Raw genomic sequence first — 72,089 nt, 5'->3', positions numbered from 1 at the left:
GGGCTTTGTTTCCGTCTCACTGCTGATCTTCCTGAGTCCATATTCCAACTGTTCTTTAACAACTTTCATTTCTGTATCTCACTACCACCACAACGGCCACTCACACCTACAACAAACATGTGTTTCACCTCCCACATATCAGAACACTGGGATAATTCCTTAACCTAAAGTTTGCAGGCGTGTCACTTTACTAGTGTCAGTTGTGGTGTCACCCTGTGTCTCCACAGTCATGCAAACAAAACAGAGCTATAATGAGAAACACAGCGAAAGTCTTGTGGAGCTGATCTGTTACACTCATGTGACAATAGTTGAAATATTAAGGGCATTCATTTATATTGAAAAGTTACACTCTACAGCTCCTTGTAACCTATTAAACTTTTATTTAACCAGGCAGGTCAGATTAAGAACACATTCTTATTTGCAACTGCAGCCTGGCAATATTAACAGGGGGTGGAGTAGCTCAGTGGTTAAGACCGGTACAGCAGGACACATAATTGGTCACAAGTTCAATTTAAGCTTAAGTGTCGAGCAGCCAGAGAAGTGAGAGTGATGTCAACCAGCTTGTTTCTTTAAAATTGTATTTCCATTGTGTGCAACTTCATAATACATTTATGCCTTTTTAGATAGGAAACGTACATTTCAAAACCAATAGTTCCCCTGCACTAAAGTCCGTAGTAAAAATATATCAATACTTTTAGCTCACAGGGACACAGGAGCTGCTTTTCTACTGCTGCCTCATTTGGTAAGTTTGTGACAAATCCGAACAATGGATTCCGAACACCAAAGTGACAAAATAACACATTTGAACCTATTGGCAGAGGCAGCAGTGGTTATAAGAACTCCTTTGTGCCTCGATCTAAAATCAATGGTTTTCTCTATGGAGTTTGGCGTGGCAGTGAGCAATTTAACACAGACGTACAAGCCTACCTTCCAGAAAAGACTGTCTAATTGCAAGTTAATATTCTAAACTTATCACAGTGTTTAGCCAGCATATATTTTTATTAGATTAGACTTTTTGTGAAGGGAACTTTTTTTTTTTCTTGTGTCCCTGCTGGCAACAAAGTTCTCTCTCAGAATCAGCGTCTGTGTCTCAAGCTGGTTGTTGGTGTAATCAGCACTCACTGTGTTTAAGTATCTCATACAACCACACATTAAACAATGTGAACTATCCCTTTAAGATGCATTAATTTAAAGTTAATTAAAGTTAATACTGTGTTAAAGCAGTGGGCTGCAGTATCATGAGCAATGAGGTTTTAAAAGACGACCGCCGGTATATGGACTTTGCAAAGGAGCCAAAGGCAATTTAAGGCAAACCACCTAAAAACGAATGCTCACTAGCTAAGATTCATCCAGAGCAACAACATAAAAGGTGACATTTGAAAGGTAGGACATTAGTGAAATGCACTGGATACATTAATTCTGCGTGGCTAAAAGCCTTGTTAGCATTCTCAGGCTGAGCATGAATATACAATTATGAGAATGAGGGAGGCTCGGGAAGAGAGGAAAAAAGGAGGGGAGGTAGAGGGAGAACAAAAGGAAGCAAGAGAGAGGCAGAGAAGAGTCTTTCATGTCTCTCCTGGGATTGAAAGGTTTCCCTTTCATGTGAGCATTGTCATATTTCCTCTGTTCTCTTTCCATTTGCTCCACCTCTCTGCCGGTGAGTAAGCCATCACTCTTTAGTACAGGGTGGACAATAGAGATGTGCATGTGAGCATGAGAGTGCCTGTGTGCAAGCGTAGTGCGGCAATCTTACATTAATGTTGCCATTACAAGCATATTGAGGTGTACGATTTATGCAGGCATCTCTGTCCACCACAAATGACGAAGGTTCATTTTTTTCCTCTGCAGAATGTTCTCTTGCCAACTACTTTATGATTAACATTCACCAGTAATGCTAGTTGACGATGTGTGCACTTAGTGAAGGTAAGGGGAACATTTGCCGGGTATATCATAGCGTTCAAGTACATGCAGAAATGAATGAAAGATCAGTTGACCTTTAACATTTTTAAACAAGAAAATGAGCCACATCCATTTTCCCGTCGTCAGCAAATCCACATGAAAGGTAGACGCAAACGAAAAAAAAGGACTCAAATGAAGAGCACAAAACACAAGTTAATTTTAAATCAACAACTCAATTAGAGGCAGAACTTGAAAGCAAAATTCAGAAGACTGTATAGAAAACACAGGGACACTGGGAGATCAAGAGCACGGAGCACATAACATGACATGACTGACCACCAAATTAAAACAGATGCCAACCATTGAGACAAGGAGCACTGAGACTAAATAAAGCTCTGGTAGCTGACATAACAATACTGTCTTGTAAAATACTCACAACCATAACAATGTCATTTTGACAGGAGGCTGCTCTGACACTGAATATATTCTCCATCCTCTTTAAGTTTATCACAACTTAATAATATGTTTGCCAATTTGCAATCTCGTGCAAGATCTCTAGAATGGGAAACTAAAGATTGTGTCATTGGTGGGAACCTAAATGAATTATTAGACATGATTTCCTCTGAAATGTGCACATTAAGAAGGCGGTTTGACAATAATTAATAATCAAATTTAAATTAAATGTATAATAAAATAGTATGTAAGTGCACATATACATAAATGTAGATGCGTTGACTTTGAAGAGGATTGAAATGTGTCTCGATATAATGAAAAATTATAAATTAAGCTGGGAATCTAACATGATACAATAAACTCTCAAGAAGCAGTAATAAAAAAATAAAGCACATTCTGGACCACAAATCAATCCACATTGTTATCTTGTTTAAATTATACTACATATAAATGTTATCATAATAATTCATAACTAACTAAACTATATTAAAAAAAAAATCCTTGATCTGGTTAATTTTCAAGTTGCACAAATAATGTATTAGGCAATAAACAACCTACTCCCTGGGGATATTCAGAAATATTTTTTGGGGGGATATAATTTAAGGGGGGGTTTAAAACATTGTGTTTCATACTTTCCTCTTCATGACACAAAGGAACAGGGCCACAATGTTTGTTTGTTTGTTTGTTTGTTTTTGGTACTTGCTCTGACGAGGTTCCAAGCGTAAAAAAAAAGACAGACTGGACAATCATTTAATACAGTTTAGCAATAATTAGTGTTCAAAAATGACAATTTTAACAGCTAAAATAGAGAAGTAATAAAAAAACATCCCATTTTATTCATCTGTTCTTGGTGTCGCCATTCCCCGTGGACCTTGTAGGCTGCGAATTGTCTTGACTGCTGTGGATTTACAGGCTTGAAGACCGAGGTCAAGCATGTTATATTGTCCAACTTGGTCACGGGTCTGTCCGCAAATATATATGGATCGTGTTTGTGACCTCTATCTCTCCCTAACACCACAACCAATCCCATTTTACAACCCCTTCCCCTGAGAATTCCACACACACAAGTCTTCATTTGTTGCGGCTCGATTTCCGTTAGCATGCATCGCCAAGTGTTTCACAAAGCCTCTCTTTCTGTTGTCTGTGGTACCGGGAGTGTGAATGTGTGTGTGTCACAGGTTACAATAAGTTCCACCTACTGATCTTAATTGGACCTGATGTGTTGTTCTGCTCCCAGGACGCCTGTTGAGCCCGGTTCTGTTCAGTGTCATTGTGAAGCAGGCCAAGAACTCTTGGCAGCCGCTGAGCTATAAAACACTTGCTAAAAGAAATTGGCGAGGGATGGTTGACCCTGAGAAAAAAACTGTTATTGTTTTGTTTTTTTTTACTGTTTATTTCACCTTTTCTTCTCTTCTCACACACATCTGCTCATCGCAAGATATGCTCTAGAAGCCAGAGTGTATGGCACTTAATCCCCAACAGCACCAGCAGCAATACTAACAGTTTTCTTTGGTTGATGCTTTTCTCATTAGAGAAGTCATTTCAAAACATTGCCTTTTTATTTTTATTAAAGCTTTTAAAGGATTATGAGTGGGAGATGGTAAAATGGGGTCTGGTGAAGTTTGTTTTGATATTCCTATTCACGTGCCCCCCCCCACACATGCACATTTTTCTGCAAAGGCCCGACGCCCCTTCCCTGCTGTGACAGTTTTTGTTGGAATTTCCCACTCTTGTGTGGAACAGCTCCTGGAGGGATCTGGAAGTGGTGATGGAGAGGCTGTAATTCAGAGGGAGGGACGGACTTTACTTTGAAGCTATCGGCACAGTTTGTGTGACTTTTCCTTTTTTTTTAGGGGGGGGGGGGGTATTGGTTTATTTGTTTTTGGGTGTTGCTCTAAAGCCCAATTTATACTCCTGCGTAAAGTGCTCTGCGTAGGTTACGCAGAGACTCTGCGTCGACGTAGAGCCTGTCTCAGAGAAACGGCCACTGTTTCAACAACAACAGTCTTTCTCTCTCTTTCTCTCTCGGACACCATTGCTCACTGTAGCCAGAAGCACAACAACCTTGCGCAGCGACCCCTACTGATCGGGCGGGAAATTGCAGCGCCTATCCGTCACCACGACGCAGAAGTATGAAGGGTCGAGTCGTCTCCGTGGTGACGCAGTCGGATAACGCATTACGCAGTCGGAGAAGTATAATGTGGCCTTAACTCCCTCACTCCCTCACTCATTGTCAACTGCTTCATCCACAATATTCACTTTACAGTTGATAACACAGATAAATGAATGTGTTCTTTTAATGAATTTTTTAAAATTCCGATGATATTTGTATTCTATATTAATATATGTTTAATGGAAACCTAGCGACTGCTAAACGGTTGGTGTAGTGGTTGGCACTCTTGCCTTTGCAGCAAGAAGATCCAGGTTTGAGCCCAGATTGGAACAAAGCTCTTTCTGCATGTTCTCTGGCTTACTCTGGCTTGGGGATTAGGTAAATTGGACACTCTAAATTGACCATAGGTGTGTGAATGAATGGTTGAAAGGTTGTTTGTCTCTATGTGTGGCCCTGGGATGGACTGGCGAACTGTCCAGGGTGTGACTCCGCCAATTGCCCTATGTCAACTGAGCTTGGCACAGCACCCTTGAGTGTGATATGAAAAGTGCTGGGTACAAGTACTCATCCATTTGACGTTTCATTACAATATACACTGAGCCTGGTGCCCCACAGGCTATAAACCTGTGTCAACATTACTGTGGATGAACCGCTCTTTCCAACAAAGGCAAGAAGCAGTTTCGTTCAATGCATCGTCAGTAAACCAGACAAATTTGACGTCAAGTTCTGGCTCGCTGCTGATGTCGATACTAAATACATGGTGAATGGTGCGCGGCCAAACCTGGGAAGTGACGAGACGCGGAGGCCAGTTCAGAGACTCTGAGACAGTGTGGTGTTGTTATTGGTGGAACCTTACACAGGAAAGGACAGGGACATCACTAAAGATGTTTTGTTTTACTTCACTTGAGTTGGGGAAAATATAACAAGCCAAGAAAACAAGCCTGGTTGGCACCGGCTTCCCCCGTGTGTAAATGCCGCTGTTTACCACACAGGTGTTGAAAAGTGACAACGCATCACTCACTGTCAACCAGGCCAAACCAAAAAAAATAGTACTGTCCACACAGCTGTTACCATCACAAGTCGGGAAAAGGCTAAAACCAGACAGGGTTTATAATTCAAACTGCTTTCCCATGACCAGTGGCTGAATAAATGCCTCAGTTCTTTATCATAAAAAAATGCATTGATGATACGGAGAAGCTTCATCATGCGTCTCGTAACTGGGAGTGGCAAGAGATGGGGAAGAGAAAGTAGTGAAATGCTTTGCTATACATATGTTAATGCTTTATTTAATTAAACAGTTTTAAGGTTAAATAACTAATTAATTTCTATTAAAGAGTTTAGAGTTAACTTGCAGTTTGTCCTGCAAATGTGTCGAAGTTATTGATCATACCCATGCCCAAGTGTGTACACACACACAAACATAAATGAACATACACGCTCAACACCTGTTTTTTGTTACCATGTGGAGCACATGTTGCTGTTGTACAAATATTTTGTTTAGTTTTTGTTGCCAAATTGTTGTGTTCCGGTTTTGGAGCAGTGAGAGCACAGTTTATTGTTTAATAAACAATTGAATGTAACATTTTGCCTGCTTAACTGTACGACAAGTTTTATTGATCACTGAGATAGCTTTGAGTACAAAGTACAAAGACACACAGTCTGATTTCATTTCCTTGCCAGTTTTCAAATAAAAAGGAAGCTTATTAGAGAGGGCTGAAAGTAAAAATGTATTTTCAAACTGATGATCACTTTGTGATTTCCTGTCCAATACTTTCTTGGGTTGTTTATGAAGTGTGTAAGTCAGGTTTTAGTCACATTAACATATATAACCAAGGCTTGTGTAGTGGAAGCCCTATAGTAAGGGGAGGTGAACCTGGTCAGTCACACTGGGCAACAAATTGTAGTCATTTCACATGAGTGGCCATGACAGGGAACAATTGTTTGTGATTGCTGACTTGGAAATTCAATGTTTAAGACTTCAATATAAGAGCAGGTGGTGCAGCACTGCTGAGATCTTGCATCGGAACATTGGCATGTAAAAGAGAAATTATGCTGTGTGACTCTGGTCCAAATGTCATAATTCATCAATACATGCAAAACACAACAGGATTCTATATGTCAACTAAAGGAAACCATGCTGTGCTCCTCACACTATAATTAAATAAAGACATTTGAATAAGAGAGCCAACAACACTGTGGCTAAAATCAATGTCATTTGTGTTATTACTGTTAAAACCCTTTCACTATATGAAAAATTGGCAGACGCATTGAAGGAACCACAGAATGTTTGTACTGTTTTTTCTTTGTAAAGCTGCATTTCCAGTGCAGTTCAGCTCGCCATGCATAGAATATAAAAAGTGGGGCTATCGTCTGGTTTGCAGAGTGAATGTAAACACGAAGTAACAATTTGTTGAATAGCCAGGGGGTTTGTTTCCTGGTTGCCTAATAGACATTGAAGCACAAATGTGAACGCACCATGACAGAACTTTAACTAACATTTAATTAAACATGTAACCATGACGATGAGTGTCACCTGTTGCTGAGACACTGCTATGGCCAAATTTAGGAAAACCAAGCCACACAGTGAAGGAGGTGTGAAAACCTTGTTGGCTCGTATACAGTTTAAAGACCACCTGTGAAAAAGGCAGTTCATCCCTCCTCGTCAGATTTTCCTGCAGTTCCATGAGGAGAGGGAGGGAGGGAGGCAATGAGAGGCGGGAGAAAAGAGAAGTGTGGAGCTGTCTCCTGTTATAGAGTCTGTCTCCTATTAGCATTATCTCTGTCGGAGCCCAAAACAGGTTCTGTCAGCAGAACACCAACCTGGTGTCAAGAGAAGAACATGTGAAGGCGAGGGAGGGATGAGAAAGGAAAGGGAGATGTAAAACAACTGCATCCTGCAAGTGTAGCATATAGCACACTCAATTGTATAGAAATTGTCACCAAGCAGTACATACATACATATACTAATACTACGGAGCCCTGCTAGGATCAGGTGTGGAAAAAATAAAAATCATTTGTAAACTGTTCCCTTAGATTAGTAAACCGTTCCCTCAGTTTACCAAACCGTTCCCTCAGTTTTGGAAATCTGTGCCCACGGTTTTGAAAATCCCTGCCCTCGGTTTTGTATGCCACGCCCTTGACACTTCAAAAAAATAAATGCAGCCGTAGCCTAGGGGTTATAGGTGGATTATGTAATAAATCTACAGCAACTGGCCATAAAATCCTCCTAAAATGTCACAGAGACTCACGAAATACTCAGAGACAGCCAAAATATTCACGTTAAAAAAAATATTTTGTAGACCGAAAATCATGTTTTGAAATCATGTTTTTATCATGTGACGCCACCTACCGCCGTCTACCAATCATTGCAGTCAGTAGAGAGTCTCAGCTGCCGAGCAACCACGGGTTGCCAGTTACGTCTGAGCTACAATGGCAGAGAAAACGCAACCTTAAAGACTTCGGTATTTTGAATTTGAGTGTAGTGACCGTTTTTGGCCACATTCTTACATATGGCACCTTGAAATAGGTGGACTTGAGTCAAGATGGTTGCAGGATCGAATCCTGAGAGCATCAATATTATTGTAGAACTTTCTAGCAGTTATTCAGCGCATTCTGTATGGAATCAGAGTGGGATCGTCATCAAAGCAATCGCAATCAAAGCCTTAACATCCAAGGCACTTCTTATATATAACCAACCCCTTATTTGTGTGTTTTCATCTGTAACTGATCATCAGAACCTGTATGCTTTGCCGGTTTACAACCTATTAAGTAGTGTATTGAATTGTGTTTAGAATAAAACCTCTTAAAGACACTCGAGTTGTCCGCCATACTTGTTCTGGTCGCCCTTTCCAGAGGGTAGTTTATTGAGCTGTAAGAAGCAGCCGATAAAAATCTGGACAGTTGTAAACCGTGGCTGCAGAATACCCGACCTACCCCTCCGTGGTAGGGATCGTTGTCGAAGAACACGGTGCCGAGCGGGGAACGCCCGTCGTTGAAGAACATCGTCGGGACCACAAAAACGCCACCACAACGAGCAAAAAGCTAAGAGCCAACAGGGCCGTCAAAGGGCTAAAGCAGCCACCGCGACGGAGCAACCGAAGGCGAGCTAACGAGGCCGTTGAAGGCAAAAGAAGTACCGTAGCTGCAAGTAAAGCGGAGCTGCGCCAACTACTGGTAAAGGAACCAATAGTTACTGAGCAAAGTAAAGTGGAGCTGTGTCAACTACTGGTAAAGGAGCCAATAGTTACCGAACAAACCACCAAAGAGTCAACGCTTGGCCGTCAAAGGAGACAAGCCAACGCTGCTGAGACTCAACGCAACTGCTACCACGACATCAAAGAATCGACGTCGCAGGGCGGCCGTATCGTTTATCGTTGTTACCGAAGCCCAACTGCTAACCGTCTTTGATCTCTTCAGTTAAACTGATCGAGAACCAAGAGGAAAGTAAGATGGCTAACAACGAACTAGGATTGGAGGACCGAGAACAGGAGTGGTCCAGAGCGAGAGACGTCCTCACAGCAAACATGGACCTTCTCATCGCCACGACCAGTTTACCAGGGAATGAACCGGTCGAAAGAAGCATAGAAACGCTGCTCACCGATTACAAAAACTTCCTTAGCGCAAGCTTTAAATATGCCGCGACACTAGAGAAGATGGAAGACTCAATGGATGAGGACGAGTTCAAGAGGCGACAGGGCAACGCCCTAGCAAAGAAAAACGCCACCATACGAGAGTACCATACTACCATAGAAACACTGGTTTACGCAAGCAGAACCTGACATAGACGCTTTCATTACGGAGTTTAGATCAACTTTTGACAAGACTGAAGCACTCAGTAGAGACAAAACAACACTGCGGGCACAGCAGGAGTACCAAAGTACCAAACTTGACCAAAAACTCGATGAAATCAGAAACCTGGAAACCTGGAGTACCTGGAAAGACTACCAACCACATGGAAAAAAGAAATGGAGATTCCTTTCGTCATTAAAAGAAGACAAGGAAGACCTGATGAAAGGATGGGAACATCAATGGGACAAAGACGAAGGCGCTGACAGCAAGGTCACCAAATACCAACGGGAAACCTCCACCAGCACACCACAACCACCGAAACCCAGTACTACCCCTGTCAACTCCAGTATAAGACAAGGAAGTGGTGCACCACATGGTTCCTGCATGTCCTGGACTGGAACCCCAGTACAGCGGAACTGTCCCCTTGGCAAATCACACCACTTACAAAAAGTGACAACAAGCAGGGCGGTGAGGGCGGCAGCTATCAAAGTCGAAGAACATTCCACAGGGAAGACGAGAGAAAAGGGCAGTGAGGAAGTCCGAACAACAGCAAAGGCAGCAACAGAAGCCGCAGCAACGACATCGGTGGAAGGGCACGAGTCAGAAGATGTAACTGACGCAGATGCTTGTGCGGAATCAGAGCCCGCACCGTGTGAGGACAGCTTTGCTCGGGCCGAGGCTGAGACTGAACCAGCGTGCAAAGCTGCAAAGGCCGAAACTGAGCCAGCGTGTGAAACTGCAACTGACCCTAGGGCAGGGCCTGAACCAAAGCCAAAACCAGAGGCCAAGGTAGAACCAGAACCGGAGCCTGGGGTCAAGACAGAGCCTGAACTAGAGGTTAAGGCAGAGACTGAAGATGACGCTAAGCCAGAGGTGGATGAGGATTCCGGACCAGAGATGGGGACCGAATCGTCTAAACCCACCCTGGACGTCGATGATGATAATCCCCTGGGACATGTAAGGCCTCCAGGCTCAGATGCTGAGAAGGCCACTGACGAGACGATGGCCTCTACTGAGAAAGACCCAGGTTCAGATGCAGAGAAGGCCGCTGACGAGATGGTAGCCTCTGCTGAGAAATACCCAGATGCCCTCAACCCCATTAGAGCAGTTCTCCTCAGATTCAGGGAGGGTGACATCTCCAAGATGCACAATTCAATGTGGCCGGAAGAACAAGAAGTCTACATGCATCAATTCTTGTGGCGAGACTCGCCGTCTGATGAGATTGAGGACCACACTACAGTGAAAGTGAACATGGGAGACAAGCCCACTGTATACATTGCGCAAGTAACTATGAGCGAGACCGCAAAGTTACCCCAGTTCACTGACACCAAAGAGGAAAAAGGAGTGATAGAGGAAAACACCTCCCACAACAACCTACAGCACCGAGATGAGATCCTGAAAGAGGAAAAAGGAGTGATAGAGGAAAACACCTCCCACAACAACCTACAGCACAGAGATGAGATCCTGAAAGCAGTGCAAAAGACCCTGAAAGGAGGGGTTTTTTACCTTAAACCCTGGGTCCAGTTAGGTCAAAGTGGGAGGAAGAACGAGACAAAACCAACCCAGACTCTGGTGCCATCCAATCAACTAAGGGGAGAAAACAACAACCTTGTGCAAGGAGGATTGTTTCCCTTAATGATGGCCCTTATTAACTCCTCCAAGAGAGGGGAGAAGAGGGGAACTGGAATTGACCCCACTGAAGAAGAAGTGGAAATAGAGACACCAGGACCCCGGAGACCTCGTTGTGTCCTACTGAGCCAGATTGCCGGGCGGAACAACCCCTGGGATAGAGGCAGGTGGTACAGGGTTAGAATCATCCACCACGTGATGTTTCAAGATGGACCCCCACTAGCGGAGAAGTGGTTGGCTCATACACTGAGAGCCCCTATTCCAGCAAAGTGGGAGGCAACACTGACAGTGAAAGAACTCAAAGTTGAATTCCTAGACCTGTGCCTGGCCACTCAACAGGGAGTCCCATTCCCTGTAACAACGCTTAACTGGCTCGTTGTCAGCAAGGACGAGGCCTCAGGATTGCTGTGGTGCTACGGCAGAGTCCAGAGTTTCAGCCAGGGAGAGCCCGGCGTGCCCCCCGGAGTGCCCTTGGCCCCCAACAACGCCTCAATTAACCATGAGGGCGTTGCCTCACCCTTTGAGTTAATGGCACTTAACCTCTTCGGGCCCTACGCTATCAGAGACACTGTTAGACGAAGAAAGAAGAAGATGAAAGTGTTGGGTGTAGTGTTCAGCTGTACGGCATCAAAAGCAATTCACGCTGACATCGTAGAAGACTCGTCAACAGAAGGGTCCTTGAAGACGTACCAGCACTTCGCAGCTCTCAGGGGCCACCCAAGGAAGCTTTGGTTAGATCAAGGGAATTTTGTAGGCGTCAGGCCAGTGCTGAAGGAACCTTATAGGTTTCTAAATAATGCCGATAAGGACCAGATCCAGGCAAAGGCGGCAGCCACAGGGACCGATTGGACTTGGGTGTCCCACCCAGCAGACTCTCTACACCGGAACGAAGCAGCTGAAGCAGCAGTCCGCGCGCTCAAGAGAGCACTGAGTAACATTGGTGAGGAGGGCAACCTGACAACGCCAGAGTTCCAAACCCTTCCCTACATAGCAGCCAGTCTACCCAACAAGAGGCCTATCGGTGCCAGGGCCCAGGTACGAGATGAGTCGGTAGGAGTTATCACTCCCAGCGGGGACACTCAAGGATCTAAATATCCAACCTACCCCGTCTTGAGACTGAGAGCAATTCAAATTGAAGTCAATGAGTTCTGGAAACGGTGGAGCCAACCGGAGGGCCCGAGCCTTTTCGCCCGGCGGAAGTGGCATACACTTACTAGAAATGGCAATTGGAGGCTTGGTGTGGTTGGCCGACCAGAACGCATTGAGGGGCCAATTCAGGCTAGAGCGAGTCGTAGAAGTATATCCCGAAGCAAAAGGCGTGGTACAAGACTCGAAAGTAAGAACTTGCCAAAGTTGTCCAGTCTCTGGCGGGCATTGCGAGAGAGGCCAGGGGGTGGAAAGTTGCCCCTTCGCCATCCTCCACAGGGATGTCAGGCCACCGGTAGCCTTACTACCAGTGGAGGAGCAGGAGTAAACCATCGCTGCAGAATACCCGACCTACCCCTCCACCAATCGGTGGAGTGTTTCGGTTGTGGATCAAGACCCCCCCTCCTACTGTCCGTGGGGTGTTTCGGTTAAGGATCAAGACCCCCCCCCCCCCCCCCCCAGGATACAGTGAGGACACTTATTCATTCTGGACTGATTGACATATAATCAATGTACTTTGTTTAGGGAACAAACCTTTAATTACGCACATCGTGTGAAATGTGTAATGCGTTGATGTAGGTAGCTCGTTCCTGTTTAAGGACGTGACTTTATGTACTTTAGGTAAATGTTACATCTGCTTAAGTCTTAATTATTATCATTGATGAATTAATTGTAATCTATAATCTCTATAACTGTTTGAACCGTTGTTATGGCTTACTTGGGTTCAAGAACCAGGAAGCCAAGTGGGAGGTGTAGAACTTTCTAGCAGTTATTCAGCGCATTCTGTACGGAATCAGAGTGGGATCGTCATCAAAGCAATCGCAATCAAAGCCTTAACATCCAAGGCACTTCTTATATATAACCAACCCCTTATTTGTGTGTTTTCATCTGTAACTGATCATCAGAACCTGTATGCTTTGCCGGTTTACAACCTATTAAGTAGTGTATTGAATTGTGTTTAGAATAAAACCTCTTAAAGACACTCGAGTTGTCCGCCATACTTGTTCTGGTCGCCCTTTCCAGAGGGTAGTTTATTGAGCTGTAAGAAGCAGCCGATAAAAATCTGGACAATTATTTACCTTAATATTGTATAAAGCATTATGAGTATTAAGCATAATTAATTACATTTTAACGCTTTTCTTTTACTTTATGATTTTTTAAAATACATTTCATACAGTAAAATATGAGCATTATAGCTCAAAATCAGTGCAGGATCACACTTGTTTAATGAGAGACACCTCATTATTTAGTTATTTTAAAAATACAAAACAAACTCATATTTTTAAAATAAACTTTTACACATTCACATTTTATTTTGAAAACCGTAAGTTTCCACACGCTAGCAAACGTATTTGACATAAAGTTGGTAATAAGGGCGCACTTGAAATGTTGGAGCTTGACCGCAGTCTCCTGTTGCAGGACTGCCAACTTCTGAGAAAACCTTCACTGGGCATGCGGGGCAAATGTATGGCCCAGTCGAGGTTACCACCACACACCCAATATACACCCAATGTATTAATGCTTTATACAATATTTTACGTATTAAGACCGCTTAATACAATAATAAGGTCAATAATATTGACACAATCAGGATTCAATCCTATGAGCTTTTTGACGCAAGTCCACCTATTTAACCACTGGACAACCGCTTTAATTCTCATTTGCAAATGTCAAGGGCGTGGCATACAAAACCAAAGGCACAGATTTCCAAAACCCAGGGAACGGTTTACTAAACTGAGGGAACGGTTTACTAATCTGAGGCCCAATACAGATATATCATGGGCCATTGCACTAAGATGCTATAATGTCATAAAATAAATGGCCAAATATGGACTATTGTAATTACCTGTCATGACTAGTGTGCTGGAGAGTGATCGACTATAATATAGTACAGAAGAAAAGACAGCTGATTATGACTAGTTTATTCAGAATCAGCTGTCTTTTCTTCTCACGGTGCATGAAAGCCAGGGAAGCTCAGCTTCTCTGTGTGTCACCGGAGCAGTGGATGGCCACGGACAGAGTTTCTGTCTCAGTCCCATGGGTATTTTGCGAGTGAAGCTCAGAAAGAAATAGCAGCCAATTGTGTGTAATTTGTTCAGCGATATTTCACTTGCACATATTATACGCTGAAAATGAAAACAATCACAGTATTTACTTGTTTCAGTTTTACATAATTATCGGGTTTCCTTCATCCGTTCATTCATTTTTATCAAATCAAAAAAGAATCATAGTTATTTAGTGTTTCAGACTTATTTCACCATAGATAAAGATATGCATTTTCTTCATTGAGCAAAAAAAAAAATCACAATTAGTAAAGTAGCAGCCTATTCAGTCTACTAGTCATTAGTCTTATGGGGGGTTGGGGAATGTTTAATGCTATTCAGTAATATCTTGCAATATCTTGCAGCCCTAAGTCTAAGGACAGATTTGAGACCACCTCTTCAGCTGAAGTCCTCTGATCAACAGCTTGGTGTCAACAGCTTTGACCTGTTGTGTGAGAGGTGTTACTTCTTCCTTCTTACATCTAATGTAATAGTTTGCATCACACCAGCTGACAAATTATTCAACTGCTCTGTTGTAAGCCGTGTCATCTGAAACTACATGTAGTTGAAATACATGATCATCACTGAACCTCAGGAGTAAAATATTCTCCGCTCTGTGAGTATCAGCTTCAACTCTGTGGTTAATGTAATATCTTTAATTCACCCGATTCAACATTTCCAGGAAGCCGATATTTTAAACAGCAGAAAACGGTTTTTCAAATTGATTCTTCTCCCTCCATCCAACAGTAAATTGCTCCACAAATGCTTTATTTGTGAATCACCTTTTATAAATGACAGCTTTGTGGGCCACATCACTTTTCTTTGGTGCGAGCCAATAAAGCTGCTTGTTTAAAACAGGAGATTTGGCTCACATGGAGTCCAACTTTCAGACCCTAATAAATAGCAGATTTACTAGATTTGGTCCTAAAAGTGTGGGAGTTCACCTTAGTCATTTAAAGTGTGTGTAAGTGTAAAGCAAATGCAGAGATTCTTCTCTTCACATATTTTTACACATGTTATAAGTATAATAAACAGTGGCTGAAAATATTTGAGAAAAATTACAACTGCAGTGCAAAGAATAATGGAATAAAGACTGAAAACAGATCCGCTCCAGTCTTCTGTTCTGGATATTTTACCCATGTTTAAAACTATGGTTTGATGACGCACATGGAGCCATAGTTACCATGCATGTTTTGCTGTAACCCAAACTGTGCTTTATTAGCGGTTTTACAGTTCACTTATGAGTATACTGCACCTGCTCCCACACAACTGCCTTTGCTTTGCCAACGATATTTCAGTCTTGAAAATGTATCCTAGTTTTCTGAAGTTGCAGTTGTAGTGGAATATCTACATCTAGGTAACTTTGCCCTGGGTATTAATAAAGTATTGTATTTCTGATTCTGATACCTGCTGACCATCATAGTACTGGATTTTATACTGGAGAGATGCTATACATTTCTGTAAGTGTACATGGCTCCGTTCAGACAAGGGTCCATGTCAAGCATTCCACGCATGTGTACTCGATCTCACATTCGATTTTAGTCGCAGTACAGCTCACAAAGAAAATCACCTCATGTGTGTTTCCTTGTATCCTTTGAGCTTAGCATACGTGGATACCAGCAGACTTCCTCATAGAAACTCAAGCAAGTTTCCATGCTAACCATGTTCTTAGTTGTCTCGTTTGACCGAACGAACAATGTGCCACCAACGCCGGCACAGTCCATGTAGAATCAAAACGGAGGTGTGTGCATAAAGAATTGAGTTCACACAGACCCTCGAGCTCTGCCCAAACAAGGATGGAGAAAGTATTACCCATGGCCTTAAGCTTAAATGTCCTGTACAGTAAGATGGATGTCACGATTTTAAAGAAAATTTCAAAAGTAAACACATTTGTCAATAATATATATATATATATATATACACACATATATATACTAATTTGAGAATCAAAAACAATTGGCTTTTGAACATTTTACAATACTAGTGCCGTGCCTGTAGGAAGTGTGCACACCGCAAATCAAATACGCCTTGTAAAGAGATTCCAACGTGGCTGACTGTCACAAAACTGCTTGCTACGTTAATGCTAATTGTAGCCTCGCTAGCTTACCTTTGGAAACAGGTTTGCCAAGTTAGCTGCAAAATAGTAGCATGCTAATGCAAAATAAATATGTGCTGTGAATGGACACCAACTTCGTTGTGTCAGTATCACACTGTGTTCTGCGTTGAACCATGTGAAAATGTCTCACCCACCGTGAGGACAGCCTATTCACTCCTACCGCCCTGCTCCACACAGCACAGCTGCTGCTGATGAGTCGCTGCCTACCGCTTGGCATTGCATGATATATCAGCGAAAGTGCAGCGTTATAAATCAAAACTTGAAAATCAAGGATGCATACCATTGACCTCAGCCCATATCCAAAATCTTAGGTTGATCTGACTTAAGACCAATTTATACTTGCGTAAAGCCCTCTACGTAGGTTACGCAGAGCCCTCTGCGTCGTCGGAGAGCCTGTCGGGGAGCCTCTGCATCGTCTCCAACTGCACAAAATATTTTTTAAGTGTCCGTCACTCTGTCAAGGGACAACGGAGACGGCAAGAGCTGCGATTGGTCCTCAGGACAGGCCGAGCTCACGCTGCTCTGTGCCGCCACAGTGCCCACCGAGCCTCCACAGAGGCCGAGCTGATCACCGCCAACAACGTCGCAACGTCATATCTTAATACACACAGCAAATGTTTAGACTAATTTCTCCCCTCAAATTATCTTAAAACTGTGTTCCGTGACACAGAAAAGTGAGAAATGGCCACTGTTTCAATGTTATTCCGCTGCAACAACAACAGCAGTCTTTCTCTCTTGGACGCCATTGCACACTGTAGCCAAAAGCACAACAACCTTGCGTATCGACCCCTACTGATCGGGCGGGAAATTGCAGTGTGTATCCATCACCACGAAGGAGAAGTTTGAAGGCTCGTGGGGTCTTATACATACACAGCTGGACTACATAACCTTTGTCATTGTGATTTTTAGGACAGTCTTATAAGCACCTTATTGTTGTCTGTGGGTGACCTGTTACACTCTTATGAGGCAAACCTAGGCAAACAGGCACTTCCCAGCTGCTTTTGTAAGTCCACAACAATACCAAAAACTATTTTTTTATAACTATGAAGACTGCAATGACACCAGCTCCCCTGTTCCCATTTGGCCCCAAAAGTCTTTTGAAACACTCCTGCTTTTAATTAAATGTCTGCCGTTGCCCTCCACACTTGCCAATTTTCTATTGTGGACTCATGAAAATCAACACAAAAACCCCACTTAGTTCCTCATATCACATGCTCCTCATGCACTTTATCCATGCTCCAGGTCATCCAGGCGTGTGATGCTGCTTGACCCCTGTGTGTTTTTTGGCCGTAGGCAGCACAAGCAGGGAGGAAGACAGATGGGGGCTGTACGGGGGCCTCTGAGCAAGTAAAAAAACGAAAAAAAAACACGGTCCAAGACCGTGAGTAAACACTAGGAAAAAGAAAGTGAGTCACAAGTCTTCTATTGAAATAGATTCACCCCATTTACTCTTAAACAGATACCATTAGAGTCCATAAAGCTCCCCTGTCCCCTCTGCTCTGCCCATCTGTCTTCTTGTGTATGAGCTCTGTTTGGATTCTGGTTCGGCCCATGATATGTGATTTACACTGTGCTGTGTTCCAAGAGGTGGGATGATGACAAATGGATGCACTGTGGTCATGACATGTTTAAAACACAGAGAGCTCTGTTTACAGCTCGGGCCTTTGTTTAAGCTCTGTGTTTCTGGCCTGGCAAGAGCAGATTGTCTTGGATGTTCTCTTGGAGAACAGCACAAGAAGACATGAATTCTATGCAAAGTGAACACATATGCTCATTGTATGGACAAAAAAGGGGAATATGTATTGACAGTTTGTACTCAAATCAGATGTTAATCCATCGAAATGTGCCTGAAAATATGGTTTGTTCAAAAAAAGACTGCACGTGGTTGAAACCACAGACTACAGACCACAGTCTGCTGCAGGAGTGCAGACGGACAAACTGCACTTTTTCTGCTGATACATACAGATGCATTCATGGAGGGGTAGTGGGGGTGAGAGTTTTCTGGAAACAAACTTGGGAGGAGATGCATAAGTAGCGACTGATTAAGTATTCCCTTGAATGTTTGTGTCAGAGCGCACATTTTGCACTGAATAATCTTAATTAAACTGCTTAAAAGCAGGTGTAATTAAGATTTGTGTTTGATTATACATGTGTAATCTTGTGTAGAGGATGGCAGCAATCATCACAGTCCACCAAGGAGACAAGATGGGAGCATTTCCTGATCACTAAAGGTATTTATTGAACATTTCTGGAAGGCAGATGCTCCATGATAGAAAATCAAGGAATCCTTCCATGTTCCATCTGACCTGAAACAAGTCGATTACATTTAATAAAAGCTTGTGGCACTAAGTTTATGTTACCCTGTCCTTGTCAGCAGCATCTTACCAGGGTTACTATTTGTGTTGTTTACAGTCAAGTGCAGTGCAAATTATAGTTAATGCAATTGTAGTGACTGAACCTGACCTGGAAACACTTTTAGAATACTAGTCTGAACCTGGCCCTATCTGGTGTTGTACTTTTGACCAAAAAATATGCAAAATATGGTTAGAGGACGATTGTGCAGATTGTCATTCACACAGTCATTATTATCCAAATCACAGCGAGTTGGTAGCAACTGGACTCGATGACATGATGACTTCATTGTGATGGTTTGTGGTGAATGCCAGGAGTTTGTATCTAAAAGTGACCATGCGCTGCTCAATAAGGTGAGCAAAATATTCAAGTCCAGTTGAACTTCCTGACAATACTTTATTAACATCCCCTCATCTTACTCCAGAGAGTCACTGAAAATGTACAAGAGTGTTGTGGGAAAAAATAGACAATATCTGGTTTTGTGACATTTAACTCTGGATTCTGCTCGTTGTCAGGTAAATGTTGTGTTAGCATTATGTTGGCATTAGCAATGAGTGGTGTAATGTAACTAATTGCTGTGCAGACTAGCTCTTGCTAAAACTAGTCTGAGTACATGATTTACCAAGAGCTAACCAATAATTTTGAAATTCCTCTGCTCACTGTGGGCAAGTTTTCATAGCAGTGATTCACTTCCACCATCAGTTCTGGATCTGTGGGGATCCGATACAATGTTGTTCCTTAAGCCTGTCTCTGACTGATCAACCATCTTCATTTTTATGAGGAAAAAAACAGGCAGCAGACGAGTTGTCTGGCATATTGCCTGATTTATGTGTTCTAGTAAACAGGTCAATAGAGGTCAACGGCATGATTCCCATAATTTCCTTGGTTGTGTGACGTCAGCTACCAGAGGACTATAGGTTATCTTCTACATGTAAAGCTGGACTTAATTTAGATCTAATTTGACTCATCTAACTATATATATATTTATGAGGTTCTTTTTGTTAATGACAATTCCAGAGCTGAAACGTCTCTGTCTGTTCAAACCTTATGTCCACAGTCAGCAACTTCTGAGCATCTGCTTACGGAGGCTGACAGCAGGAATCAAAGCACCTACAGTTTGACGTTTCCAACGTTAACAGTGTTGTCATTATGAATGCCAGTTATGCGGAACTGCAGAAGTTGAGACAAGTTCTGGAAGACTAAGAAAAGCTTCAAATGAAACTGAATATCTGCCAGGCAAGTCCCACACATGAATGAAAAAAGCCTTCAAGAAAGATGATGCTAAATACAAACAGGGTCGACATGGAAAAGTAATCAGGAGGAAAATGTACCTATGACATCATCACAAAAGAGTTGAAGCATCATATAAGAGCTGAGGGCAATGTGTTAAAACAAAAGGTGTGTCTACACCTTGCCAATCGTTTAACATGGCAAAGGAAATATTCCTCGAAAAGCGTGGCAGCCTGAGGCAGAAGAACACACAACACAGTGAGATGGAAAAAAGGAATCCCACTAAATATCAGCAAATCCTGGATACAAATATTATCCAATCTGTCAAGAAAGTAAAAATGAAAAGAAGCTGGCTTCTGTTGCAGGGACAGTGATCCAAAGCAAACCTCAAAATCCACCGTGAAGAAACACAAGCTGAAGGTTTTGGAACGATCCTCAGTCCTACGAGAGAAACATCACTGAGAATCAGTGGGTGGACCTTAAAGACAGCCCAACTCTATGAGAAGCTGAAGTCATCTGCAGGAGGATTGGCTGGAAATCCCTGCATCAAGGACACGTAAAAAGGCTCTGTACTGGCAACAAAAGGTGTTTACAAGATGATATATTTGCCTCAGAGGGCCTGTCAAAGCTTTTACACGCCTCTGTTTCTCCACTCAAATACATGAAAACATTTAAAATTTGATTAAATGTGAATTCTTAGTGTATATTGACTACAAGGGTTCAAATTAGTTTGCAAATGTAAGCAAGTAATTACGACAGATTGGCATTTCATTTTATTTACGATACAATTTATTTAATACATTTATATGAGAAGTATTTAACACAATGTTTAAATGCTGAGACACATTTACCCATTTCAGACTTTCTTTAAAAGCCATCATCACAAGCAGGTAAAGGTGATATAGTGACTGGTGTTGCATTTATGGAGTAACTCTCTTATTAAAGTAACACAATGTAGGATTTGCTCTTGGGTTCCCCTACAGTTGTTGTCCCTAAGGGTCTTGTTCGTTACAGCTGTCATAAAGTCAAGTGAAAAAACTGTGTGCAGAAAACAACAACTGTTCACTAGCAGTGTGCATTATTTAACAGAATAGAAAATAAAAGTGTTGATTTGATATGGAACAATATATAGTTCACAACAACCAAAACACTTATGATCCAAAATGAATGGATACATATCAAAAACATACATTTTAACTTGATATGGTACAGCTGGCTGCAAGTTTAGACCTGTGGTCTATATAGGGTTAGATGACAAGCAAACTATTTGCACTTACAGTTGTAGTCCAACAGGACCAGGTTGCCCTCGGTCGAATATCCCTCCTCTAGCAGAGCAAAATAATCTCTGGGAAATTATTTGAAGAAAAAGGACAAATGTAGAAAATATCATATTGTGTTGCTTTAAAGGTCCCGTATTATGCAAAATCGACTTTTTAACACGCAATGTTGACTTCCACGCTCCTTGGGACGTCACAAGGCGTTAAATTTGTCCGTAAAACACTGCTGGCGAGGGCAACGGCATCCGGAAACCGGAAGTCCGCAAAGTCCATGAAAAGTTCTAAAAAATAGAGATTACCGGAGAAAAAAAAAATTTTCAGCTTTGAATAATGTCTGCAAGCTTTTCTTCTCGGGCTGCATGCCACCACACAGACATGCCCCAGTCAGAGAAACAGGTGATAGAAGTGACACCTACAGAGCTTACGGCTGCTGCTCATGAAGCTCAGCAGCTTTATCCTTGAAGTGAAGGTGAGCTACCCCCATATGTCAGCTTTCCACCATCATCTACATCTAAACTCCATAGAGGATTGCCGTTGCCGTTGTCTTTTGTGTACTGTATATATTGTGTATACCGATACATATATATATAGAGTCTCATAATATGGACTTTTGCTGCAGGATAAGATAAGTAGATAAGTAAACTTTGACTGTATAACTTTATAAAGGTATAGGCCACTGGATACAGTCCTGTAGATGCAAAGGTAAGAGGTGGTAGATGATGATGAGGGCTGCAATAGGAAGTTTAAGCAAGAACTTAAAGGATAACAAAAGCCGCTCTTCTGAGGCTAACTCAATGCGTGATTTTGAAACATGCCAAGAAGTGGGCTGGAAGTGGTCTGATAGTGAATCTGACACCAAGTTGCAGCTCTGTGTAGAGAGAAAAGCGACCTCGCGGCAGCCTCATGGTGATTGAGGGACACAAGTAATCTGAATAAAGGCCTAATCAGAATAAGAATATGTCATGTAAATATGCCAATCCAAAAACTCTGATCTGATACAGCCCATTCAAAAACAAGATTCATTCCCAAGGAGATGGCTGGTATATGCTGCTCGTCATTCAGATCGGTGTTCATATTAACAGTTGATCCGATCATGACTTCCTTCCTTGTGCTATGGCATGACTGATAAAAAAAAATGGGACATTTCTGTTTGGTCGTCGCTGTCTTACGCTGATCTGGGTGCGGGTCCCATGGGCAGCAACTTTTGCAAGGAAGCCCAGAATGCCCTCTAACTATCCACTTCCACCACCAATTCCAGGGGGGTCTCAAAGCGTTCTCAAGCCAGCTGAGAGATATAATCCTGTCTTCGGTCAGCCCCCAGTTCCCCTCCCAGAAAGACGTGCCTGAAACAGGAGGTATCCTAACCAGAGGCCCGGACATCGTCAGCTAGCTCTTCTCGACATGGAGGAGCAGTGGTTTTCTCCGAGCCCCTCCCAGATACTTGAGTTTAAGAACTTACCAGGAAATTACTTTGATAGAATTTGAAGTCACTTTTTTATAATGTTACTTAAGTAAAAGTATGGAAGCCAGAGATGATAAAAAATCATGTGTACTGCAGTTATTGACCTGGGAGTGAATTTAGACAAAAGCCAGATATGTGGATGGTAGAGTTTCATTATCTGGTTAATTAACTTATTTGTGGAAAATTTGCTTTGTCACACTTTATCACAATGGTTATCCCTGTTTCTCTGATACACCCTTCACTAATGAGGGAATATCAGTGTCAAATGTAAACTGTATTTTAATATGTCACAGTAGAATCCAACATAATAATGGGAGTGATTATCTTCCAGAATGAAGGAGTAAAACCTCATGACAGAGGAAGAGGGATAAGAGGAATCCAGGAAAGAGGTGCAGAGATAAATACCAACATGGGAAGGAGGACAGATTTTCACCCTGTTGCCAAGTTTCACATCTTAAATGTGTTTGACATCAGTGCTGAACCAAACAGATGCATTGCAGTATGTGCTGGATCAAACCTGAAACACACGTCAGCCATATCATATTGACATCAGAGGGAGGAGGGGGAGGAGAGTAAAGTGAAACAATCGAAAGGATGTTTGAAACAATAATAACAAAGGCAGGGAGAGACGTGCTTGGTGTATGATGAACATCTGGAACCAGAGAAACGTATTCAGTGAGTGGTGCTTCAGAACAGGTGCCTCAGGGATACTGACAGCTAATGCATGAAGAGAAAAGGTTGAGTTTTGGTGCTTGAACACATCCCCATGAGTAACATTACCCAAGGTGCATCACTGTAATGGCTGTACTCTCACCATGTTCCCACCATCACAGTGTGCAGTTGTTGGAATCACTGGTGTGCCTCCATTAGTGCCCTTGCATTTGCAGTGGGGTCATCAGGAGAGACAGCCCTCCACATTTTATTCCATAACCTGGTACCTTTTTTGAACCCTTTATGTTGTCTAAAAAAAAGACAACAAGCCAAGAATAAAGGAAAAGTTCAGGGTTTTTGAATTGTGGTTGTATGAGGTGGTGGCACATAGCACTAACTGCACTGTCCACACCCATTGTGCCAGGAGACATGCTATCCTCACTCTCCCCTAAGTTTCCAATAGCTTGAGAATATGTTCTCTACTTTATGTCATTAATTACCACAGGGAAAATCAGTGTTTTTAGCTCAGGTGAACATACGAGCAGTCTACTACTACTCCTGCCTCTTCTAGTAAGTTGTCACTTACTATGTTTATGTCACTTAGCTAAATCTGAACAAATTAGTTCATGCACTGAAATTATGTGTGTATACATATATATATTTACATAGATGTGATTTTGAAGCCTTGGGATCCACAATGTGACTGGTGCCATATCATGAAACTGGAACCAGGCTCCTATTGGACGATACCACCTGTCAATCACACTGATGTCCATTATATATACAAAGATGGTGAATTTTGTGGATCAGCAACTCCTATGTACCAGTGAGCAGTTTACAAAGTGACACAATATTCAGTGTCTGATCAAAGGGCTGTCTAAATGTGAAACATAAAGTGGGCAACATATGCATAGAGTTTATAAAGTGATCCTTTTTCTCAAGCTGGATCTTGGTGAAGGGGATATGCTTATTGAAGTCAGTGTTGTCTGATGGTTGGATATCAAACCTCAGTATTTAAAAAAATATATAAATAAATAAATAATAATACATTTTAAAAAAATGTAAAAAAGACCATGACAACTAAACATTGGCATTGACCAATTTGTTGTGTTGTTTTCTCATTAGACAGGTCCAAATGTGTCTTATCCTGACAACTTTCATTAACACTATTGGGATAATGCAGAGATTTCTGATGGAAATTCCCAAGGAAATGTGGAATTATGATCATTAATTTCTATGATCAGGACAAAAAAAAGCTGAATTAAGAGTTAACCTACAGCAGTTAGAGAAAGAAAATTGTTCATCAAAGGATTGCAATTCTCAAAGAGCAACAAAACACACAAACGCTGATTCTAAAATGCATGACATACAGTAACAGGAAGTCTGTTCAATAAAAGCCAATAATGCTTTAATTTGATTGGCTCATGATCAGACAGTACATGTTGATCAGCAGAGATAGTGGCAGTTAGGAGCAGACGCTGAAAAGTCTACAACGTTAGAAGAAAACAAACCAGTGTGGCAGGAGGTCACTATTGATACATCTGCCAAAGACCACAACTGGACTGCAGGAAGTCGAGTATTGTGTACAGCACTTCCTACACCATTCTTGTAACTCACATGCGAAACGTGTCCAGTGCAGTGATCAAAGACAGTGTAGCGGTGATGCAGGACATCTTCTGTGACACAGATGTGAGCTTGGCAGCTGTTAAAGGGTCTATGTGTAGCCTCTGCTGATTGAGAATGCCTTTCTTTGCCTTCCAGTAATTGACGATCCCCTGATGTGTGTAGAAGAATAACAGGTGCTAGCCTTGACCAGCATGGGACTGTTCCAAGCCTTGACCACCACTTAGCTCTGTGCTCCTGTGAGAACCACATGTTGCTGACCATCATTTCAAAACCATGAACCATGACCCTTATGGTGTCACAGCAATGAGACTCTCCTGTTATCTAACGCCTGAGCTTGACTGCAATAATATTGGCAAGTCTAATGGAGGTCAAAGTATCACCTGCACTAACAGGTTTGTGTTGGCTCACCACAGTCCGTTTCAATAAGCCTGGAAAGCTTCAGTCTGGTCATTACAAATACACACAGGCACACAGAGCAGTGAGGCGAGAATCTTCACTGTATGTGTGCTCTCAAAACATTGATGCTCCCTTCACTTTATTTGGATAGTTTCGCGGCAGGATCCTTGCTTATTTTCACTCATAAGTGCCCCGGAGTAATCAAATCCCAACTGAAATATTTTCTTTGCCGCCAGTACCTCTCTGCCTGCCGTTTTCAAACCAGGGATTTGGGGAAGATTAGGAAAAACTATGTAAATGACACTGCTCCTGCGGGGTCGAGGGTAACCTTAGAACCTCGAAAAGATGGAAGTTGGAAGTTGGTAGGGAAAGGGACGAGGGGGTGGAAGGGATGGGGGAGAGCTTGGGAATTTCCATCAGAAATATGTGGATTATCCCGATAGTTTTAATGAAAGTTGTCAGGATAAGACACAGCACAGAGTCCCACTGAGGCTGGCACTGGAATGGCCGGGATAATGGTGGAGCATGGAGAGGAAGAAATAGATCTTCAACTTGTGAAATTATCTTTAATTTTTAAGCCTTGTGATCCACAATGTGACTGGTGCCATATCATGTAACTGGAACCAGGCTCCTATTGGACGATACCGCCTGTCAATCACACTGATGTCCATTATGTGCTGTACTTTAGTTTCTATTTTCCACTAAATCGGGACATAACATTTCAAAATAAATATATCATTTTCTTTTGAAAAAGACGTGAAACTACTGACTGAGACCATTATCTCTTGGAGAAAATGTTTCCTGGCCTTTTAAATCAATAGATAATTATAAGCAAACCTTCACATATACCTCATTAAAATCAAGTTATTTTAACTGCTTCTTTCATGGCTTCACATTTAAAACTTGAAAGCTATGCCACTATATATTCCTACATCAATGCCAAGTCTGCCATCTGATTTCACTCTACAGACATGTTGAGCAAAATAAATAAAGAAACAATCACATGTTTTTTTCCCCATCACACACTAGAGGCTGGCTTTATGTGCTGATGACAGAGAAGTGATGTCTAGCAGATTTTGAATACATCTAGCATAGCGGCCACAGAGAGCAGTTTTCTTTCGATTTGGTTGTTGCTTCCATTTTCACTTTCTACACGGAGCCCCTTTCGTCTTTCGTCGGAGAACTCTTTAGTCACTCTGCAAATGTCATCCAGATCATTGGTCTGATTGGTTTTAGGTCTATCCAATTGCACAGTGAGGAATTTGGATATACATCCGTTAGTGACGCCTCTTGACAATGAGAAGGGACTCATACTCAATCTCAAATGAGATTAAGATGCAGTCTGACATTAGCCAGGCTACTACATCAGAAATTTCGATGAGGGCGAGATTTAGAGATGTGAAATTTGATGAGATGCACGGATGAGCATGTGTGATGATGGAGGAGAAAGCGAAAATGGGCAGGCTTTGCATACACACCGGGGGAATCCATCAAACTCGTGCGGAGCTAAAATGGCTCTCAGACAAAGTACGACGATCCTCTTAGTCATACTGATTAGCCAAAACATGTCTCATTCCCTCAGCCTGCCTCTCTCCACCTCTCCTTCTGTCCGTGATGAGACGGTCACCTCGGTGTCAGCCGTGATGGCTAAGTGGATGCTCGAGCTCTTCCTTAATCAATCTGGGTAATAAAGAGGAGCATGCCAGCCACACACACATAATACACACACACACAACCTCATAGACCTGTCAGCTCTGATTCTCGTTTATCCCTCAACAACTGATTAATTGGGGCATTGAGCTCTCACTGCTACACAAAGGCAAGGGGAGTAAACAGAAATGACACACTGCTGCTGATCCGCCTGCACAACCAAAGAAGCACATGCATGCATAAAGTAGCACAGTGGTACATGACAGAGTGTGAAGTACAAAGTCATCATTACTGCAGTGCATCACTTTTAGTGATTTTTTGTTGTTTTGTTGTTGATATTATTCTGCATGTGTTTGGTCTTCGTATATGGAGGACTATTTTAGATTATTTGCATGTGCCTTCATCTGACAACAGGCTTTGTCAAGTAATACCAACAGACCTGACTGAGTGAGCTGTGTGTGTATACAGCAGCAGAGCAGGGGCAAGTGGGAACAACAATTATTCAACTCATCAAACTGCTACAATCTTAGTTTTGGAGCGCTTGATCATACGAGAGACTAAAGATCAGGGAGCCTGCGAGAGACCCAGCGACTTTTGAGACACTTTATGCTAAACCCCAGGTTGCTAATAGGCAAAACAAAACTTACAACATCCAAAGTTCAACAAGTATTTCAAATCATAAAGCTCCTAAACCAGTAACATAATCATAATTTACTCTTAAAAAAAACCCTCAAGATGGAAAAAGAATAGCTGCCATAGCTCTTGAAAAAAAAGTCCCTGACAATAATTCTACTGGCAGAAATTCAGATATTTAATTCAAAAACATATTTTTTTATTTGTTAGCAATACATAATTATAAAATGAGGCATTTCTTTAACACAATGTGTGGTTTTAAGTTCTAGTTAAGTACATGATGTGAGTACTTTTGCCACCTCCGGTGCACGAACTCACTTTGTAATTTCAAACACAGGAGATTACGAACTGAGGGACACATGCAGACAGCTGGGAATGTCCTGCATGTCCACTGAACAGGTGAGACGCAGCTCAGCATTGACCTGCAGCTGCGTGCTCCGGGTTTACCTCTTTTTGAAAAAGCATATGGAAAATATTGGTCCAAGGAAAGTGTTTATTAGCTGTTAGGAGAGAACCTAGAAGCAGATGTTCATCAATATCTATGTGACCTGTGTGTGTTCATTACGTCAATGAAGACATTCCCACTCAATCCAAGGAGGTCCGTCAGCACATTCCAAACCCTGCTTTCAATATCTGGCCACATCTGCCCACTCTCCTCACTATATTTCCTCAATCTTTCTCTCTCTTTTCCCCCCATCTCTGTGTATTTTTGGCTGCTTACTGAGTCAGCTTGTATATGCGTCATGCACTTTCATTCCCCCTCTGAGTCTCTGACACTTTTCTCTCTCTCTTCTTCCCTTCGCTGCAATCCCTCCATCCTTGTTCTCACCTTGTGACCCAGCTCAAATGGCCTCAAGATGTTACTGCTGTTCATTTGCAGTCACTTACATCTCAAGTACAAATACAGCCAAGAAAAGGAGATCTGTTGGCCGCGTATTGTCACATGTACTTGAGATGCCAGTTTCAAACTATCAAATGATGGAATACAGATAAAAAAGACAGAACTGTAAAAACAAAAACCCTACAAATAACGTTGCACACATACATATGTGGTCACTTTAAATTTGGCTGCATTATACGTTGTTGCTGAAACTGATAGATTTTGGCCTTATTTTCAAAAGATATTCAGTTAAAGAAAGTGCCTATCTGCAAGTTGACCGTATATGTCACACATTACAACAACTTGATCTGGTGTCTAGTGAGGAGGTCGAACGCCATGTTGTGTCTTTCTGCCATCCATTAACGTGTTAACTTCTTTAAGCTGACAGAGCATTAATCTGGTTTCCCAAAAGATTTCAAAAATACACTGGTCTGGATTTTGCCATGTTTCTCTCTCACTGTTGTCTTCTCCTGTGTATTATTATTTCTGGATCAGAGCCCAGAGGTGGGAACTGTGGAACATGCACAGAACGTCCAGGCCAGTTTGGAGTTGAAGGTACACGTGCAATAGTAATTTACTATTTCAATATAATTTGATTATTCTTAAAATTCTGTTAGCATACATAGTGACAATTTAACACCTTAGGACTGGAGATGTGAGTAGATACAAGTGAGCCGAAGCAACATTTTGATGCTAATTTGGATTTTTCTGGCTCTCCTCCTCATCCTCCGTGTGCTCAGTCTGCTGTGTGCCATGTCTCCCCTGCTCTTTTTCATGGGGGAGAATTCTTCCCCGTAATCCATCCCAGCTGCGGCAGATTGCACAGACAATTAAAGGAGAACCCGTTTGGCTTTGCCCCGAAACGAGCCAACCACATGTTGCAGCTCGAGCTCCCCTCCCCTCCCTATACGCTCTATACTTTCAGTTCCCTGTGGGACATCACCTCTGAGGGGTTGGAGGTCATTGTGCCAGCCTTTTCTTCCGAAAAGGAGCGAGGAGGAAAACACAGAGGCTGTAGACAAACAGGACAAATGGCCTCAAGCTCTGACTGAGCATCACCTCCTGCGAGGTCACTGAGGCTGTAGATCCTGTACCCACACCTACAGTATAGCAGCCGCCTGTCAACAAGGTGATTTACCCCCTTGTACTACGTCTCACCTCCATACTTATCATTCTGTGTTATGTTTTGTTGGTGGGGGAGGAGGGTGGTGAAAGTGCAAACCACAAGGAGAACCGCAAATGTTGAATTGCTTTTGGACTTCGACTAAAAAGTCTTCTGCTGCTGTGATAGAATTATTGTCTGTGGAAACTTATGGACGTGAGGATGGGTTGGTATGTGCTCAGCTAGGTTTGACAAGGATGAGAAATGGAGGTCAGACGTTCACAAGCAAGGGCGCCACTGATGCCAGTTAGATTAGTTTATAAATTTATAATAATATCGCAGGAAGGAAAGGACAGGGTATCCCTGAACAAAAAAAAAACACAAGTCAACAGATGATGCCATTCCTGTTGTGACTCTCATATGAGTGCACCCTCTTCTGTGTCTGCAAATCTACGCCAACCATGGTGTTTGTTTGTTTTCTCTTTTTAGCCCCGTTGGTGCCCCACCCTTAACAACAGTGCTATGAAATTGAAGTGGTGGCCTTTATTGTCATAATGAGCGGAATTAATAGGAAATCTAATAACAACACACACACACACACATGTGTATATATATATTGGGAAAGTGCCCAGTATATATCCTTACGATGACACTAAAGCATTCCTGCTCACTGAGGTCTACACATCATGATGCATGCTAGTAGAAACAGATGCGCTCCCTGTAACCACCCTGCAAATACAGTGTAAGCATACATGTTGTGCATTAAGTGCAAGCATATGTTATTTAAGGGAGAGTTCCTTTTTTTAAAGTTTTGTTGCATGAAATACTGACACTGTCAGCGCTGACTGACAGCCTGAGACGTGGATGCTCATCCTCCCTGACAAGGAAAAACTGATTTTAGCCACTCAACAAAAGACTCACCTGATACACTTCAGTCTACAATATCTTCAGAAGATGTTTGCTGCTTTATCTCACAGCCTTAGACATCCTTTAATGACGAAAAACCTAAGACGTTTGGGTTGCAAACAAAAGCCCATATAGAAAATCAGCGATTTTACATCATAGCACACATGGTGTTTTTGATTCACTGTTGTCTCTACTATTGGGTTGTAATGGGATATTTTGGAACTTCAGTGTTTGAAAACCTGTCTTTGGAGTTACCCAAGTGACACACAGTTACCAAAAGACACAGCTGTAGACCAACATCTACTGTGTCCCTGTGAGCTAAAAATGCAGATTTTCTGTAAGTAATTTGGTGCAGAACAGTTTAAAAACTTTTGTTTCCCAGAAGATTAGGATGTCTAACAGCAAAGATAAAGCAGCAAACATATTCTCGAGATAATCCAGACATAAATAGGTATACATTTTATTAGGTGAGGCTTTTGTTACGTGGAAAAACAAAATCTGTTCCTGTGTGTCCCAGCTAAAAACAGCCAGCCATGTTTTAATAAGAGTTAGAATCCATACTTAGAACTTAATCCTTACCTTTCTTACATGTCTCACAGCACTTAATAAAAATTTGAACGTGAACAACGCCGCCTCCCTCAATAAGGCATATATATACACAAATGACACAAAATAAAAGTGTAAAAATGCAACAAAGGTAAGGATTGCTTTATTGCAACCACACTTCAAAAAATCCAGACCATCACCCTCCTTTAGTCCTTTTACCAAAACAATATGAAAATGCAAAAAAGCCAGAATTCCAGTGCATTTTTTTCCCCTGATTTTGGCAGCATCCTGTTGAGTCTTTGCATGTTGGCATGAGGTAACACAAGCAATTTAGTGCTGGACACTTTATAAAGCAATACATCAAACGCAGACAGAACAAGCAATGCTATCAAGGAGCCAGACACATTTAAAAACAGCGGTTGCTGCTCGGTCTCACATGGCAGATGAATTGCTGTAAACATATGCCTGTGTGTACTGAAATTTAAATGGCAGCATCATTACAGGGTGGAAAAAAAAATGGAATATACTTTGAAAAAGAAAAAGGAACTGGTAGCAGAGACACAGACAGACAGAACCACCCGAAAGAAAACAGACAGTGTTGCTTTCTCAATTACTGTTTGGGAGTTTGATATGAAGCAGAGCGGGGAAGTGGTGGCTTGTATATCAAACCCAGATCTCTCCTTGTGAGCCTCATTTTCGCAGTCATCTGTGTAATGGCAAGATCAATGTGAATGAAATCAACCAACTGTCTCAATTACAACTGTCATTCTGTTAAATCTCGAACAAAAACAAATGGAGTTCGCTGAACTCTCTCGGGGAACTATTTAAGCTGCGGGCCAACTGGTTGACAAGCCTGATTCATTCAGCATGCTTTTAAATTGGAAAATGTCCTCCTTTCTGTTTCCCCCGCACAAATGTCAGCACCCGCGCTGTTCTTCCCTTCCCTGAATTTTTGTTTCCCTCCTCTCACTCTCAACCCGTTTTCAATTCCCTCCTCGTGTTGACAGACGCTCTCATCTGCGCGACCTTGCCTTCTTCCTGTGTTTTCAGGTTTGGGGAAGGTTGGTGCAGGGTGAAAGGTGAAAGGTCAGCCCTGTGCCTGCCGCTGTTTCAGCCTCTGTCAACACAACCTCTGCTCCGCTGTAATACTATTTCATGTTTACTTCTGTGCCATGAAAGGTAGGCCTGAACAATTTGTAGGATATCATTTTTCGAGACAATATATTGTAAGATTTAAAATATGATGGAGCATCACTACTACATTCCATCGAAATATTACATTTTTTGTTATTATTATTATTATTATTATTATTATTATTGCATAATGCAAACAATAATCTTGTATGTTCCAGTGTAAGGATGAAAATGTACATTTTGACTTGCCGCTGACATGTAAGTATTTGTATTTTTTTGAACTTTTTACGTTTTATGTCTGCATCCAATAATAGTTCCCGTATTTTATTTGTCCATTAAAATAGAAAATAGTACATTATTTTGTCTTGATTCATATTTATTTGTGGTTATCAATTAATAAATAAAGTGCAAAAGAAAATAGATTTAATCAAAGGCTTTATCACAGTTTCTGAGACACTTGTGTTCTTCCTGTATGAACCATGAACCACATTTACTGTAGCCATGATAATAGAATACAAACGCAGAAGCAAAGGCTAACAATAATCACAAAATAGGTCACTGTGAGTGATAATAATAATAATAATACTGATAATAATAATAATGATGATGATGATGATGATGATGATGATGATGAATAATAATATTCAGAAAACCACAGTAAGGGAGAACAATTTGAAACAATTATTTAATTGTGGGTTTTTTTTCTGACATACTGTTTCTGCGATTATATATGTGGTTTATTTGTTAAGGCAAGCTTCACTCCATGATGACAGTTTAGCAGCATATATTCTAAGTATTAATAAGAATATTAATCAGAATATGAACTACTCTGCATTATATTTCAATCAAAATATGAGCATGTAAAGATATAAATTGTCAAGCATGTATCACATTTTTAATTTGCAGATAACATGCAATTTGCAATTTTTTGGATATGATAATGAACTTATTTTCTCTGCCGTATCAGACACTGCAAACCTTTGACCTTTGACGACTGTTCAGTTTTTCCACACCTGTGTTATGACCATCTGCTTACTGAGGCATTTTATCAGCACTCATTAAATATTACTATGATCATGTGATCGAACTACATTTTAATGAGATATACATGAGTGTGATGAGCAAAGCCTGCAACAGTGTGACAGCTCTGTGTATGGGTGCTGAATAGGCTAAACTGCTAAGCTCACGCTTGAGTTGGTTACATGAATGAATCTGAACAGCAAGCAGCAAACAAACAGCATATTGGACCAATACAAATAGGAACATTTGACCAACACTGCACATATCACAATATTGATGTAGCCCTCTTGTTCCACAAGAGACCAAACCACTCTCTGTCACAGAAAACATGGCTGCCAGCAGGAGCACAAGCAAGACAGCTTTTTCTGCTTCATCTGATCAGTTTCTCAGCTTAGTTTAAACTCATCATTCTTCTGAGAAAATTATAATATTTAGTTCTTAAAGAGACAGGAGCTGCTGGTCTACAGCTTCCACAACTGGCCAGTTTGTGTCACCAAGGTAAAGGTACAGCTAAAGGTAAAAGAGTTTCAAACATAAAAGTCACAAATGTCCACATTTGAATTTACAGGTGGAGGCAGCAGTGAATCTGTGAAAACTCATGTGTCCTGTGATGTAAAATCATTGATTTTCTTTTTAGGCTGGATTAAATTAATCTGGGGAATATCTCATAGACCTCTGTTGTGTACCCCAGAAAAAGAACTGTTTAAAGAGATAGTTCGGTACAGATTTGCGTCAGTATCGAGTATTGGTTCACTTTTAATGAATTGGTGCCAAATTCAGGTACTTGAAATGACTGGGTGTGCGAGAATGTGATAGCTGTGCGTTCCGAGACTACGAGAGCACGACAGAACAATAATGGCAAGCTGAAAGTGGTCCAACGTTAGACGCAGGCAGCACTCAATGTAATATTTGTGATGCAAAATGCAAGGCGAGCCGGGGGGAAACACCTCAAACCTGATGAAGCACCTGGTCAAACAGGATTTACTAGCACTGCTAGCGTTGGTAGCTGATGCTACCAACATTGCATGTCTTTTTCTGCTGCCCTTCGTAGTCGTGGAGAGAGCCATGACATCTCACGTTCTAGTCGAATGGGGTCATCTTCAAAATATTCAATCCTCAAAAAGTGTTTGCTTGTTGTTAGCCTGCCGTCTGTGGCTAACTTTCAGCTGGTTAACTCACAGTCCACAGCTGATTGTGTAAACACTTGTTTGTGACAAGAGACAAAGGGCAGACAAAAATTTGTATTATTATTATTTTATTATTATTATAAAAAGTTTATTTATTTACTGTTCTTAAATCTTCTTCTTAATAAAAAACTGAAAAACATTTTAAAAGTACCAAAATAACGTACCGATTGGTACAGTTACCGGATTCCAGATACCAATACGGGTACGAAATCGGTTCAATTATGAACAGTACTGAACCCTAACTTATTCATGCACATGAATGTGTAAAACAGAGTGGTAAAGCCAACATATCCAAGGTATTGACCAATCAGAATCAACCAGTATTATTAGCCCAGACTCATGTGTATTAGCAGGTTGTTTTTCAGCTCACACCTTATGTCTGACTGTCACCTTTGACCTGGGGGTCATCTCCAGGGGTCATCAGTTATTTTTCCAATCAGACATGAAAAAAAGCAGAGATAGTGTCTGGGATTAACACATCCCTTACTGTGCCCTCTAACCCCCCACACGGCTCATTTAAAGCTCTTTTTTATGATCCACTCAAGACACTGTGATCAATGCTGTTGTACCGTAAATCAGCCGTCCTCTAACAGGTCAAGGGTCATAGTAATTGTGAACGTGACCAGCCCACTTCTTGAATTTGTATTTTCTTTTGACCCCGCCCATCCAAATATCCCGCAAGGTGCTGGGAGCCACCTGTCACTGTGATTGATTGTTCCTAAATACAGCGGGGTAGTTGGTTGGTTTCCATGGTAACTCCCAGCAGGCCTTAAGTGTTTGTGAATGTGTCTGTGGTCTGAAGACTGGTTGTTCTCATAGAGTACTCTCTGTATAGCGTACCACACAAACCCAAATATTGGTTTCTCATCTGTGTGTGGTGTGTGTATCTGTGTCCAAAAGTTGAGGTCCTCGGCATTAAGCGACAGAAGGGGATATAGTATGTTTTCCTTTGCATTGCCAGGAGAAGGGAAACAACCTGGGGTGTAATGACTATATGCATGAAATGAGAGTTAAACCATAATAATCATTAAGAGGCGACCACACACATGCACACACAGTTTGGTTTCCATGATTTCAGAGGACATTACGTTGACTTACATTCATTTCCTGGATACTTACTTCAACCTCAACCATCACTACTACTGACCTAACTCTAACCTTAACCTCATCCTAACCATACAACATGTCTTCACCTTAAAATGTAACAATTCACATCATGGGGACTTGCTTCCCATAAGTCCCCATGATGTGACTGTGTGAACAGATTTAGGTCCCCACAACATGAGTAATACCTGTAACACACACACATATGCAATAACAGAGAACCCACGTATTGCCAGCTGTTATGTTATGCCCCACATTTATCTTGTGCAAACACACATTGTGGAACACACACACACGCACGGACTCACACACAGGTACACACACACACTCACACATGCATGCACAGACGCATGCACAGAATATTTTTCCCATTATGGGCCTTTACTTGTATCCCTATAAGCTCAATGATTTTTCATCACCTCTAGTTCCAAAGTGTCACAAAGTGTCAGGCTTTAGTCTGAAAACTTCACATAAAAACTATTTCAGACGAGCTCTACCCATAAGGTGATATTCAACCTGAATAGCAAACAAAACATGTCGTACCTTGGTCACTTGAGCCTGTGGCCTCTTTGTTTACATTTTCTCTCATCTGCATCATAGACATACATGTGGCTTTATTTTTCTAAGGGCTCACTAGCTGTTCTAACTGTACAGCCAACCAGCACATGTCTTACTTTAAGTCTGCATGTGTATATTATGAAACAAGATCCAGTGTTATAGGGAGCATCTATTTGGAGGAATCTTAAACCAAACTGCTTAGATATACTGTAATGTAGGCCACATTGAGGAACTGAACATCTGTTGCCATTTCTACTTTTATTCATCAAGCAGTGTGGTATTGATACATATACATTTTAATTAACACAGTATGTACACTATCTGGTGCTTTTACACATACATGTTTTTTACTAACTGGCACTTTTAGCTACTTTATCAAATCTTTGTCAAATCATGCTCTATTACTACTATTACTATTGAGTCCAACAAAAGGCACCACTGTACGAGGACAAGAAGAAGAGAACAACAGAGCTGTTTAAGAGCATGGAAATAATACTGCCATTATAATGATAATGTGCCAATTTGCAACATGAGGAAGATCAGAATTCAGACCGGAAAATCAATTAATCATTGAGATCATAATAACTTTAGTACTTTTTTCTATTTTCAAACAGCACATTTTTGCAGCATTACAGAATGTTTGCAAAGCATACGATGTAGATTCTGCCCAAATAGAAATAACAAAACAGATGAATAACAACATCAACAACAACAACAACAAACAGAAAAAGTTACATATTGCTGCTTTAACATTTTTATGGTTGCAGCTTTTGTGTAGAGAAACTCGATTTATTGCAAAGCAACTAGTAGCTGTAAACATCACTACAGAGCCTAAACAGAGCGCAGTTCATATAATTCAATAACACATGGTATAGTCATTTCTTCATTCTCAGTGTATGTTCGTGCTCATGTCTGGTTCTTGTGTTATGATCCTCTGTATTTAAAAGGTGATCACTAATAACTGTAACCTGACAGTCAGACAGCGGGAAACACTCACCATCAACTCCCTCAAAAAAACAATGACATCATTATCAGGTTGTTTACTTTGTTTTGTTCTTTTTAAACCTTCATCTGTTTCCATATAAACTGGAGTTTCTCACAGGAAGAATCCATATGGCTTTGACAGCACATGTCTCACTGTCTGTCTCTCCATCTTTCACTAAGTGTCTTTTTAGGGTCTTGTTTCAAAGCAGCTGTCCACTTCTCACCCGCCACCCCCCACCACCTATACTTCTCTGTGTCTCTGTCATTTTAACCTTCACTCTCTATCTGTCGGTGTCTGTCATTTCCTGCCTTCCTTTCATCACGGCTCTCCAGAGGTGAGTGTTGATGGCTCCCATATTTCCCCCTCGCCTCCAGCCTCCCTCTTCTGCTCTGCTGTTGTCCTTCCACGTTTGCCCGCTGAACATCAGAAAATGCATCATTTCCAAAAAAAGTGATTTTCACAAGGATGTGGCACACTGGCGTTGTATTTATTTCCAGACCAAAGTGCTATCACCATGTTGGCCTTATTTTTAGGGCTGTTTTCAGGTCAAAATTTGGTGACACTTCAGTTCCACTGTTTCCCAGATTATTTGGTGAATTGTCTCAGTGAGTGACAGCTATTTCCTCCCTTATTTGAAAAGAGTTGTCCTGAAATTCCTCTGTATGTCTGTACTTTAAATATTTCTGGGTATATTACGCCCCAAGTGCATGCAATTTTTCAACTGATTAAACTGGACAGCTTTATGGCCATTTTGGATTTACAGTGGTTTAGAATTAATGATATGGCAGTAATTCCATTCCCAGGATAACATGGATAACAGTTTTATCATAACATTAAACCATTCTCAGCTGAATTCCCGTAAAACATTCATTGAAACCGATTCCGATTGCGATAAAATGCAATGTGACAGGAGACTTTTCTCAGTATTGTGCAACCTTGATGACTTTAAGTGTGCCACACAGGTCAGTCAGTCATGTACCCAGTGACAACTGGTTGTGCTTTATCAGGCTTTTAACTCATTAACCATTAGGAAGCCTCAAGATTCACATTTTTGACAGCACCACGTTGGTGTTTCGCAAACAGAATATTAACCAGGATCCTATCACACTGATTTCCACTCATATATCTTTTTTTTTCCTGTCAATGGGAACATCATTTACAAAATCAGCATCATGTTCTGTGGGAGAAGAACTGAACCTACTGATTGACACTAATAACTCTTCAGGAACATGTCCTGAAGAGTTCCTTTTCACCCCCTGGTGGCAATGCAATATATTCTTACTTCCTGATTCGTTTCACTTGCAAACTAGATGACTACATCCATTATTATATAGTCTGTGCTTCTGCTTGGCGGTCCCACTATTGAGCCACCTGACTCATACCCACCGACCCACTCACCTGCTCCTTCCCAGCTATGTATATATCTTTGGATGAGGTTTGGAGATAAAGTAGGAGTCAAGTTGAAATGGCTTGATCAAGTGGAGAGGAGACATAGTGATTATATTGGACAAAGGATGTTGAAGATGGAGCTGCTGGGCAGGAGGAAAAGAGGAAGAGCACAGCGAAGGTTCATGGATGTTGTGAAGGAGGACATGAGGACATAATGACCTAACATTAGAGGACACAAGGGATGGGATAAGATGGAGACAGATGATCCATGCGGGCGACCCCTAAAGGCAGAAACCGAGAGTAAAAGAAGACATTCAATCCAATCAGCCAATCACAAGGCAGCAACTCAGTTGACCTCACAACAAGTCAAACCTTGAGGCAGATGAGCTACAGCAACAAAAGACCTGCCATTCCCATCACTAGGCTGGGTGTAGGTACTGGTCCACTTACAGTACACCCACTTTAACTGAAACACCTCTTTTTCATTTAGAAAGGTGGCTTTTCACATCACACTTACACATGCTTGAGAGATTTTCAACTGTCCATACAGCGTGTGGAGTCCAGTGGCGAGTAGTGGCCAATCAGATCATGTTTATGTTTTATGTTCAAACCGTCCTAATGGTGCTCTTGGCTGTTCTCCCCCCCATTGCCAATAGTTTTGTCAGACAAGCTGCGCAAAACAATAGTCCACAACTGCAATTGCTTTAGCAACATTAGAATTAAAAGTAAAACACACACACATAAGGATTAAGGTTTAATGTATAACCAAAACCAGCAAACCCAATAGAAAAAAACAAGTTGTGATGCAATGCATTAGAAACTATTTATTGACATTGGCAAACTGTCCAGAAAGATGACATATTCTAATATGTTCCCTTTAATGAATCAAATAAAATGGATCTAATTTTACTGCCTTATGTTTTCTTTTTATTAAATCCACTGTATTGTCGACATGAAGCATTTCATGTAAACGTTGAACACAGATGTTTCCAGAAGTAATAAATAAAAATGGGTGTTTTAAAGAGTAAAGGAGTCACGTTACTTCACACATCCAACACGGTCATTGTTGTACTGAAATGTACTCAACCGGGATTCCTCATCATTTTCATGCAAGCCACAGTCTTACAGTTGGGAAAGGAGTTTTCTCAACAGGGCATCTGAGCCAAAAGAGAACATTACATTCCCTGTGTGCCCATGTCTGTCTGTCTGCTGCAGCCAGAGGTTGAGTTACACTCCTTTCAGCAAAATCAGCCAGGAAAAACAAATGACATTCTTTACTTTTTCTTTAAGTCTGTGATCCAGGGCAATTTTTTTTCCTCTTATTCTCTCACACTTTAGATCATGATAGATCCATCAATGTTGGCCACATGTATGGTTCCAGCCAATTGTTCTGCCTGGCCATTATTTGATGGCTTCCATATGAGTGGGTATCCCCTTCTATTATAATGGAAAAGAGCAATCAGGATCACTGCGTGAATAGTCGCTGACATCCTGCCATAAATATAGAGTGGAGCAGACGCTCACATGCAGGCACTGGAAACCTGTTAATACACACTTTTGGATTTTACTGAATCCAGACAATTCTTTTACCTCCCAAAGTCTAGCACACACAGTGAATGCACAACCCACTCGTCATTCTTTAGCTTGTATCATTGGTGCACCATCAGTGCTGGTTAAAGCCTTCAGGACAGGGATAGTTGTGGAGACAGCACTTTTAACGCTCAGCTAAAGCGGTCCTGTCGTTCCCAATTCCGCCTCAAATCCATCAGTCACCCGACAGAAAAAAGAAAATGAGTAGGAGGAGTATTGGTGATCGCCAACTTGGCAGCAATCCAGAGCAATTAGGAAAACATCACAGCAACTGAAACGTCTTCCAGAAACAGACTCCTCCCACAGTAAAGAAAGTCTTAAGTACTGAGCTATTGGAAGCCTAATGAAAAATAGTACCACATGAGGGGGCCATACCCATGTTCCCCAGGTCCTATGTTCCCCGCTTTGTATGTGACCGGGAAACATTGAACCCTTTTTCCAAAAAAGGGTTCTTTGTTCCCCGCTGTTTGCCCAAAGGGTCCTATATTCCCCGCTTTGTATGTGACCGGGGAACATAGAACCCTTTTTTAGAAAAAGGGTCTTATATTCCCCGCTTTCACCCAAAAGGACCCGGGTAACATAGGACCTTTTTAAAAAAAAATGTATTATATAAATGTTGAATCCAAATGTTTATCAATAATAATAATAATTGATAAACATCAATTATTATTATTAGGGGTAATGCTGTAGTATCGCGAGATTCAGTGAGATCAGTGCGAAATCCAACATGGCGGCGCGCATCTAATACTAGCATTTCCTCTGCACATCGCCAACTAATCCGAGGCCAAAATAGCAATAACAGCCGTAATAAAAAAACAGTGAGACAAACAGAAGACTGGATAACCTGGAGGAATACATCGACGAGTGTTTTCACCGATTTGTCATGGATAAAACACCGAAAACACCCTCGTCCAAAAGAAGCCGCCAGAAGGACTCACCCGGAGCGGCTTCTCCTCCCGAAACAAGTGCTGCGTCGGACCATGACTTTTTGGAGATCCTTAACTCCATTAACGGGAAGCTGTCGAGCTTTGATGCTCGACTCTCGTTGATGGAGTTACTCCACAAAGAGTTCCAGGCGCTACGGGAGTCACTGGAATTCAGCCAGCAACAGGTGGTCGAACTCGCGGCGGAGAATGTTTATTTAAAAAACTCAGTGGCGTCGCTCACGGAACAAACCAGCCGTCTCTCAAATGAAAATAAAAACATTAAAGAAACAATCATTGATCTCCAAGCGAGGAGTATGAGAGACAATCTGGTTTTCTCTGGGATTCCGGAAAAAACCGAAGAGGATCCAGAAGTGACGGTGAGAGACTTTTTACAGAAACAGCTCAAGGTCCCGGCTGACACCGTCAGGAACATCACCTTCCACCGGGCACACCGCATAGGAGGAAGGCGGCAGGACGGCCAGCGCCCGCGTCCCATCATCGTAAAATTCGAACACTTCAAACAGAAGGAGCTGGTGAAGAGCCGGGGAAGAGAGCTCAGAGGAACGGACTTCAGCGTCAACGACCAGTTTCCCAAGGAAATCCTGGAGCGACGCAAGAGGCTGTTTCCACTGAGAAAGAAGCTCATGGCAGAAGGATCCCGGGCAGTTGTTGCAGTGGATAAACTGTACGTCAACGGGCAGCTATACCGGGATAAAGAGGTAACCCCCTGGCTCTTCTAAACAGGTCTGTATGTATGTGTACAATATGCATAATATAAATTCGAATTATCACCATCATTTATCCAGAGTTTAATAATAATAGGCCAATCTTATAGTCGCACACCTCAGCACAGCACCCCCCCCCCCACCACTGTTGTTAAAATGTCTTACTTTCTGTGTTACTTTTTTCTATTTGTTTGTGTATTTTGTCTGTTGTGTCTCCCCGTCCCTGAATGTATACTTGTATCTTATTCATATTGTATTGTTACACACTTGTTCACTATTGAGACGTATAACTTAGCTATCACTGTTATTCATGATATGTTGATTGTACTTAGCAACCACATCACGATAAGGACCTTGCATATACCGGTACAAATACATGCACACACACGAACGCGCACACACACATACGCGCACACATACACGCACACACGCACGCACGCGCGCGCACACACACACACACACACACACACACACACACACACACACACACACACACACACACACACACACACAGATAGTCGGGCAACTACACATACACTCACAGACACACACCCCACATACATACATGCACACCAGGACTTACACCTACACCCATATATAGGATTATAATACTGATTACACAGATACACACACACACACACACACACACACACACACACACACACACACACACACACACACACACACACAAACAGACAATACACACAACTACATTACACAATTAGATAAGCCAGGATGACCACACTGAAGCTTGTCACTTGGAATGTACGAGGAATCGGCTCTAAAAATAAAAGACTTAAAGTTCTTAATCACCTTAATAAGTTGGAAGCAGACATTGTCTTACTACAAGAGACTCACCTGCCTAAGTCAGACTGCCAGTTAACTTCACTACAATTCCCTCACATGTACCTAGCAAACTATAACTCTAGACAGAGAGGAGTAGCTATTCTGATCAATAAGAAGTTACATTTCACACATAAAAACACTATTACAGATCCAGAAGGCAGGTTTATAATAATTACCCTACTAATCAATAGTACAGACTTCTGCATTGCCAACATATATGGACCAAATGTTGATGACCCTTCCTTTTTTCACTCCTTCTTCTCCTCACTATCCACTCACCTGGACACAACAGTCATATTGGGAGGGGACTTCAACATGACACTCAACCCAGAATTAGACAGGCTCAGTATGACAGAAACAACACGAAACTGGCAGTCGACGGGGATTCTTAAAAAATATATGGAGGATTGTGGTCTCTGTGATGCTTGGCGCTCCCGGAACCCAGCTACGAAAAAATACACCTTCTTCTCACCGGTACACAACTCATACTCACGACTTGACTTCTTCCTGACCAGCAGCTCAACTTTAGCAAATATTGCAGACACCGATATCCACCCTATCACTATCAGTGACCATGCACCAGTCTCACTAAACATAACTATAAAGGCAGTTACCCCACCAAACAGAAACTGGAGACTTAATACATCTTTGCTAAATGACCCAAACTTCATCAAATACATCGAGGACGAGTGGGCAACCTTTCTGGAGTTCAATAACCTACCAGGAACTTCGCAATGTATCCTGTGGGAAACAGCTAAAGCAGTAATAAGGGGTAGAATAATCTCCTTCTCCTCATTTAAAAAAAAGAAAGACAATTCACTAGAAATAGAATTAGAACAGAAAATTAAAACACTGGAGACTGCTTACACCACCTCACAAGACGAACACCTTTTGAACAATATACGACAATTAAAACTTGAATTAAATAAAATAATTGAAAGGAAAACACAGTTCCAACTGGAAAGGCTACGCTTAGAAAACTTCGAACATAGTAACAAATCCAGTAGGTTTTTAGCTAACCAACTTAAAATAAATAAGGAAAAAACAACTATCCATTCCATAAAAGGTCCTGACGGGAACTTAACCCACACACCGGAGGAAATAAATAACGTCTTCAGAGATTTCTACAAAAACTTATATTCTTCCAATAATACCTCATCTAGTACAGAGATAGACACATTTCTAAACTCTATAAATCTGCCAACACTTAACAATGAACAGATCAGCACCATAGAATCTCCCATTTCAATGGTAGAACTCTATGATGCCCTCCACCACATGCCAAACAGGAAAGCCCCAGGACCAGACGGATTCCCAGCGGAATTCTACAAAACATTTTGGCCCATACTGGCACCCATATTTCATAAAATGGTAATGGAAATTAAGGAAAGTGGCACTCTCCCCCCACACATAAACACAGCACATATCTGTCTCCACCTTAAACCAGATAAAGACCCCTCACTCCCATCCAGCTACCGACCAATCTCACTCATAAATGCAGATCTTAAAATCATCTGCAAAGCCTTAGCGAGGAGACTGGAAAAAATCACCCCCTTCATAATTCACCCAGACCAGACAGGATTTATCAAGGGCAGACATTCAACAAATAATACGCGCAGGTTAATCAATATAGTAGACTATTGCACAATCAATAAACTTAAATCAGCAATTATGTCACTAGACGCAGAAAAAGCATTTGATAGAGTAAACTGGAAATTCCTTCTTGCGACAATGGATAAATTCGGATTCAAACAAAACTTTGTCTCCTGGATCAAAATTCTTTATAGTTCACCCAGTGCCTCGGTCAGGACAAACGCTCAAACATCTCCAAGCTTCAAGCTCCAGAGAGGCACCAGACAAGGTTGTCCACTCTCCCCCTCACTGTTTGCCATATTTATCGAACCGCTTGCAGCTGCAATTCGAGAAAATGGAAATATCAAAGGTATTCAAACAGAAAATCTGCACCACAAGATAAGCCTATATGCGGATGATGTATTACTCTTCCTTCAAAACTCACAAAACACTCTCTCTGGTACTATCTCACTCATCAATAAATTCTCAGCAGTCTCAGATTACTCAATAAATTGGACAAAATCGACTATTCTACCGATCAACTCCGACTTCAAAACATCTTTACCGACTCCTTTGAAATCAGGCAACATTAAATACCTAGGAATTAGTTTATCCTCTAGGATCTCAGATCTAACTCAACTAAATTATACACCGCTACTTAAAACAATTGAAAATGACCTCCAACGATGGACCTCTCTACCCATATCACTTATGGGTAGAGTCGCCACTATAAAAATGATGATCTTACCAAAAATTAATTACCTCTTCTCTATGATCCCTACCAAACCTTCACCAACCTGGTTTAAATCATTAGATTCAGCTACCACAAAATTCCTGTGGAAAAATAAACCAGCACGTATAAGTCTAAAAACCCTTCAAAAAGTAAAAACCTGTGGAGGATTAGAACTTCCAAACTTTCATAATTACTTCCTGGCTAATAAACTACAGTATGTCCATAAATGGATGAAACCTGACCCACTGGACAATCAATGGTTAGACATAGAAAAAACATTCTGCAAAGATATCCAAATCTGTGATCTACCTTTCATCAGTACAACCATTAAACAGCACCAATGTTTTAAAAGCATAACTATAAGTAGCTCCCTCTCAGCCTGGTGGGAATTTATTAAAATCACTAAGTCCTCACATATACCCTGTAAACTTACCCCAATCTGGAACAATCCTGACATCCTGCGAAATAAAGTTATGTTAAACTTCTCAACATGGCACGAAAAAGGAATAAGGCACCTGGAACAAATACTCGAACATAATACATTCATCCCGTTCCAGAACCTGATGGAGCAATATAACCTCCACAGTAGTAAGTTTCTCGAGTACCTGCAAATTAAATCTGTAATTAGAACAAGGTTTAGAACTAGTAAATGGGAACTAGAACTACCTCCAATAATAAATCAATTTCTAAACCTCACATCTCCCAGAAGATTATCAAAAACGTATGCTCTACTGACAGAAAATGACACAATAATCTCCTTGCCAACTAAAAAATGGGAAACAGACCTAGGCATCAGCCCAGACGAAACTTTTTGGAGACAAATATCAGCTAACATGTTCAAAATGATTAAAACCCCAGACTTACAACTCATACAATACAAAGTTCTACACAGAATACACTACACAGGACAAAGAATGTTCAGAATGGGGTATTCACAATCAAACACCTGCTTAAACTGTAATGAAGACAAAGCCGATAATTACATGCATGCTATATGGATGTGCACACCTGTACATACATTCTGGTATAAGATATGTGAGGACCTATCAGCATGCCTAGACCACACTATACCACCTTCTCCTGCACTGTGTATACTGGGAGATTTAAGTCAAATAAATATAGAAACAGGAAAAGAACGCATGCTAATTACTAGCCTAAGCATCGCCAAGAAAACAATCCTCTTAAACTGGAAAAACAAACAAACAATAAGTATAAGCCAATATAGAAATCTTCTGCTTGACCACATCTCTATGGAGAGAATGTCTGCCTCACTTAAAAAACAGTTGGCCGACTTCAATTCTACCTGGGCACCTTTAATTAACTATATTACTTAGGGCAGTGGGGGGCTGGCGTCTCTGCTGGCCGGCCTCCTGGGGTGGGGGCCGGGGGTCCGGGGTACTGGGGCTGTTTGGTGGCCTTTGGCGTCTGGTGGTCCCGCTTTCCGGCTGTCTCTCGGTGGCTATGGGCCTGGCCCGTGGGGACTGGGGGGGGGGTGGCTGCGCGGCTGCCGCCCTCGCGCGGGGGGGCGCTGGGGGGGGGTTGGGGCCGGCGGGGCTGCGGGTGTGGGCTGGACTGTCCTGCGTCGTGGGTGGGGGGGGGCCCTAGGCCTCCGTATACTGGGGCTCGCTGGGCCCCTATGGGTGGGCTTGGCCCCTGCAGGTGGCGGGGGGGCCCCGCTGGAATCGCTCCCCAGTGAGGTGGGGGGGGCGCTCGCTGCGGCGCCCCGGCGTTGCCCTGGGGTGGACCGACGCGTCTCTTTTCCCCTGGGCGGGTAAGGTGGTAGAGGCGGGTGGGCTTCCTGGCATGGGGGGTCCCGGGGACTGGGGGGGGGGGGGCCTGGCCCGGCCTGGGCTGTCTCCGAGCGGTGGGTGGGGCGGGGGCCTGGACTGTCATGGCGGATGCCGTGCTGACCTGGCTACGGGTCCTGCCGGCGTCCGGGGTGCGGCGCTCACTGTTGGCTTCCCCCCCCGGGGGAGCGGGGGCGGACCTGGCCCTGCCGCACCGGTGGTGCCTGTGGAGAGCTGCGGCGTCGCCCGGTCTGAGCGTACTGGCCTCTGCTGGGCTGGGGGGCTGGGTGGGCGGGGATACACGGTCTGCTAGTCAGGAAGCTAGCAGCCGGCCCGGGTGGCCAACCTTGCCTGCCCTCCGTACTCCCCCACCAGATCTGGTATATCACTCTCACACACACAACTAGGGTATTGGGGGAGATACAGGAAGACCATTGGGGGGGTTGGGGGGCGGGCCCACCAAGTAGTGGGCCTATCCCCCATCTTCCCCTCCAGGGGTCTCCGCTCTCCCCCAATATTTTATGGCATATTAGACACTAGGGCCTGGGGGTGGGGTGGGGCATATCGACTACCCCGCTGTCAGCAAGCAGCGGGGTGTTGTCACCTCATCCTCCCCCCCACATTTTTAATGCATACTAGATACCAACATCCGCCATACACACATCCCACAGCACACATACATACACACCACACCACATCCTGGTGGGGGGGGGGTGGGGGATGGGTGGGGGGGGCCTCCCGGGTACCTGTGTCCCGCCCGCCTCCCGGCTGGGCTGGGGTCGGTGGTTTGGGCTGGGGGGCGGTTGTGGGGCTCCGGGGCGCTGGCGGCTGCGGCGGGTAGTTGGGTCGGCTGTCGGTCTGTCGGGGGGAGCCCCGGGGGACCTGGCCGTGGCTCTCCATGACTCCTGGGAAGGGTGATGGTGGGCGGCGGGCTGGTCGCTCGGCGGGGGCTGACTTTGGGCGCCCTGCCCTGGGTGGACGGTGGGTCCCTGTGCCGGGTGGGCGTGGGGTCCGCTGTGACAGGTCTTACGGCCTCTGACCCATACCTGCGTGAGGGGGCTTGCCCGGGGCGGATCTGGGACCCTGCTGCCTCCTGTTCCTTGGGGGCCCCCGGCTGGGATCCCTACATGAGCCTCTGCCGGCTCCCCTCTGGGGGGGAAGTCATGTGGTTGGCTCCGGGGTAGGCGTCGGGGATAGCTGTGGCGGGCTCCGGCCTGCCTCCTGGGGGGGCGTTCTGGGGGAGGCTCTACTGTCCCTGGTGATGGGCTGGGCTGCCCTGGGGGCCTGGGTGGGTCCCGGGTGTGGGGACCTGGGGCCTCAGGACCTGCCTCGGCGTGTGGTGGGCTGGTCTGTGCTTGTGGTGCCGTCGTCTCCTGCCCCCTCGGGGCGTGCTCTGCGCGTGGGGGGCGCCGGATCTGCGGCGCCCTGCCCTGGTCCTGTGCGGGGTGGACTCGCGGCTGGCCCTGGGTCGGGCGGTGGCGGGTATCTCCGGGCCCGGGGGGCTGGTGGACGCCCCGTGTGCCTGGGTTACCGCCGGTCTCCTTCCGGGGGGCCGGGGGGCGGCGACACGGTTTCACCACCGATTCCCGACCACACCAAGTGACAACCTCCGCACATACATATATATGGATGCGCGAATACACAGACATACAGATACACACACAGACAAACTCTGGTTCATGATAAAACCAATATAAACTGATACAACCGTTATAGACAAGATCACCTTATCTATATGTGGTTGTTAACAAATTCTAATGGTACTGTAATACAAATGCATATCAGTGTTATTAATGTTGTAATGTTGTCATTACTGCCTTAGTGTGTTATGCTACTAATTTCTATCTAGTGTCTCTCTTTCCCTCCCTCTCTCCCTCCCTCCCTCCCTCCCTCCCTCCCCCTCTCTTATCTCTCCCTCTTTCTCCCCATCTCTCTCACACCTCCCTTGTCTGTCTACCCACCCTCACCCCCACCCCCCCTGTCTGGCCCGGTCCTCCCACACAACCTAATAAATAAAAACATAAATAGCAGGACGGGCATTACAGCGCTGTAATCACTCGCCCTGCAAACAGCAAAATCTGTTCAACACCAACAGACATGCAGTCAACCATAGTGCATGCCCAAGGTACTGGACAGGACAGGTTAAAAAAAAAAAAAAAAAAAAAATAATAATAATAATAATCGATATTAATACATTTATCGTTCATGTTTTCTCATTTTTACCTGTACCCGCCATGTTCGTTTGTGGATGACCAGAGAATTCACAGATTTGCGCTGACATTATTAGGCTTGCTGCGCTCTTAACCAGTCTGTTCAGTCTGGCTACTTCACACACCGACGCACGGCACAGAAATTATTTTCAAGATTGGTAAAAATAATGTGGAAGAGGTATAGCTACAAAACAAAATGTGTTTTATAAAGCCAGTATTTTTTTCTATCTAAACTGAAGGCATTGCAATTATATAGGTTAATATTCATGCTTCAAATAATTAATCAATTGAGAAACTATGAAATTATATAGGAGGGTCTCATTGAACATAATAAGCGAGGGTGCATGCCCCTCATCTGGTGCAGACGGACAAGCCGTGTTTTTCTTTGCGACGTGCCTGTGCACTTTTCAATCTCCTTCCGGGCTCAGCTTTATCCCCACATCCAAGTAATGATCTTTATGACGAGGATCGAGTACAGTTGGGATGAAGTGTTCTTTGAAGGACTTTGTGTGCAATCCCACACAAAGCAGGACACACGAGTAATGGGTAATAGGTTGAGATGTGGAGGCTCGCACATGATTTCAGCTCCTTCAAAAAAAGAGGCTCACCTATAAAATGAAATCTACACCATATTAAGTGTGCACTAGCTTAATAATATGTTTACTGCTTTATCTCAATGTTAGATGGCCTTTTCTGATGAGAAAATGAAGTTTGTAAACCACTCACTCTCCTTCACCAAACGCCATTGAGAAAATCATGAATTTTTCATTACAGCGCACAGGAGTTGTTGATTTACTGTCGTCTCGATCAGTACGTTTAGATGTGTTGTTTTGTGACTTCTGTATTTGAAATACTTTGTTAGGATTTATCTAAGTTACACAAAGGTACCAAATGCAGTAGCAGTAGACCAGCAACTCCTGTGTCCCTTAAATTGTGGTCTTTCTCCATGGTGTGAAATAGATGTAAACTTCAATTTCCAGTTGGAAGCTGTCTAATGAAGAGAAAAAGGGCACATTCCTAAGATATTGAAGATTTAAGGGGGTGTAGATTTTAGTAGTTGAGCTTTTTTAGAAGTGCTAAAATCAGTTTTTCCTTAAGTCTTTACTAAAAACAGCAGTATTGTATTCGGCGAGATGGAGCCTCCATGTTTCAGGCTGATTCCTGGCACTGGTGCAATCACTAGTCAGTATGTCATTCAACCGCCCTTGAACTGTCTCTTTAAGATCCTTCTAATAACACCTTTTCAGCCCGATTAGAGAGGCTCGCAGACATGTCCCCAATGCACCCCATACCCTTTTCAGCTTCTTCACAGTTATTTTCAAACCAGGAAATTCTGGATTGTTCCCCCTAACCCTGTTATTTTCTAATTTAAATACAGTAAGCGGAGTTATTGAATTGAATCACCTCTAGAACTTTTACCTGCTTAATTGAAGATGGCATAGCAAGGGAATAGCCCACACCTATCAATGAAATAGCTTTTCAGTCAGTTGTCCCACTACTTTTGGTCCCCTAAAAAGTGGGAGGCACATGTAGAAAGTGTTTTAAAGCGGACCTAGACCGGAAGTTCCAATTAACGCTGTTTTTTAGTGTGTATCTGCATCATTACCTTGTTTAAGAAGCCCTGAAGATTCAAAACAAACAGTTCAACCACTGCTGAGAACGCTGTGTTTCATTGTAATCTCGGGCTCAGCGAGATCTCTGAAAAAACCTGGTCCAGTTACATAAACAATGGTTCTCCTGAACAGCAGATCGTCCTGCTTTGGCCACTAGTCCGGGCACATCCAGTTGCTTACATTGAACCGCAGAAGAAGAATTACATCCGTTGTGGAGGTGTTTCACAAGAGACAGTGTCTTCTGACTCAAAGTCATAAAAGGGATTGCAGCAGGGAGTCGTGACGGAGCTATTTTAAAACACTGTTAAAACAATGTTTTGATAATGAGTAGCAGTGCATCCACCGTTCCAGAAGGGGGAGCTGCACTTCTGAGAGCGGGTGTGCTGAATATTTCACTTCCGGGTACTGGCCAATCACAAGACAGTTGGGAAGCCGGGGTGAGAGTTGAGTCTGAAATATTGCGGCTGGGGAACAGCGTCAGAAAAGAGGATTTCTATCGGCTCGTTTACAGCAACTAGGAGGTTTTTTAACCATAAAAACAAGTTAATGTATGTAAGTAGACCTCCATAGCTAACATACAGTATATGTGCAACAGGACCACTCTATGTGAGCTTTAATTCCTACACCGTTCACTTGATTTGGATGTAAATACCCTCAAATTAAAGCTGAACGTGTGCAGTTAAAGCACATATTGTTCATTTAATTTCAAATCCATTGTAGTGGTGTACAGAGCCAAAAAGAAGAGAATTGTGTTGATGTCCCAATATTTCTGGACCTGACTGTACATGTGAGCATTAGTGTGAGATTCTGTCTTGTCAGATGGACCTGAGGATTTCTAACATGTCTCCCTTACAAGCCACTAAATTTGGACCATAATCACACCCTAATTCACACACTCATAAATCTTTTTCTTTTTCATCATGAACTAGTACGTCAGTGCTTTTCCAGTGCCAAAGTTTGGGCCTTTGAAGTCAAGAGTAGAAGTGCAAGAGAGGGTTTGTTTAATTTAACTTTACTCAAAGGCTGCCAGGGTCCACGAGAACTCTCAGATGCATTCAGGCAGCTATAAAATTAAGCCCTGCTAAAAAAAACGCAACATGATGAAAAGGGAAGGTTTTCAGGGAAAAGAGAAAAAGAAAAAAGTTCCAATTTCTGTTTCATGTTATGAGAACAGGGTGAGATAGCATTTCAAAACATTGATCAAATCTGTTGCAGGACATACATTCATGTTGTTTTCAGTGACTGTGAGGATATAGAATAGCCTGGTGCTGTTTGAGAAATGAGGAACAGAACCATTGCAAAAGGCAATTTAGGACAAACTGACAGGATATTTCAGCCGTGGGGATATCCAACTCTAGTACGCCTTATACTTCAATTGCTTTGAGACAATATCCAATCTTCCCTTTATTCTTTGTCCCTTTATTCTTTTATGAAAGATGAGGGTCAAGAGGGCAGGGATGTATACAGGGATGACTACAATAAGGCAAAGAAGGGCAAAGGAAAGAGGATAAGAGAAAACACTGTTCGTCTTAATGATTAATAATTAATAATAATAGAAGGTGATGTGCGAATGAGATCGTGTCATCTCTTTTCCCAAGAACAAATCAGACCAAATGAAATCCATGGATTCATATAGTACACAGTCTAACAATTATACATTGCTTCACTTGCCAACCAAGAGCTTAAGACTGGACTAACATGAAACCCTCATTCACTTTGAATGGACCAAGCATCACTGAACTGTATTGTGGGTCACTTGCTTCACTTTATTGTGTGTGACAGAAGTTGCCACTGGAGCTAAAGCTTTACTCCTTCTTATCCTTCTTATCAACTTAGCAACTCTTACTACGTAGTTAGCCATGCTGGATACTGCTCTGGTAACCTCCGGTAGCTACTTCCAGCACCAAGCCTCAGATCCATCCTCTGTTAAGCATTAAGGGCCATTTATACTTTATGCAAAAGACAGAGAAGGAGACAGACTTTGTGCGTTCATTTTGTCTGTCATTGGGCACTTTGCAGGAGAAGTTACAATGACAGACAAGGAGCAATACCGCCACAAAGGGGGCAGTAAGAATCAATAGTCATGAAAACAACAAAGATGGGTCCATACCAAGATTCATTTGAGGGGCTGTCCGGCAGGGCAAGTTGTCAAAAGTTGTGGCCAACATAAGTACATATTGAAAATGCTGGTTGTCAGTAATATTTCCCATCAATGGGCTGTCACAAAATCCACAGTGAAATAACTTCTTCAATGGCCGCCATGTCTGTTAATGCCTGCAACTTAGCACTTGGCACCACCTGCTAGAGGGAGTATTGTGCAAAATCAATACCAATGCAAAGGACACACAGAGCAGTGACGAACATAACATTTGGGACAGGTGGACGTAAAACACACATTAACATAGTATAAATGGGCTTTTAATGTGACGCGGATGTGAAAGTCCAGCAAAATGCACATACACTTTTCAAAAACAGTAAGTACGCCTCATGTGTGAGTGTGCGCCTCATTCCAAACATCAGACTTGGAAAACATGTTGCATTATGTAGATAATCCTGAATAATTACACAGCTGCCAACTCCCGTGAGAAACACGCATTTGATTGACTTATCACACTCTCACGCCACACCTCCGATTTCTCACACTGAAGTACACTGAAGTCACGATTTAAAACGGTTCTGAATATATCTGACAGCTGAGTTTATCTGTGATCTAATCTGTTGATCCTGAGAAAATCCGCTTGTGATCGATAAGTTATGCCTGCAGAGACTGTGAGGAGTACAGTATCGAACTGTCTCTGGTTGCACCAATACACCCATGCCCATCTATGCACTTAGCATATGGTGCGAATATCATCCATCCTCTGAAACGTTTGAAACCGCTCGCACCCCTGATACCTAGACAGCAACGAACGGCAAGAGAGGTGTCTGAGTGTCAATGGTTCTAGGAATTCAGCCAAGTACATGCGCAGAACAGATCGAGTTTCCGGTATAGGTTGGGTAATGTCATGCACCACACCGACGTTCCAACCACTGGCATTATTACTGCATACATCTTCTTTTGCGCATGGCACAATGCAAAAACAGTGGTAGTCCAGTGGTCTAGTAACTGGACTTGATTAGGGAAGGTTGTAGGACTGAATCCAACTCCAACTATATTATTTACCATATTATTATAGTATAAATCATTATGAGTATTAAGCATTAATAATACATAGAGAGTATTATATAAAGCATTAAAAAGCTTGGGATGCATGAAAATATTACTATAAATAAATATATTGGGTGTGCGGTGATAACCTCGACTGGGCCAGCCATATATTTGCCCCGCATGCCACGATATCTCACTCCAAGGTTTTCTCAAAAGTCACGGTTGTGTTTGATCATAGGAATCAGCATCATTTGTAACTGATAAAAAAAACAGAGCAAGATGAAAAAGGGTCCTTGTCCCTTCCCTCCCTCCCTCCCTCTAGCCCTCTATCCCCCCCCCCCCCTCCTCTCCTCCAAATCTGTCTCCAGCACATTAATTGAATTTGGATGGATTGAAGATCGATGGTGGGGAGGCCCTGCGATTGCTCAGTGGTAAGAGGGATTAAAATTTGAAATCAATTAATTTTGTGTCTGCAAACCCTTACCCCTGCGGTAAGAGAAAATCAATTAAGGAAATTAAAAGTTGAAGGAGCAACAAGAAAGTCATTTCCAGCAAGCCTCTCTGTTTTCATCTTGGTCAGAGTCCAGGATCGAGGAATGGGAAGAAACAAAGTCCATTTGCTTATGAATTGTATTTATGCGCATTTTTAAAGCACTGTATTCGATGATTGCTTTGTTATGTTAAATTGTTCCTCAACTTCCAAGGTTTTAAAATGCAACACAGTAGCTTTCAACCATTCTTGGCTTTGTATGTTTCATGAACAGCAGAGTGTAGACAGGGTCATTCTGCAGATGTGTGTAACATGCTAACAGCTCCACCGAAAAAGTTTCTCCCTGGTTTATTTCAATAAAATATCAAATGACTCAATATTTCAACAAAGAATTAAAACCAAAAATCATAATGAAAAACTGAAAAGAGATTTGCACATCCGAACTACTGTCTGCAGTAAAACTGTATTTAAAAAAACAAAAAAAACATTTAAATTAGATTCACCTGCACCAGCAACAACAGTAACATGTTGCTCACGCACACACACACACACACACACACAAATGTTTTAATCATCTAATGACTGCCAGAATCAGGTTCAGTCACCAGCAAGAGAAACTGTGGATCAATCAAATACTTAAGATGAGTTCACACTAAACACAAAATGGAAATTCAGCATAATTGGACTACGCACTAACTCGCAGTAACGACGCAACGCAAGTTTTCTGTCAAATTTTTTCCCTGATTTTCTGAGTAACACTTTGCCTGTTTTTCGTGCATTTTTTTCTTCTCTTTTTTCGTGCATTAGCGGTAATACATTACTCCGAAAAACAGAAAAAAATTACTCAGAAAAACAGGAAAAAAAGTTGACAGAAAAACAGGGGAAAAAAAAAACATCAAAAAAACAAACCGGAAATTAAATACTGATTAATTAATTAATTAATTAAAAAAATTCAAGTGATATTTATATATAATATGCTTCTGTAGGTCGGAACATTGTGTCATGACCATCATGTTTTGATTTTAGTTGAAGAACATTTGTTTTAAGTTATGTATTTCAGATGTAAAGCACATGATACAAAAGTCCAATGCTGTGTTGCATCTATAAGTTTTAAATTGCTGTATTAGTGACTTTTCCTGAGCTAAAGCATCTGAGTACTCTCACCACTGTGAGGATCAGAATGTTTGTCCATATTTTAGATCCTTAGAGGAGTAAATTGCCTTTTGAACTTTTGGATTGTGAAGTGAGCAAGAGACTGTCACCTCGCTTCCCTTGTTGCTTGGAACACACACAAAGACGGGCACACACATTACAATGACTTACATTCATTTCCTGGAGACTTACCCTTATCCTAACCATAAGTACTACTGGCCTAACCCTGAACCTAACCTTAACCTAACCTCATCCCAACCATACAACGTTGTCACCTTAATTATTATTAAGGGGACATGATTTTGTCCCCATAAGGAAGAGGAGTCCACATAATGTGACTGTATAAACATATTTAGGTCCCCACTACATGAATAATACCTGAAACACACACACACAAACCTAAATAAAATGGAACCACAGCCCCAGCAAAAAAGCTGAACATCTATAACATCAAGAGGTTGTTTTTTTTATGTTCAGCATACAACTTCCTGCAGTTCTTAACCATAGCTGTTCAAAAATACAGGCTTGATTTTGTCCTGAATTTCACAAAAGAGCAGAGCTTTAACTTCAAACTCAGACTGTAGGCTCAATTCAAACAATCCTCCCCCATATGTCCTGTCACATGCTTATAAAAATGCACAGTCTTCAAGAGTTTGTTTGTTGTCAAAAAATCCTCAGTGGCTCCTATTAAATGAGGTACGAGTCAGATGGATGAGGAAGGTGCAGATAGATGCTGAGGACAGAGATAGAAAAGGTTAAAGGTAAAGAGACAGAGGCTCTCTTTGAAGATGAGAGTGTGTTTTGCCTGGAAACAGACCACACAGCTCAGCCAGTCCATCGCCATCATCGTCCACTCTGCAGGGAGTCATCACCAGAGGGGTCAGAGGTCAGCCGTGAAGTGGACATCTGCAGCACCAGCATTTTCTTTTTCTTTTCTGACAAGTTGGTTCAACATTGCATCACATTAATGACATTTTTAGCATACATTTACAAAAGTATAAGAAAGAGGGATAAAATATGAAAAAACGTTATACGTTTTGGACAAATCTATTTATTTATATGCTACAACTGAATTGAGTACAACATGAAAAGCACACACATTTTTTCATGAAATCGTGACATAACATCATCCACTTTTTTTTTTTTTTTTAATTAGATTCTCAATTGAACATGGGAAGAACTAGAGATATATGGATTAAAAATGTACAATTAATGCCTTTTTTTGTTGTCTTAGACCATGGTTCTCAAACTGTGGTACGTGTACCACCAGTGCTACATGAGCTTCCTCTGGTGGTACATGAAGGAAAATAAAAAATACTGTTCTATGTATACACCAGTGATCGGAGTGTGTGAATAAAATTAAACTAAATCATAAATAAATGGTCTTAAAGAGGTAACGGATACAAGTGCACACACATACATACACTTCGTGGATAAAAAGAGGTAGAAAAAGCTCCTCCACTCCATCTCCTTACAAAAGAAGCAAACAGGCTTTGATATCCTTGAAGAAAAGGATCCTTCAAGCCTAGTTGGGAGTAATCTATTCTATACATGTAAAGACACAGAGCCATTTACTAACCCCGCGCTTCTCCTGCACTGGAGAGTCTTTTCCCAAAAAGAGACAAACGTGATGGAATGAAAAGTGGGGCGTGGGGGTAAGGACATGAACGGATATGAGAGAATGGGGGAATGAGAAGGGAAGGGAAGAGAGAATGAAAACTGAGTGGGGAGCGGTGAAGAAAAATCATCGTCTCCCCAAAGTATCTGCACCTGAGAGCAATTTGTCCCCAATTTTGTAAGCTTAATCACACCACTGAAGTGTGTTATGCCCACTCAAGAGCTGACACACAGACACACACACACACACACACACACACACACACACACACACACACACACACACACACAGCGCCAGCATTTGAGTGATCTGGAGGGAGTTAGACACGCGGATGATGTCTTCTGGGAAAGCTACAGGGTTTTCTTTTTTTGAGAGACACCAGCTCTCCACCACTCTACACACAGAGGGCCCTCTCATTTCAAGTTTAGAGGCTGTGTGTGAGAGAGAGACTCAAGGTCCTCCAGCTTCTGACGTACAGGCTGTGTTTTTTTTTTCTTAATCGTCCATGGGTTGTCTTTCATGGTCAGGGTACTAAGCCTTTTCCCTCTCTCTTTCTCTTTTTTTCCCCATCATTCTTCCTTTCTTTCTGGTGAAGTTGCTTGGGTGGAGCCCTTTTTGTGGCCAAGGATGATATAGAAAGAAAAAAAAATGAGAGAAAGAAATTTACAGTGGCCTTTTTGTGTTATATTTGTCATTCAATAATGCAAAGAATAAAGGCAAATAATCACCTGCCAATGGAGTAGTTATGTTTTTGTGTGCAAAGTAGTAAAATAATGATGAAAATGTATGCTCTTTCTCTCTCACTTTACTGTACCGTTAAGTTTATCACTTCTAAATCTACCTTTTAAAATACGCCAAATGTCTACAGTTTGTTTTTTCGAGGATTAACTCGAGGATGAGAAACTATAAGCGAGACAGCATTACCTTTTTTATTTGCACATAACTGTTAATATTTAAAACAGATTTAAGCGACATAATGCAAAATGTAAACTGAACAATAAATAAATAACATAAATAAAGTCCACTCGTTTCACTCTCTTCCAGCAATAAAGAAAGAAAGAAAGCTGGAACCCATGTCTAACTTCTCTCTAACTTCTTATCTGAAAGAACTAAAGCAAGAAATAAAGAATATTTCTTTATTTTGAAATATTCTTTTGCTCATCATTAAAAAAAAAAAAATGAAAAAAAAAGTAAATAAAATCAGTGATTACATCACTCTAAAACTAAACAAAACCACCCTCCCAAAAGAAAGAACAAACAATCAAAATAACACTCTTCTAACTCAGTTTTTCCTGATGATCCAAATGGCTAATCTTGCTGTTCCGGATAGGAAGTTGAGTAAGGTGTGTATCTGTTGTTCAGAACATAACAATGTGGTCCACAGGTGAACATAGAGAGTGAAAACTGTTGAAACCGTGAGTCTGGAACACTGGGTGAACAAATGCTGTAGAAACTCTGCTTGCAGCCAAATGGACAGCGCTCATCTGTGTCCGGAGCGCAGGGTGCCAGATACTGTACCATGTTCATAGCTATGGCCCCATGCACAATCCTTCAGACTGGAGGACGCTCGTCTGTTTTTTAAGTCACCACGTCAATGCTGTTACCTCTGCCAGTGACTCCTCACTTTTCAGACAGGAGGTGACTGAACTTGACACAGTCGGCCTCTCTCAGCTTGGACCTTATGGTGTTGACAGCAGTTACGATTTTATCAGCGTATCTGCGAAAAAGTGGTTGGTCAAAAAGCCACAATCCAGGTGTTATTGCAGGCTTTCTGTGGATTTTGAAGACCTGCCAGGACTCCAAGCAGTAGAAGGGAGATGGGCCAGTTAGGTCTCTAGAGTCCAGATCCAGCAAGAACAAATGTTTGTCAAGTTTGAGCTAGTCCAAGACTGTATAAGACTATCTGGCCTGTTTGTTTGTTTGGCCCTTACTCTCTCCATCACACATTCCCAGTTCTTTTCCTGGAAACACTCTGTTCCCAGGTAAACTCCCAGGAACGTAATCCCCTCTTTACCCAGACCCAGGTTTCCAGGCAGAACCGTGAGCCACACACCCATCCACCGACCTGCAGTGCTTCAATTTTACCCTTGTTCACTCTGGCTGAGGAGGCTTTTTGATACAGTGAAATGCATTGTTGTAAACAGTTAAAGTTAATCTTTCCGACCTATTATGAAAACGCTGACATGAGATGACCAGTGGTGGACAATGTGAGAGACCTGTATGTGAGATCTCTACCACAGAGTCCAGTCTGTCTCATTCTGAAATGACTGAATTTTCTGCTGATCTCTCCCCCCCATGGGTGTTAAGAGAAGCCACCCTCACCAATTGCATGTCGGCCAGAAGAAAAAACACCCTGTGGAACATATTCATCATCTCAGTGTTTCCTACTGTCATTTGTTTCCTGACAGTAACAATCAGGAACGTTTCTTTTCATCGGAAGAAATACTTTTTCAAAGTTTTCGCACTATTTACAATTTTTCCGACCGATCGATGCCTCCCTTCCCTGATTCCGTTTGTAGACTCGCAAGAACCATGACAGCCGCAGCGGGCACAGCCACCGGCACCAGGACCACCTGACCGTCGGTTCAGGCCCCTATCCAGTCGATTGGTAAAACATAAGTCATGTAAACACGCCAATCTGAAAACTATGATTCAATAAAGCCCAACAAAAAACTCTTCTCAGCTATAAGTCACACAAGCTCAACCACACATACAGTCCAGCAGAAAATAGAACAAAATGTCTCTCTCAAATGCTCCCATTCTTTCTCCACGTACTCTCAGCATGCCACACAAGAAAGAAAAAAGAAAGAAATGGCACTTGGTAAACACAAAAAGAAAATGACTCAGAGTCCGTATACATAATCGTTCAAAGTCTATCATACACCCGGCACAATGTTATGCACAGCGCTCTCCATTGTATTATGTGAAAGAAATAAAGAAAGAAAGAAGGAAGCAAGGAGCAACTCGTCTGTCTTCTCTCAGTCTTCTTATCGTTGTGTCAGAAACGGGGCATTATCCTCTGCAGTGTGGCCAGTGTGGGTTCTTTATGATGGAGTTCTAATAAAAACTGCCCCTGGATCAGATGAGATGATGGAAGGAACATTTGAGATGGAGGAGGAGGCTCACAGCAAGGGTGAGGACGAGGAGGAGGGAGTTTTGTGGTGAGAAGAGTTTGCTTAAAGCGCTGAGCTGTTATTGCAACGGACGGCTCAGGAATGCAGCCACTCTTGACTCCAACCAGAGAGCGAGGGAGAGCAAAAGGAAAAGGGGGGGGGGGGGAGGCAATAAGAGAGAGGGAGTGATCGGTAAACCAGAATGTGACCAGCGAAACCACATTATGTCATCAGGGCTTTATGATCTGCTAATAACCAAATCGTATTGAAGAGAAAACACTCTGGTTTCAATTAGAGTCCACAAACGTCGTTTGACTGGTCGGTATATACGTTCCATATCTGGGATTTCTAAGCCAGGGCTAATCGTCAAAGCATGTGGACATAAAACGTCAGAGAGAGACTAAAGCTAAGGCCAAAAAATGAGGACAAATGTCAGCACGTCCTGATATAAAAACACACGACAGCTAAAAGGCACCTTTGATAACATTTTGCATTATGTCGCTTAAATTTGATTTAAATATTAAGGGTTAATATTTTAGTTTTTAATCCTGGAAAAAACAAATTGTACATAGACATTTGGTGTATTTTAAAAGGTAAATAAAGAAGTGATAAACTCAACGGTACAGTAAAGTGAGAGAGAAAGAGCATACATTTTCATCATTATTTTACTACTTTGCATACAAAACATCACTACTCCATCAGAAGTAACAACCACCTATGTGTTAATATCAGTGGAACAGATGGATAAATCACCACAAGTAATCCGTTGCATATGAAAAGACTGCATCTGTGTCACCAAAATGTATATGTATTTTAATAATCTGCTAAAGAAAAAATTACCTACTGCAGCTTTAAATTGCTTCATCAGAAACAAAATGAGAATGTATGCAAAAATTGTTTACATGGTCCGGGCTACAAGGGATTTTGTCGGCAGCTTGTACCATTGCATCATTAAATACTCTGAAGTGCTGCATTAACTGTGCACGGATTCAGTCATAAACACATTCATGGATTTTGGAGACACACAAGGCCTCATTATTGTTGTAACGTGTGACTGCAATGCATACTGAGGATGCATTAAAATTTCGAGTCCATACTGATCAGCACATTATTTCTTTATTCCAGTGATTAAAATTGTACTCATGTTTCAGCACTTCATTAATTTTAGCATAATTATATATCTCATGGCAGAATTTGACCATATTTATAGGCAATTTCATTGTTTTTACGCATGTAAATTTCCTTAATTTAACATTAAAAAGCCAAAGAAATAAATGGGATATTGTCTAAAATAAAAGGTAAACAAGAGTGTTTTAAGCATCATAAACAGTAGATATATTATTTTAGAGTGTATTTTCAGTGTATTGTTACATCGTAAAAGAAAACATTTCATGAGCCCAGAGAAACAGCCTGTGTGGAGCTTTATGTCCCAATATATCTTGTTATATCGGGAAATAACCTAAAGGTATAAAGATATTATGTATACTTAGTCATATTTTTAGCCTTAGTTTTTATAAATAAAGTCCAATTGATTGACTGAATCCCTGTAAAGTTTGGCCTGAGAAGGTTCTGCTTGCTGCTGCAACTGCTCAGTAAAGTCACATTTGTAGATTCTGTATGCAGAAGATAGAACCTCAGAAGCCACAAAGAGGGCAGACATAGGTCAGTGTAAAACACTCTAGATTTAAGTGAATAAATAGCTGATTAATATTGTATGGCATGTGGCTGCTCAGAAGAGCCCAAAGAGCAAAGACACAGAGGTACTATTCTCTCTGGACATGTCAATGCTCATCATTTGATTAGGTACTTTTAATTAGCGGATAACACATGCAGGAAACATCCTGAGACAAATCACTCACAGCGGCATGAAACCATGGGTGGTAGCAATGGAACTGGGCGGTGCTAACCCATCCATCACCCTGTCGCAAAAAGGTCTCTAATTAGCTGCGGCCAATCAACAGAGGCAATCCATCAGCCCTTGCGTCAGTCTGAACCAATCACAGTGCACCATCAGTCACCGCCGGGTGCTGCCCAAGCCAATGGTGCAGCCGAATGACCGAGGTTAGCAAGGGCTGGCTGCCAGGGATGAGCTCTGTTTTGGGGGGTGGAGAGGGGGGTTGGAATGGGCCTTGACAGCTTTATTCAGCCGACGCTTAAACAGCCTCAGAGGAGATGCAGCGAAACGTCAACGTGGAGAGGACGATTACGAGAGATATTGATCCGTTCTCTTTCCCTGAATAGAAATAAGAAGGGGAGGGAGGAATAGAGGGAGGGTGCACTGTCCCACCTCCAATTCATTATCTCGCTTTGCTTGTGGGTGCTTTTTTTTTTTTTTTTTGCTGGCAGTGAATCTGCTTTTACAGCAATACAGATAATGCTTACCCAAGATCCTTCACTGGCTTTGGAATACCAGACCAACTGTGGCAAATGCTGTGCATGTCCATCATGACATGGTTTGGTTTGGTACAGTGTGGTTAGGTATGGTAAAGCCCCGGGTCAGGCTTACAATTGAACAGTACCTATAATTGGTAGGAAAGATGCTGTGTGTGATGTTGTACCGGTGTGGAGTCAAAGAGCGACGACATTTATCATGACACAACAGACAACAATGGAGGACATCAGATCAAACTTTATATGACAATAGACGAGCGTATGCCTCGACTTCCATGGGAGCCGGTCTTGTTCCTCCCTGACCGTTCCGTACCGGTTTACTTCATTGTACGTACTGTACCAAACTGAACTGCTGAAACACAGCTTAAGTGACAAAAACAATAAAAATACAGAGCAGAGAGCAGGGCTTGGGAAAAGGGCCCTGATGTTAAAAACAAAAAGAAAAGAAAAGAAAAAACGGGTGGGGGAGAAGCATCATAAAACACTTGTGACACATCAGACTGCTCTGTGAAGTTCTACAAAGCAAAAAAATGCCATTTGGATTATACTGTATTTTCTTAATGGTAATTGCCTGCTCGTATTTTTAAGTGTTTCTTTCCGTTCATTAAAAGGCAACACAAGCTTAGAGGAATGAAGTGGGTGAGGAGGGAATGACAGTTCCAGACACACACACAGAGTCTGTCACTGCCCACATCTGCTTTCGCTTTGTGTGTTAAAACCTACACGCTTAAGTATGTTAGATTAGCACTTAATGGAGCACTTCATGCTTAGCTGTAGGGGAGCTTTTCATAGAAATATAGCAGTGGGAATCTATACTCATGTGTTATCATACTTCTGCACTTCATAATATATTGGCTAATATTATTGTTATGAACATTCCTCTTTTCAGTCTATCGAAAGGTAAATACTTTAATAATGTAGCGCTGTGGAACAATGCTAGTTAAGATTGCTTTGTTTTAAACATTTACGCACACACACACACACAACTGAAATGACCAATATTTCACAGAATGTCAAAATAAAAGCATTTTGAGCAGGAACAGTATATAGTTCACAATAAAACACATTTATGATGCAAAACAAATCTATAAAGAGCAAAAACTGGTGGCGGGCCACACATATTTGATTGGGGGGCCGCATGTGGCCCAGAAGCCACAAGTTTTAGACCACTGCACTACACTATGTGCTCATATTACACTACTACAGTGATTACACAGTGATTAAAAAAATGTCCCAGCAAAAAGAAAATCCCAAACACGTCTAACTTTCAATGATACACACATCTACTTTGAATTGTAAATAATTATATTGTTGTTTTTTTTGTTTTCTTTATTTAAAAAATAGAGAAAACAAGGCAATATTGGCTCATCATATGTTAAAATTTATTATGTTTGATCTGCAAAGGACACATGCATACATATATAATTGTGAAACATTAAGAATGATTCTAATCATAATAGTTGTTCATTAGAAAACAACATGTTTACTAAGTTAACTTTTGACAGAAATCCTTCTGTCCTTACAGTAATTAATTTAAATGTATTTTATTAATAATTTAAATTTATCCTTTCCATTCAAGTGATTGTTGGCTTGTCAAGAGACATTCAGACTGCATCGATTATTTTGTTGAGCAAAAACTTCAGTAACATTGACTTTGATGATGATTTAAAATGATGGATCAGTGTGTTTGAAGTGTCAATATTGGCTGAGCTGGCCATGCCCCGTTCCGGGAACGTTTTAGACACAGTAAAATTCAACTTACGGGACAAGAAAAGACATCACCCACAGAGGCTCCTGGGAGCTAACAGCAGTTATAGCATTTGGAAAAGTGATCATTTGCAGGCTCTATCAGGCACATTGCATTGACAGATAAATCCTCTGAGGCTGGAAGTTTGTGTAGGACTCTGTGCTGCACTGTGGAGCCAATGGTAGAACTTTTTGCAGACTTTGCGGACTTCTGGTTTTCAGATGCCGCTGCCCTCGCCGGCACTCTCGCTAGTTTTACGGACAAAGCGGAGTTCCAGGAATTTTGCGCCTTGTGTCGTCCCAAGGAGCAACATCACATGTTTTATCTCCTATATTTAGACTGAGGAGGACCACAACGACATGAGTGAGTAATCTTTTTTCACAATTTGGCGACTGGTAGGACCTCCAGAGTCCCAAAGGATTACAATTATTAAAAAGTTGATTTTGCATAATATGGGACCTTTAATAATTTTGCGTGTTAGTATTTATTTATTTATTCTAAATAATTAGAATAATTGTTTATACCCGGGCACTAGTTTGGGCACATCCGGTTGCGTGCATTGAATCACAGAAGAAGAATAATGTCCGTTGTGGACGTGTATCACGAGCGACAGTGTCTTCTGACTCCGGGTCAAAGTCATAAAAGGGATTGCGGCGGGGAGTCGTGACGAAGCTATTTTTAAACACTGTTAAAACAATGTTTTGATAACGAGGAGCAGTGCATTCACCGTTCCACAGGGGGGAGCTGCGCTTCTGAGAGCTGGTGTGCTGATTATGTCACTTCCAGGTATTGGCCAATCACAAGACAGTTGGGAAGGCTCTACGCTGGCTGGCCAATCACAACACAGTCTGTCTTCTGGGGGTGAGATTTATGTCTGAAATATCGCGGCTCAGGACTTCGTTGGAAAAGAGAGATTTCTATTGGCTCGTTTACAGCAACTAGGAGGTTTTTGACCATAAAAACAAGTTAATGTATGTAAGTAGACCTCCATAACTAACATATATGTGCAACATTAATTCATACATGCATATTATATAATGTATTCCTGACTGACACCTACATATTTACATGTGTACCACAGAGATACAGTTACACATTATCGCAGCCATTACATGTCCAAACACAAAACTTTTTTTTCAGCCACTTCCTTTTTCACCCACTATCCCAGTTACACACACATCAGACAGCTGTGGGTGAACCTGGGCGGTGTTTCCTGATGTCATTAAGCATGGGTTCTCCAGGGCCACATTTTACTGTAGTACAGCTACTGCTCAGGCCAAGTTCAGTAATCACTACTTACCAGCCACACATACGTAGGCCATTGGAAAAAGGCACCTGGACCGGGCCACGGGGCCAAATAACAGTGTTCACCTCAATCAAGTCCACTCACGTGTCATACCAACCGGGTCTCGTCTGAGCCCAACACACATTAGATTAGCTGAGAATGTTATAGCTCCTTTTCATGACTTGGCAGCATTGACAAACAGATGTCGACTACTTGCCAGCAATGACTTCTTGTGAATTTGAGAGCCAAATGTTCCGAGAATTTAAATGCGATATTTGGAAAAGAAATTGTCCCCTCCATAAAAATGGTGGACAACTAAAGCCACAATGGCAGACTACAGCCATCCAAGTTTTGTCTCATGGGCTGCATTCTTTCTCTCGTTCTGTCTGTCCCCTGCTGCTGTTGCTGACCTTTCACCTGGCTCGTAGAGAACACATCACTTCAAAGTATATTCTCCGATCAGACGCTGTCCGAGCCAACGGGACATGGCCACACAGAGAGGAGTAATATTTAAAATAGTACAGGAGTTCAAGGGAAAATGATGGGGAGTGAAAAGCTAACAAAGATTGAAACTGCCAGGAGTGTGCACACAGTCATAACTAGGGATAAATATACTGTAACCAATTAATTCATTGATATAATTATATAAAATTGCTATGAACTGAACAATGTCTCAAGGTGGACGTGGCCTGTAAAAGAGCCACAGCACTCATACAGCAGCAAGCTGCAATAGCAGACTGTTGGTGCGTTCCATTAGTAGTTGCAAACTCATCAACCCCAACATGGGATTCCATGATGGCTGAAGCCAATGTTAATAACATTTTTGTTACAAAGTGTATCAGTCCTACACAGTCAAACAGTTACAATTTAAGCTCAGACATGTTGCTACACTGTAAATGTAAAGGGTTGTCATCGACTGGCATTGCTAACAATGGCTTGACGAAAGAGACGTCATTATTTACAAAGTCAAAAATGCTTGTTAAGACATGATACGTATAGTTCCCGTTTTCTGTTTGTGTCCAAGTAACACAATGGCATAGGTAGTTCAGAAATCATTGCCTCCGTTCTTTTCATGTGTCTATTGAAGGTAAATGATACTTTTATATATTTGGCTAATTTCTTAATTGAAAATGGATATCTACTGCAAACAAAGAATTGTATTGCATAACATCTAATCACATCAAACTGAATCAAATCATTCCATGATAAAAGTCTTATTCCTAAATCAAACTGAAGCCCATGTATAGAGATGTATATCAAGGCTTCTTTCTCCCTAAACATCACGTAGGAGGTGTTTGTTTTTGTTCCAGCTCACTCTACAGGAAATGTATGGTCTGGTGTAAAAGTGTTTCCGAATGTGCTCCGCAAACACTCTTCTGTGGTTTTCATTTGGATAGAACAATGGAGGAAGTGTGATTACTGTATACTGCATTTGGAGGGTTGTGTGTGTTCGTGTGTGTGTCGGTGCTGTCAGCAGAAAGCTGTAAATCCAGTTGTCACAATAAACACATGTAACGTAAATTAGACCTGAAATAACATTTCCTACATTTTTGGAAGAAACATAATTTGTCTCCTTGTTAAGAAGAGGAAGATAAGATGACTGACAACAATTAGTCATCTTACTTATGCTGTTCTTTTCTATTTTTTCCAATGGACAATATGCAGCTTGTGTTAGTCATGTGTACATAATATATGTGGGCAAATATGTACTATTACATTTGTATTTTCTGTATATGTCCAAGACATATTTCCTTTAAGACAATAAAGTAAAACGTATCCTATCTTATGAAAGTTGCATACCTATTCTGGTCACATGTACAGTATTCGGTGCACGTGCAGGCTACACGATCACAATTTGCATACCTGTATATTGTAGATTACATGTGAAGCATGCACAAGCCAGGGTTACCAGGTCTATGTTACAAAACAAGCTTACTGGCTAATCAAAACCAGCCCAAAATAATTACTCCAGTACCAGAATTTAAAATAAATCCACTGCCACGTTGCTTTCAGTCCAGCATGAGTCAGATTTTAGGAGTAAAAAGACAATAATTTGGTTTTCTTAATGTCACGTGAACATGTTGGTCCAACTAAAATAAACTAATCTTAGTCAGACTAAACTACCTGGATAAAGTCTGATTACTCTTGCATACGCTTAGTCAGACTGAAGTTGGACTTGGCGTCACTAACTCATGCATATTTCACTCATGACTATGTGGAAGGTGGAGAGATTTGCATCCTTCCATTCTTCTTCCCTATCCATTGTTCTCCTTTACTTGTTTCCCCTCTTTGTACTCTGTGTGTGTGTGTGTGTGTGTGTGTGTGTGTGTGTGTGTGTGTGTGTGTGTGTGTGGAGGTGTGTTTACTTGTATGTATACAGTATCTATGCAAGGACGTTTAAACTAAGGGCGCAAGGTCATGTTCTATCATTTTCTGTCAAATCACATGAAGTTCCCATAACGCAATGTTTGTTTACATTTTAAGGTGAAGACGTAGTTAGTATGAGGTAAGGGTTAGGCCAGAAGTAGTTATGTTTAAGGATAGAGTAAGTTGATGGAATGTCCTCTGAGGTCATGGAAACCAGACTGTGTGTGTCTGTGTGTGTGCCAGATGCAGTTCAATTGGTTATTGTAGCAGCTCCAGGAAGTGTAAAGGGATCAGTGACATTAAATGGCTGACAGGGTCAACTATCAGATTCCCTTAAGACAAGCCCGGGCAATTAGAGTGTAACAGCTCTCTCTCTTTGTCTCTCTCTCTCACACACACACACACACACACACTTAAATTACAAACTTGTATCAGATAAAAAAAAAAAACCCTGATAAAACCCAGCTACACACACCAGCCACATTACACACACACTTAACCACCACACAGTATGCCAGTGCAGCTTCTCCCTCTCTCTCGCTCACACACACACACTCACACACACACAACCATGTGGCCTTGTTAAAAGGCAGTTTGCAGTTTACAGGCAAGCGTGGCTACAAGTTGCCACAACGTGTCAGGTAACAAATTGGCAGGGCCATTTTCCTTTGACGCTGATTGCGGGAGTGGGTGTTTTTCGAGTCACCCCTGCCGTCAGAGGGCGAGACTCTCACCGGAGTGTGAATGAAAGGAAGAATGATGGAAACATTATTTGTGTCCTTTGTGTCTCTTTTCTCCTCCCACCTCTCCGTGTCCCTGTTTGTCCCTGTTTGTCATCCACTGGTGGGTTTTTTTTCAGACTAAGTTTTGATTAAGTTTTTGACGACAGCAACATAGAAGGAAGAGAATACATGTGGGAGCTATATGAAATTCTCAATACATGGGCTATATGAGCTGGGGAATAAGTAAAAACAGCCACTTATTCTGTATAATCCAAACTCGGCTCAAGTCTACAATTTGATCTTACCGTTAGGGGAAATTTGGATTACCAAATTTACCAAAGGCAGCAGTAGACCAGTAGCTACTGTGTCCCTGTGAGGTAAAACCACTGCTTTTCTGTCTGGCGAAAGGATGAGCAGTTTTAAAAGTTAGCAGTCAGATAAAGCAGTAAACACACAATGTATCACCTTTAAGCATATATTTTACACACCCCTACAGGGCATACATTAACTTAAGATGCAAAAAAAAAAACCTTACACACATCCACACCGTCCCCACCGTCCCCTTTTACCATTCAAGAGTGTGCAAAGTCCTGGAGGAATGGCCCATGATTGCCCATGAGGAAATAGCATTGTGGTGAAAGTCTTAACATTACAGACTGAGTCTCTTTCTTCTCTGGTTTACTGTCTCAGTAAAGCCAGTTTAGGGTTTTATGTCAAAATGACCCCTCGTTACTGGGAGACGTCTGTTGCGGGACACTGCTTTACAGTCGTAACAAGCAGGCTGGACAAATTCAGTTTCTTCTTCAAGCCCCATTTTGAAGTTTTGAAGAGTTGTTTTTATTGATGAAGCAATACAGTAAATACTTTATGCTCTTGTCATGTTTTTAAGAGCTCTGTTGAAAAGATTCCCATCAGCTTTGAGCCAGACTGAAACCTCTGCACCATATGGATCGTTTTTAAAGCTTGTACCACAGTTTGCTTTGGGTTTGTGCCCTGAGGCACATTCATGCATCTGCAATTGAGCAGAGGCTTTATTTTAAGAAGCCATTATCTGCCTCAAAGCAGGTTCAATAAGCATTGCTGTAATACTGCTGGGATCCTGCATAGTTTCCATTTCCATATTTTTTTTCAACAAATAAGCAAATGCATTGTTGCATTATTGTAGCCCAAGACTCCAAAGTATTGTTCATACTACAAATTAAAGAACATAATCATATATTTGAACAAACAAAGAGGAGTTTAGCCTGTACAAATGATTTGCATATGCAGACAAGCAATGGTGCTAATTAGTGCTGAATGGTTAGACAACTGCTGAGACGGTCTCAGCATTCAGATGAAGTGACTAGAAGAGTCACTCAATGTAATTAAGCCTATAAGGCAGGGCTGTGTAAATGTATGTCAGGTCAAGACTAGAGAATGTTAGAGGGCTCAGCAGATTAATGAAGTCAAGGCCTGATACTCACTGCTGGAGCCAGTGATAAGTCACAGCATCACTTACCAGGAATACTAGGCTTTCTTAATATTTGATTTTAAAAGCTTAGTTCAGGTTGTTTGAAGTGGTTGTTTGAGGAAGTCACTGCTGAGTGCACAGTGCACGTCCCCTGTATGGGAACTCGGCTCAAATCTACAATGTAATCTTATTGTTAGGAGACAGTTGGACAAGCACAGTGCATTTCCCCTGTATGGGAACCAGCCTGTGACACAGCATTAATAAGCTATGGACTGCTAGAGGGCATACAAAGAAGCTCAGAAGAAGCTAGATATGTATAGTGGTTACATTTAAATAGATGAAAGCCTATATCCTCTATTGCTACTGTCACATACTTGTGGTGTTTAGTTTTATTAATGGTCAGCAGAAATTAGTACTGAGAGATGTCTCATAAGCCCCTTTTCCACCTATGGTCCCAGCTCACTTCACCTCGGCACGGCACAGTTTAGGTCGGTTTTCCACTACAAAAATAGTACCTACTCAATGTGGGCAGAGTCATCACTGCACAACCGTGTGAAACTGCGGTGATTTCCATTTACACGTGACACACACACACAAACAAGTGACTAGAGAGTTGTAAAGCAGTTATATTCGGTCTAACTGAATCATTAGAATCATTAATTGAAAATATTTGTTCTCTTCTTCCTCCATGACCGGCCCACAGCGACAGAGGTTTGTGATCAGCGCTGCTGATATTTAACCAGACTCCTCTGTTAAATATTAAGAATTAAGATTGTAGGCATTCCCCTGGTAATTGTTGGATATTAACCCACATTTTTTAGGATTGTTAAGTATTTTTAACTGCTCTGCAGTTTGGCATTGTTCGGTTTGATTCTTGTGTTGAACGTCTCTTCCTGCACTCTGACCAATCCATGACCAAGAAGTCTCTCTGGTCTATAAACCTACCTATATAGCCAGTTTTCCCCCTGATCTAAGTATGGAAATTCCATTGGTGTTCAGTAGTTATGTAGCATCATGGCAACTTTTGGAACCCTCAGACACACAATGTCAACAGTTGACACCATTTGCTGGCATAAATTAAGCTATAGAGTTACAACGGTCCTTCCTGGGACAGAGTTGTTGATTGGACTGCTGTCTCCAACAAAGAGTTTAACTGCGTATGGACAAACCTATTATATAATGCAGTTACAATACATTCTTTATTTTGTGATATGGCATTTTTATCCATATAAAATACATACATATTCATATATTGTCCTGCATACTGGGATATGGCACAGCCCTTATGTCAAGATGCCGGGTCAACCAGCCCTTTGGTTGGACACATGGTGGAGCCAAGGGCGCGTCCAATTGGATGCAGCACCAACAGATGGATAAACAGACAGTGAGGTGCAGACAGGAGTCGGTTTTTTTCCCTCCTTTGGTTAACACTCCCTACCAGACTGTCTCTCTGTTCGTCCCTTCCATCAATCATCACCTACAGCGTTATCAGTTGAGCTAATATTAATGCCATTCACATCCCAGTATCCTCCTCTGCTCACACACACACACACACACACACACACACAAGATATGCTGTAGACAGCTCATAATTATCTTTACTCTGTCCCTGATACAGTCAAAAATAAAACACTGCATAAGCTAGTCAGCCTATACAGCTAAAAGGAGTCTACACACACATCATACTGTACATCTTTACAGTCTTTACAATTTATTCGTAGCTTTTTCCACCCCCATTATCATTTTACCTCATTGTGGCTATAGAAATAAGCCAAATATGCTTAGATTGTTTTAAACGTTCTTGTTTTCAGAAAAATAATCTGCCAAGGGGGTGAGCAAATTTTTTTTGGCTAGAATTCTTGTAACTAGCTTGTAAATCTAGCCACTTTTGGACTGTGACGTGCCTTACAATGAGAACAAAAAAACAAGCCAAAAAAATGACAAAATGTCAGAAGGTTTTACTAAAACAAAGATTAAGCTGGATTTAAGAATTTATTTTGCACACACACCAATCCATGATGTTCCTTGTAATAGTAATTCTAATTTAATAATAATGCAAATGTTACTTGTATTTAACGCATCCTTAATACGCACAATAATGAACACTCAAATTAGAAGTTGTTGGTATTTGATGCAAACCATTGCTTTAGTCTGTTACTGGTAATTAGAGCTTAAAGTAAGCTGTAATATAAGACAAAGCTAAATATTATTTCCTATAATGTTAATATTTTTCTTGTGCAAGACTTGCTTGCCAAAATGATTATTTTAGGCAAAAAACATGTTTAAAAAATTACAATACAAATGTGGCTTATATTACCTTCTTTGAAATC

This window comes from Microchirus variegatus (genome assembly GCF_963457635.1).
Source record: "Microchirus variegatus genome assembly, chromosome: 3".
Lineage (NCBI taxonomy): Eukaryota > Metazoa > Chordata > Actinopteri > Pleuronectiformes > Soleidae > Microchirus > Microchirus variegatus.
This window is presented reverse-complemented; position numbering follows the sequence as displayed.